Genomic DNA, 72,089 nt, shown 5'->3' with positions numbered 1-72,089 from the left:
TGGTGGCAAAATAAGTCCACTCAAAGTTAGGAACTCCGAGTCCGCCCTCTTGTTTGCTGTGGAATATGATGTCACGTGTGGTATGAGTGTTCAGTCCAGTCCATTTTCTAAACAAAAGTACGGTCTTATCGTTCATTTCACGTAGAGACGTGCGTGGAATGTGTACATTAGAAAACAGATGCTGAACCTTGACCAGGGCTATTTGTCTGACTGCTTCTAGTTTCATGATGAGTGGCAGGGGTGATGCATCTATCAAATCAAGCCTGGTGGAGTACTCAGAAATTATGTCTGCAACTTGATCTTTCCACTCTCCTGCCACGTTGAATTTATGACCCAGATATGTATATGTTTCGTGCAATGAATAAGCTCTGAGTGGCTGGTTATTGATTTTGAATACAGGTGTGGTATCTGATTTAGATCGGTACCAACGATTTCCCCCGCTCCGCCTTTCATAAAACACTGCACATTTAGAATATTTAACCTCTAATCCAGACCAGTCCAAAAAGGAGTCAGTTCTGGAGAGCATGGTGTTGATAACTTCCTCCTGCCTGGAGGCTATGACCACATCATCTGCATACCCCTGGACAGGGTTAGGGGAAATGATATTTGGGGGAGCACAGTTACAAAGCCACTTTAACCAGTGATTTATGGCGAGTACAACATTTACTGCACTCCATGGACAGCCTGTCTTGATACCAATTTGGAGAGGTATTGGATCTGTGAGCTGTTTACCACAGATTACATGAATGAACCGGAGTACACATCTTTAACAATGTCATAAAAAACCTTGGGTAGATGTATGTCTTTCAGAGCTCTTAACATGACATTATGTGCTAAAGTGCCGAATGCATCACGAAAATCAAGAAACACAGTATAAAATGTACTTGACCCATGCTTAAAATCATCAATACCTGTCTTGAGACAAAACACATGCTCATTCATGCCCTGCCGGTTAACATAGGCCTTCTGCTTAGAAGATAATATGTTTTCATCAACAAGCCATGGTAAAACCCGTGCAAGAATGCATTTCATGAACACCTTATAAATGGTAGGAAGAAGTTAAATGTCTCTCCAGGTTGATGGATTGTCCGCGATATTGTCCTTTTTGGGTATTCTATGAACAAGAGCACCTTTCCATGAGTCGGGCACTCTTTTATTTTCCAAACAGGTATTAAAGATAGATGTTAATACATCAGGCTGCGTAGCTTTGAGAAACTCATAAGAGACATCATCCATGCCACTGGATTTATTGTTGGGGAGATCGCACAGCACAGTCTCCACCTCAGCGTGCGTAAAATGCGCAGTGTCTGGGAGACAGGCCGGCTCCGTGTTGGGTACAGTGTCTGGGAGACAGGCCGGCTCCGTGTTGGGTACAGTGTCTGGGAGACAGGCCGGCTCCGTGTTGGGTACAGTGTCTGGGAGACAGGCCGGCTCCGTGTTGGGTACAGTGTCTGGGAGACAGGCCGGCTCCGTGTTGGGTACAGTATTGTGCCATGGTGGTGGTGGGAGTGCGTTGTCAATTGGCTTTTCTCCCCGACACTTTCGCTGATAGTATAAATGCACTTGCTCGCAATTACTGGGGCACGGGGGAGGGGCGGGGAATTCACTGTTGTTAAGAATAATCTGAATGGCCTTAGCTCGCTTACACTGCCAGAGATAGGAAAGTTTGTTTCGGCTCACCTTCCTCGTCCGTTGGTCGCCTCCCACCGGTGTTAATGACGGCTGCACTGTCTCTCGGAGGAACCGCAGTTGCGATTCGATCCAGGGGTTTAACAGCGCCGGTGTTAATGCGTCAGGGAGTAGTTCTTTCAGCGGAAACTTTTTCAGAACCCGTGCGACGATGCAAGGCGGTGCCGTGTATGGCGCATGTGCTTTGGGCTCATCGAAACTTGAAACATACTGTAAAGCTAGTCACTTCTGGAACAGATATTTGACGATCCTATCCCATAGCATCAGGTTTATGAATCAATATAGAAAACAACATTTGACTCATCACTTAGCTGAATAAAATGATTGCAACCAAAAGAATATTCATATGGGGCATTGGGCTGGGAGCAGCTGAGGGGTGAATTAAAACATTTAAAAAGCTAATCCCTTCATTATCATCGGCCATTCTAGTAATTCTAACCACTATCTCGCAACCTCCTCCACAGGGACCTTGTATATGGAGTAAACTTCACCTCCGGGTGAACCCCTCTAAACAGGACCTCCTGGAACACAGCCGTCAGCTGATGCTGGCTGTATTGACTACACACACAGTATTTACAGTGGCTTTCGCGTCTTCAAGTCTCTCCTCTCTGCAAGCCACAGCTCCACAGTCTTGCAGGAGTACAGTGCACAGAACGGTCTCCCCTCCAACCGGCTGTGCCCAAAGTCTTTTTGAAACGGCTGGAGGCACAGCCGGCAGGTCCGCAGCTTGTTCAGTACGGATAACACATGGGAGCCTGAGGAAAACCTTGACTGTCCGGAGCTGATTTCAGCGTTCCTTGAATCTCAGAAGAATGTAGTGGAGAAGCCTGATTCCAACAAAAGGAAGTCCTCCACTGAGGAGCCAGAGATTGAGGAAAACAAAGCTAAGAAGAAGAAGGATACGGTGGGTGTGCTGACTGATCTGCAGCTGTGGTTATCAAGTAAAAAATCCATTCTTGATGTCCGTTAGTGCTTTTGTTGCAGACTCCCGGTGCAGACTTTCCTGCGGTCATCCAGTCTCTCCTGGCTGTCTTCCAGTCTTCCCTGGGTGCCAACTGCCAACACAAAAATAATATGTAATATTAATAACAACAAAAAATACCTCATAATATTTGTTTATATATTCAATATCCATTTTTGTAGGCTTCAGCCTACACCTTTTTGGTCCTAGTGTTATGAATTGTGACTGTGTACATTATTATTTTTTATATCTGTATTGTGAATTGCATAGAGGACCAAAATAAATATTCTCAATCAATCAATTTTAAGATAGATTAAAATCCTAGAAGTGTTTACAAGCTATTTACAAGCTCACTAAATTCTTCCAAAAGAAACCCCCCAAAAACATTGGAATTAAACTATTATTCTAGTCTTTGAACTTCAATTTTCTACTTCTTTCCTGAATAATTTCCTCAGTAATTGGTCATCTAGTTAAATACATTTTCAGAGTAGCTTCTCCAACAGTGCTGTTCATTTATTATTTTCCACACAGCACACTAAGTATTGTCGTGTATTAAGTTCTCTGTTGGCTGCCAAAAATGAGGAATAGTTCTTGAGCAGTTTTAAGACTATTTATTCAAAAAGGCAGTTTACACAGCATGGTCTTCTCTGGTCTGGAGATCAGATCATCAGGGGGGTCCCAGGAAGTAAGAGAATGGACAGTTGGGGTTGCCCAGAGGATTTATCCCTTTTCATATGTAAATACCTTCACCCCTGAGCCAACCAAAACAGAGGTATGGTCAAAGATTCTACAACCTTCTTTAGCCAATGATGGCCTTTCCCCCCGTTCTTTACCCTATATGGATATGGTCAGTGTGTGTGTGTGTGTGTTGGTCATCTGGGTGTTTTGAGAAAAAAGGGTGTGTGTGTGTGTGTGTGTCTGTGCTTACAAGCTGTCCCAAACCCCAGAGGAGCCTTGCGGCCCCTCTGCAATTCATGGTATGTGTGTATTGTTGTGTACCTACTAACCACAGTACATGTATGTCTACATGTATGTTTCAAGTAAAATATACTACAGTATCTCAGCTACATTCAGGGGAATGTAGCAGCCATCTCTGTATGCCGTAACCACATGTGGATCATGTCGGCCTTCCTGTCCCATGATGAGTGGCTCTTATTCCCATCGGTGGGCAAGGGTGTAGTTGTGGCAGGGTTTCCGTTAACCGGTAATTCCCGGACTTTGTCCGGTAAAAGTTGTTGAAGTCCGACAAATTGAAAACTCGTCGGACATAAATGTCCGGTGAAAATAATTCCCTCTAAGCACAATTTGAATACAATTCGCTAAAGTTCACATTCTGATTCCTTCTATTTTAAAAAAGACGAATATATAGGCTATGTATTTATTTTATTATGATATGATTTGACACCGGCATGATGATGACTCCTAATGTGTAGGCTGCCTATGCGAAACAGCGGTTGTTTCCGGTGTGCGCTATAACTCGTGCACAATCGAGTTGAGGCAGAGAGGAGGATAGCGATGTTTCTCTCTGTGATAGTGTGATTGTGTGACTTTTCTGAAAGGGATGAGAACCCGATTGTTTCAGCTTCTCCCAGGGAGAAAGTGGTAGAGTTACCAATTTACCATCCTCCCCGAGTCCTACCATACCATCCGCTGACAGCCTATCTCTGCCTGTAACCGGCGAGCGATTGCGTGTCGCTCAAGTAGCTGATCAGTCATTAAACAAATGTTTTTTACATGCAGCTAGTGAGGAATCTGAAATAGGGGGCAACGTAGTTTATTTCCTTAACGATGGGATATTAATGCGTAAATGGTCTCCTCCTAATGCAAATGGTTGTGAGTGGAATACTGTAAAACAAGTGGTTGTGCCTGTGGGTTATAGACAACATGTGTTATCTGTAGCACATGAGAGCCAGTGGTCAGGACATTTAGGTATAACTAAAACTTATCAGCTGATATTGAAACATTTCTTTTGGCCCGGACTGAAGGCGGATGTTGCCAAGCACTGCCGCTGTTGCCATACTTGTCAGATGGCGGGTAAGCCTAATCAATCCATTCCACCCGCACCATTGCATCCCATTCCTGCTATAGGGGAGCCATTTGAACGTGTAATAATTGATTGTGTTGGACCTTTGCCTAGGACTAAAAGTGGAAGTCAGTATTTGCTTACTATTATGTGCACTGCTACTCGTTTTCCCGAAGCTGTTCCGTTGCGTAACATATCAGCCAGCTCAGTGGTGAAAGCTTTAACAACGTTTTTTTCCACATTCGGTCTTCCTCTTGTTATACAATCTGACCAGGGCACTAACTTTCAGTCTAAGCTTTTCAAACAAGCCCTAAGAACGTTAGGGGTACGATGTCACGCCAGAAGCCTACATGCTTGCACTGTTCAATAAAATGTTATACATCTAGACATTGTGGTATTTCTTTATATACGTATCCCAGCCTGCCTATTGTTTCTCAATAGACAGTTATGTTCTCCTCATTGACATACTCCCGAGTCCGATTAAGTATGATTTGACAGGCAGCTAAACGAAATGCCTTCCCAACCAGCGAGACCTGGTTATAGAAATGACGTTGTTTTATTGATAAAAAAAAGGGTAAAACTGGAAAGAGAAAATAGAAAACTCACATTAATCCCAAACAATTTAACAAACTTCAGTTAACGTAATGTGGAGTCTGTTCATTGATCGATGCTGTCTGTTCAGTTCCCAGTGAGGCGCCCGTTCAGCGCTGGACATAATGGCATAGCGCGCATGCGAATCATGTTATATTATTATATATTATATAGCTCGCATCTAATCGTATCGGATGAGAAATAGACATTAAATGGCATATATAGGCCGCTACACAACAGTAATCACCGCGACAAACAGCTATATTAGATTTTTTTTTTTTTTTTTTTTTATATTTTAATATGATGACCGGAATATATCACGTTTGTCCGGTAAATCGAAATCTTCCCGGACACGATGTCCGGCGGCAATTTTTTCTAACGGAAACCCTGAGTTGTGGGTGTGGGTGTGGGCGTAGCAGCCAGCGAAAGGGAGCTCAGGTACGTGGCGAGGCTGGATGGGTCCTCTGTCTGGCGGCCGCTGGTCAGACGTGCTCTCCGGTCCTCCATGATCTTCAGTTTGGTGTAGAACACTCTGCAGCTGAAGCCCTCCCTCCAGCCCTGGTCGATGTGGCCCATCAGGGTGCCCAGGTTGTCGTGGTACCTCAGACACCCTGAGCACTTATACTTCCTCTCCCCACACACCATCTCAGCGGTTGTGACTTTGAGGATGAACAGAGGGTCTACCTCGCCACATGGTGCCCCCTACTGGTTTCCGGCTGTTGCAACAGTAACAGAATGCTAAATATCAAGCTCATGTGAGATCCAAGACAGCATAGCTAACTGTTTTTGAATATATCAGCAAAAGTGATGCATACAGTGAACTATTTTCATATATTTTTGCATAAACAGAGGATAACATTCAGTTCACTTAGATTCAACAATAGGTGTAACTTTACCTTGCATTATCTTCACAACCAAGTCTATTGGACTTTTTGTGTTTGTGTGCAATTCTGTTTGGACTTCTTGTTGGACAAAAATGCAGTCTTTAATGCTGTTTAAATACAGTACCTTGTTTCCTTGTTCCCCAGGAAACAGGAATTCTATGAGATCAATGTTCCATCCAAAGAACATATTTAAATGATGCAATAATATAAATGCACATAGCGTGTACAATATGCACATGGCATGTATGCATTATGCACATGGTGAACATTGATTAATAAGTAGTGTGTTCAGTTACATGGCACTGTATGGATCAATTATGACAAGGTACCAGCACATCTTTTCCACTATCACAACCACATTCACCAAATAAATCTGAGTAGAGTATATTAATGATTCAATTTATTATTCAGTGAATTCTATATCAGATCGCACACAGATCTCATATGTTCATTGCAAACCTTGAAAACCTCCTGAAGTAAAAGTATGTCATACGATGTATGCAGCTGCCTCTGTGCTGCTGAGCTCAATTGGGTATTGGGGATTACATAAACAAAACTGACAAGCAGTGAAGAAATAGCCTGCATGTATATATGTCCCAGTCCTATGGTTTTTTCCTCCCTGACAACCAAAGCTTGATTTGTCCTGATGTCGGGGGGGAGGGAGTTCCAGAGGCGAGGGGCGGAGCGGCTGAAGGCTCTAAAACCCATGGTGGACAGACGGGCTGGGGGGACAGTCAGGTTGATGGAGGAGGCAGACCTGAGGGACCGGGTGGGAATGTTGATGTGGAGGAGGTCGGACAGGTATGGAGGGTGATAATGGCCGACCCAGTGTCCACACTGAAATGACCAGGTCCTTACTGTTTTGGTTGATTTGTCAGCCTGCAACTCGTTGTCTCTTACATTCACAGATGTCTGCTAATGAGACAAAACTGTACAAATGTCAAATTAAAACATTCTCATCACAGGTCTTTTCCTGCCATGTTTGGAGTGAAAGGAAAGCGACGGTGCCTCAGAGGGCCTTCCAACCACTGCACACCAGTCAGAGAGTTGCAAATAACATTTTACCTTTTACCAAAATGTGTTGAGCGCACTCCTAAAGGCAATGAAGAAGTTCTTCATCTGCAAGCTGGTTTGGGACGCAGGTCCTCCCAGATTCCTGAAAATTACAGTCACAATGAGGTGAAGCACTGTTCCACAGTTGGAAGTCATTTGCAGTCTTCTGATAACTTGTTTTAGTCCACCAATGCTCCTATTTTATTAATTTGATGTTATGTTTCATATCACTCCTGAAGATATTTATCCGAAATTGGAAAGTGTGTCTGGGGGCTGGTTGTTGTACAAATCTGCAGGTGGGTTACATAGATATCGTGTGATATTGCTTAAATAAATCCTTACCTCTGGATGCACTGCTTCCCAAATTGACTTCCTTCTGAGGAAGTTCTCTAGCCCCGGTAGAAGGTCCCTCAGGTCTTCCCTCGTTAATGAGGGTAGTAGCTCCTCGGTAATATTTGCAGCTGTAATGTGTGAGAGCAGATCACCAAAAATCTGATCAAAATTGTATAAGTCTTGCTTGGCAATTGCAGCAACAGACTGCAACTGTTAGCAAAGAGACCATATTAGGGAATTATGATCAGGGGTTCCCAACGTTTTTACACTTCAGTTCTACTTTTACATGTTTCAACATCACAAGATCTACCATTTACCACCCCACTGACCGTACCCCACGATCGACTGGTTGGGCACCACTGCTCTACATAGCCTATACATAGCCTATACTCATATATATGATATATCGATATGCACAAATGATAGATGTCAAAATAATCCAAGAGATTTACCTTGTAAGAGTGACACTGTTGTGTTGTCTAATTTCTCCATCTCTCCAATCCAGGGTGACCAGGTCCCAACAACCCAAATGTGGGACAAGGAGTATGTTCGTGTGGGACAATGTGGGACACCCTCTCAACAGGCCCCGACCGAACTTTAGGTGCCCCTGGTACACCCAATGCTTTCAATTCTGCTGTACGTTTTGCAGATGATGAAAAGTGACTGAATGTTTTGTTCACTACAGACTCAATGTCAATGTTCAACCTGTCTCCAGCATGCTTTGCACTGTTGTGCACTATGTGGGCCATACAGTTAGCCTTTATGATGCAACTGTTGTCTGCTTTTAGCTTCTGGAAAACAGAATTGTTTTTCCCATAATTTACACTTGCATTGTCGGCAGTGTATGCTGAAATCATGTCAGATTGCAGGCCCTTTTCTTGTAGCTTGCTTGTAATCTGGCGGTGTATGGCAGCAGCTGACTCATCACTATCCTCATAGAAGTCAAGGATCTTACTTTTCAAACCCAACTCTGGGGTCCAATATCTCAGAGACAGTGGGAAGAGTTTTGTCGTGCCATGATTTGAAGCATCTGAAGCCACCGAAAAAAATGGTGTTGTCTTTAATTCTGTCAAACAACTCTCCACAGAGGCAGGGGCAAGCACATCTGTTACTATGGACGCTGCTTTAGTACGACCACATGAAATTTTCTTTGCTATCTCAGAGTCTGGAAAAATGGTCGGAGCTAGCTTGTTAACACAGTCAATTGACCGGTATGATTGGGAGTGTTGCACTGTATGGTAAACATTTGTTATTTCTGCTGCTGTTACCTTATCAGAGTGGCCATACTTTTTCGGTTTGAGTAGGAATGTCTCCATAGAGTTGGATGTCTCTTTTTGAGCGACACGTTTCTTGTGAGAATCGCATTCTCGGTGTCTTTCGATGTCGTATTCACCGCCATGTGAAATTGAAAAAGAACTCTTGCAAAGATTGCAAAAAACTCTCTGAGAGTCGCCCTGCACTGGCTTCACCCACATATAAGTGTTTTCCCAGTCTTTGTTGTAGGTGCATCTTCTTTTCTTGCTGACTGTGGTTTGAGTTTCCTCCATTTTCTATAACCTGCTGCATTTGACTCCTGTTCGTTGTTGTTGTTTGGGGGGGAATTACTTTCATTGGTTAACCTGGCTGCACTTGACCCCAGCACCTGACGTGTGCTACAGTTTGATTGACAGCAAACACAGCCCCATGATGATAGCCTTCCCTGCTTTCTCCACAGCCATTGGATAAATCCGATTATTTTTTTATTTTTTTTTGCCAATAATAATTAAATATGCGGGACATCGTCCCAATTTGCGGGACGCACTAAAAGTTGTGAAAATGCTGTGCAGTCCCGCACAAAGCGGGACATCTGGTCACCCTACTCCAATCTGTAATTTACAGGAGAAGGCGGTCACTGTGGTTAATGTGATGTTTGTGTGTTGATTTTTAATGTCACTAAAAAAGTCCCAGAAACTAAATTGACAATAGACCCTTTTCTCATCGGCCATGTAATTACTGGTATTAATTACACCTGTGCTTACCCTGCTTTGACACATCAACATGGCTGAGAAAAAGGCCTATTGCATTGGCGTACTGCTGTGATTCACTGGGAGAGACTTACTTCGCGCCATGTGAAGCCATATGACTGGAAGTTAGCTAGCTAACGTTAGCTCAAAGCTAGCTAGCTTTTAACAGAAAAACATTCCTGAACACCAAAAGAAAACATGATATTAACGTCAGCTGATCTTGTATAACTTATAGACAATTTCTTTACCTAAGACTGTTAGCTAGCTAGCAGTAGCATCCAACACCTGAGGTAAAAAAGTTAGCTAAAGTTAGCTAACGTTAGCAAAACGGGTTTCAGTTAGCGAGCGATGAACTTAATACATTTGAAGCACAAATCATTTACATATGCCTACGCACTTTTAATTTTGGGCAATTATCTGGATTAGCTGACGTTTAGTGCTAACTAACATTACTGCTACGTTGAGTTAACTTCTTACTTACTTACGTCTTGGTCAGTTGCTGCTGGCTTTCTGGTGAACTGACTGGTCCGCTTCGGGCTGTCCCGCGCCTGCAATTAGCGTCCCGGAGAGCGGGAGCGCGGCCCATGCACCAAGGGATGCTGGGTAGCGTAGTTCGTTTGCTCAAACTTACAATAAACTTACGCCAATAAGTATTTTATTTTTTGTTGTCAGACACCTGGAGAGCAGAGGAGAACAGAGGAGAACAGATATGGGCAGAGATCTGTGCCACTAGAATCTGAATCTGAATTACTGACTTTGAATTACTGACTTTGAATTTGAATTGCTCAATTTGAATAAAAAAATGACTTTGAATCACATAATTTGAATTTGTATTCAATTCAGTTATTCAAGTTAAACAATACAAATTCAAATGATGTGATTCAAAGTAATTTTTTTTATTCAACGTCATTTTTTTTATTCAAATTGAGCAATTCAAATTCAAAGTCAGTCATTCAGATTCAGATTCTAGTGGCACATATCTCTGGCCATAATCCAGGTCCTTAAGGAAGAGCAATCGAGCACTGATTGATCTAACTCCTTTTCGGCCAATCAGCACCTTTCATTAACGTACCCAAGGCACTCCCGCCAGTAAAGTTGAGTGGATAGCTCGTTATCGTGGAGGGAAGTACACAGCAAAGTTAATGTGGATAGCTATCATGGAGGGAAGGACACCAAACACAGTAAATATCAACTGGTTACCATGTATTTTACCGGCCTTTTGACTGTTATAACGTTACACAAGTGGTAGTACTACCGTAGCTGTTGGCTAGATCTGATTAAAATGTTAGAACTGTAATGGCAGCTAGTTGGCTAATGCGTGAGCTTACTAGAGCTACAGCTAGCGGCATGTATTGTGGATTTCACCACATTTAATGCTCTATTATGCACTATCCATTTTAGCTTTTTAAATCATAATACTGTTTCTTACTATTTTTTTTAAATGACTGGACTTTTTAAATAGGCACTACATTTTATAAACACTGTTATGTCTGTCTGTTTTTATTGTATGTATGTGACCTATGTGTGTTTTTAATGTGGAAACTGTATTCATGAACTGCACATGAACACACTGTGTGACAGACAATAAAGCAATCTTGAATCTTGAATCTGCTTCTTTCATCTAAAAAATCTGAAAGATAACAAATACTTGTACAACTGCAGATATCCTTTGAGGAAAAATATAGACAGCTCTCAACTTACCACCCGATGGACAGAAACAGGTAGCTTGCTGGATGGATGTCATGTCAAACCTACAGCCACATCTGGTGCGCTGTGCAAGCTAGCTAACTAAAGTTTAACTTACCTAGTGTTAAGTCGTGACGTGTTTCCGGGTCCAAAGTTGGCTGAGGCGCTCTCTTCGAAATGCCGCACCAGGAGCTCCTCTTTGTATTTCTTCCTTGCAGATTCATTTTTAATTTTTGCTGGAAACTCTAATTTGATGGCTTCTGTGTGGAGGTTTATAGAGTCCAGTAAATAGCAGATTTACATTCTAAAAAGGAGTTACAATTGCAATAAGTGTGATTTGCACCGCGCATTTGTTTTTTAAATGATCATACCACTGCTATTTTGAAACATTTAGCTACTTTGGAAAGTAGCCACACCCCCCCTCTTTCAACTCTATGTGGTCTACTCCAATCGTGAGGGAAAACACATCTTTTTTTTTAAGAGAAAATCGCGTTTGGCTGAACGCGTGACTAGCTCTGACAAAAACAGAGACAGACCGCTCTCAACTTACCACCCGATGGACAGAAACAGGTAGCTTGCTGGATGGATGTCATGTCAAACCTACAGCCACATCTGGTGCGCTGTGCAAGCTAGCTAACTAAAGTTTAACTTACCTAGTGTTAAGTCGTGACGTGTTTCCGGGTCCAAAGTTGGCTGAGGCGCTCTCTTCGAAATGCCGCAGTAATAGTAATAATTAATTAGATTTATATAGTGCTTTTCCGAGGCTCAAAGACCCTGACAATATGGGGAAAACGGGAAAGTGCTGTGTCCCTTGTTGTATGAATAGATCCGTGTCTAAAAAACGATTGAACTGTCATTCTAACGCTGTAGTACACTGGTACGGGGAATGTACTCTGGTGCGGGGAATTTCTGTTTTTTAATGCAAAAAGTCACGTTTGACGTCAGACTTAACAACCGAATAGGCTCTACCAAGGCTGATTACTATAGGCTCTACCAATCCTACCCAATATTGCTTGGCTTGCTTCCACAATTTCTCCCAATATACAACTGGGCATATTGTGCTTACATGCTTGATTATTATTATGTAATATAATAATGATGAATGCGTTGACTGGCAGCAGGTGCAGGGCTTAAGTAGGAGCCAGTCGCGATCAGTTGGTCCCAATATGGGTCAGATGAGATCAGCGTCTATATCCCGTCTATATCCTTCGCCTCTTGCGGTTAATGTCTTGAGTTAGGGTGCTTCCGCGATCCTTTTGACATTCTGCTGAGGTCCTGCTGTCCAGTCCATGAAGGAGTATATATATATATATATATATATATATATTGTGGACCTTTAAGAAATGTCCTGACCAGCAGCAGAGACTGTAGGGGAAGCTCTCAGCTGAGGTCCTGCAGTCCAGTCCATGAAGGAGTCAGGACCGTGTCCACGGCTGGAGGCAGGCGAGAAGGCTAGAGTGTGAAATACAAATAAAATGAATTTAAATAAACTGTATTACCGGTAATCTGTAAATGTTGATGATCTTCATGTGGCAAGTTATACAGTAGAGTGAAACGATGTGGCAGATAGACTGGACTTAATGTGGAAGCGCTTACATCCAGTACACAGTGCAGAGTCACTAGACACAACATATCATATGCATTCATAAGTCTAAATAATACAAATTCCATTATATTTATATCGTTTTAGCACCTTGTACTCACCTTGTACTCACCAGCAGCAGAGACTGTGGGGACAGCTGGCTGGAACTTGAAGGCTAGAGTGTGAAACACAAATAAAATGAATTTATATAAACTGTATTAATCAGTAAATGCTGAAGAGCTTTATGTGGCAAGGCATACAGTATATATATATATATATATATATATATATATATATATATATATAGTGGACCTTTAAGAAATGTACTCACCAGCAGCACGGAGGATAGGTCTGTTCAGATGACCTTGTCCCTGGGCCTGGTTCTGTGGACTCAGATGGAGACCTTGTCCCTGGGCCTGGTTCTGTGGACTCAGGTGGAGACCTTGTCCCTGGGCCTGGTTCTGTGGACTCAGATGGAGACCTTGTCCCTGGGCCTGGTTCTGTGGACTCAGGTGGAGACCTTGTCCCTGGGCCTGGTTCTGTGGACTCAGGTGGAGACCGTGTCCCTGGGGCTGGTTCTGGTTCTGAGCTCCTATGAAGTGATGAGTCAAGAAGCTGCAGAGGTCTTCCTTTGATAAAGATCTCAACAGAACATTGTATGTGTTGAGATCCAGAGGAAAAGGAGGACAAGGTGTGAAATAGCTTGTAGAATATCCATCTCACTGCAATTCGTTTTCTGGTAACTGTCAGGTTCGTGGTCTGGTACTACACTGTTTGTGGCTTATAAAGCTACTGCATAGTCTCTGGACTGCTCACCCGGAGCGCCTCTTTGTATTTCTTCCTTGCAGATTCATTTTTAATTTTTGCTGGAAACTCTAATTTGATGGCTTCTGTGTGGAGGTTTGTAGAGTCCAGTAAATAGCAGATTTACATTCTAAAAAGGAGTTACAATTCAATAAGTGTGATTTGCATCCCGCATTTGTTTTTTAAATGATCATACCACTGCTATTTTGAAACATTTAGCTACTTTGGAAAGTAGCCACACCCCCCCTCTTTCAACTCTATGTGGTCTACTCCAATCGTGAGGGAAAACACGTCTTTTTTTTCAAGAGAAAATCGCGTTTGGCTGAACGCGTGACTAGCTCTGACAAAAACAGAGACAGACAGCTCTCAACTTACCACCTGATGGACAGAAACAGGTAGCTTGCTGGATGGATGTCATGTCAAACCTACAGCCACATCTGGTGCGCTGTGCAAGCTAGCTAACTAAAGTTTAACTTACCTAGTGTTAAGTCGTGACGTGTTTCCGGGTCCAAAGTTGGCTGAGGCGCTCTCTTCGAAATGCCGCAGTAATAGTAATAATTTATTAGATTTATATAGTGCTTTTCCGAGGCTCAAAGACCCTGACAATATGGGGAAAACGGGGAAAGTGCTGTGTCCCTTGTTGTATGAATAGATCCGTGTCTAAAAAACGATTGAACTGTCATTCTAACGCTGTAGTACACTGGTACGGGGAATGTACTCTGGTGAGGGGAATTTCAGTTTTTTAATGCAAAAAGTCACGTTTGACGTCAGACTTAACAACCGAATAGGCTCTCCCAAGGCTGATTACTATAGGCTCTACCAATCCTACCCAATATTGCTTGCCTTGCTTCCACAATTTCTCCCAATATACAACTGGGCATATTGTGCTTACATGCTTGATTATTATTATGTAATATAATAATGATGAATGCGTTGACTGGCAGCAGGTGCAGGGCTTAAGTAGGAGCCAGTCGCGATCAGTTGGTCCCAATATGGGTCAGATGAGATCAGCGTCTATATCCCGTCTATATCCTTCGCCTCTTGCGGTTAATGTCTTGAGTTAGGGTGCTTCCGCGATCCTTTTGACACTCTGCTGAGGTCCTGCTGTCCAGTCCATGAAGGAGTCGGCATCGTGTCCATGGCTGGAGGCAGGCGAGAAGGCTAGAGTGTGAAATACAAATACAATTAGTTTAAATAAACTAATATATATATATATATATATATATATATATATATATATTGTGGACCTTTAAGAAATGTCCTGACCAGCAGCAGAGACTGTAGGGGAAGCTCTCAGCTGAGGTCCTGCAGTCCAGTCCATGAAGGAGTCAGGACCGTGTCCATGGCTGGAGGCAGGCGAGAAGGCTAGAGTGTGAAATACAAATAAAATGAATTTAAATAAACTGTATTAATCAGTAAATGTTGATGATCTTCATGTGGCAAGTTATACAGTAGAGTGTAACGATGTGGCAGATACACTGGACTTAATGTGGAAGCGCTTACATCCAGTAAACAGTGCAGAGTCACTAGACACAACATATCATATGCATTCATAAGTCTAAATAATACAAATTCCATTATATTTATATAGTTTTAGCACCTTGTACTCACCTTGTACTCACCAGCAGCAGAGACTGTGGGGACAGCTGGCTGGAACTTGAAGGCTAGAGTGTGAAACACAAATAAAATGAATTTATATAAACTGTATTAATCAGTAAATGCTGAAGAGCTTTATGTGGCAAGGCATACAGTATATATATATATATATATATATATATAGTGGACCTTTAAGAAATGTACTCACCAGCAGCACAGAGGATAGGTCTGTTCAGATGACCTTGTCCCTGGGCCTGGTTCTGTGGACTCAGGTGGAGACCTTGTCCCTGGGCCTGGTTCTGTGGACTCAGGTGGAGACCTTGTCCCTGGTTCTGGTTCTGTGGACTCAGGTGGAGACCTTGTCCCTGGTTCTGGTTCTGTGGACTCAGGTGGAGACCTTGTCCCTGGGCCTGGTTCTGTGGACTCAGATGGAGACCTTGTCCCTGGGCCTGGTTCTGTGGACTCAGGTGGAGACCTTGTCCCTGGGCCTGGTTCTGTGGACTCAGATGGAGACCTAGTCCCTGGGGCTGGTTCTGTGGACTCAGATGGAGACCTTGTCCCTGGGCCTGTTTATGTGGACTCAGGTGGAGACCTTGTCCCTGGGCCTGGTTCTGTGGACTCAGATGGAGACCTTGTCCCTGGGCCTGGTTCTGTGGACTCAGGTGGAGACCTTGTCCCTGGGCCTGGTTCTGTGGACTCAGGTGGAGACCTTGTCCCTGGGCCTGGTTCTGTGGACTCAGGTGGAGACCTTGTCCCTGGGCCTGGTTCTGTGGACTCAGATGGAGACCTTGTCCCTGGGCCTGGTTCTGTGGACTCAGGTGGAGACCTTGTCCCTGGGCCTGGTTCTGTGGACTCAGGTGGAGACCGTGTCCCTGGGGCTGGTTCTGGTTCTGAGCTCCTATGAAGTGATGAGTCAAGAAGCTGCAGAGGTCTTCCTTTGATAAAGATCTCAACAGAACATTGTATGTGTTGAGATCCAGAGGAAAAGGAGGACAAGGTGTGAAATAGCTCAGATATTGTAGAATATCCATCTCACTGCAATTCGTTTTCTGGTAACTGTCAGGTTCGTGGTCTGGTACTACACTGTTTGTGGCTTATAAAGCTACTGCATATATATATATATATATAAATACATATACACGCCTATGACATCACAATCATTTACATTTACATTTTTGGCATTTAGCAGACGCCTTATTCCAAAGCGACTTACAATCAATACATTTGAATACTAAGCATGTGAATCAGCAGTCCACCATTCGTTGCAGGAAGAGTACTCTAGCTCGGGCCCGGGGCCACTGATAGAAGGAAAAACCTTCTCCCTATTATCGCCATCTACTTCTACTACTTTTATTTTTATTTTTTTATTTTTTTATATTACTGGAGAAACTGAGAAACAGTACAAGGGGGGCAATAGAAGTTCTTAGGGACACAGTAGAGGGGAAAGCGGGTGTCTTTAGGAGACGTAGTGGTGAGGGTCAGAAGATGTCTCAGGAGGAGCAGTTAAGATGTAACCTGAAGAGATGGGTCTTCAGTCTATGACGGAAGATGGGTAGTGACTCTGCCGTTCTGACAGCCGTGGGGAGCTCATTCCACCAGCGGGGAGCCAGTGTTGTGAAGAGACGTGATCGGGCAGCCCGACTGCTGTGTAGAGGAGTTGGGGCCAGTCGGCCAGCCGAGGTGGAGGAGCGGAGTGAGCGGGCAGGGGTTTGGGGGGTTACCATTTCCTTCAGGTAGGCAGGGGCTGTCCCTTTAGCTGCCTGCAAGCACCAGGGTCTTGAATCTGATGCGAGCTGCTATCGGGAGCCAGTGCAGGGTGCGAAGGAGAGGGGTGACATGCGAGTATTTGGGGAGGTTGAATACCAGCCGGGCAGCAGCATTCTGGATGAGCTGCAGAGGTCTAATGGCTGAAGCGGGGAGCCCAGCCAGGAGTACATTGCAGTAATCCAGGCGGGAGATGACCAGTGCCTGGATCAAGAGTTGCGCTGCCTCTCTGGTAAGGAATGGTCGTATCCTTCTGATGTTGTAGAGGATGAATCTGCAGGAGCGAGCCGTTGCTGCAATGTTCTCCACACAGGATAGTCGGTTATCCAGGATCACTCCAAGGTTCTTGGCTGTCAGGGAGGGGGTTACAGTAGAGTTCTCCACTGTGATGGAGAAGTCTTGGAGAGGGCAGGCTTTCCCGGGGATGAAGAGGAGCTCGGTCTTGTTAAGATTGAGCTTGAGATGGTGGTCAGCCATCCAAGTTGAAATGTCAGCGAGACATGCTGAGATACGGGTTGCCACGTGTACATCAGACGGGGGGAAGGACAGGAAGAGTTGAGTGTCATCTGCGTAGCTGTGGTAGGAGAGCCCATGTGAAGAGATTACCGAGCCAAGAGACTTGGTGTAGAGGGAGAAGAGTAGGGGCCCTAGGACGGAACCCTGGGGAACTCCAGTGGAGAGGGTTCGTGGAGAAGATAGCGATTCTCTCCAGGTCACCTGGTAGGAGCGGCCCGCCAGGTAGGAAGAAAACCAGGAGTGTGCGGTGCCAGAGATGCCCAGGTCTGAGAGGATGGAGAGAAGGATCTGGTGATTGACTGTGTCGAAGGCAGCAGACAGGTCAAGGAGAATGAGAACAGAGGAGAGGGAGGAAGCTTGGGCAGAGTGGAGGGCTTCCGTGACAGCAAGGAGCGCAGTCTCAGTGGAATGCCCAGCCTTGAAGCCGGATTGGTGGGGGTCTAAGTGATCCATCTTCCGGAGATAGTCAGTCAGTTGTTTAGATGCCACGCGTTCAAGGGTTTTGGAAGGGAAGGAGAGAAGGGATACCGGTCTGTAATTGTGGACAGATGATGGGTCAAGGGTAGGTTTCTTGAGGAGAGGCTTGACTCTGGCTATTTTGAAGGCCGCTGGGACAGATCCAGTGGATAGGGAGGAGTTGATTAGGGTGGTAAGGTAAGGAAGGATGTCGGCGGAAAAGGATTGGAGAAGAGGGGAGGGGATGGGGTCAAGAGGGCATGTGGTTGCCCACTTTGATGTGATAAGTGTGAGAATCTCATCGGGGGAGAGGGGGGAAAAAGATGACAATCCAGAGATCGAGGGGAGAGTTGGAAGGGGTATTAGCATTGTTAGTGGGAACAGTGTTAGCATTGTTAGTGGGAGGAGGGAGCGGTGGGGGGAGAAAGGTGCTGCTGATGTCGTCCACCTTTTTTTCAAAGTAGGTGACAAAGTCATCGGCGGACAGGGAGGAAGGAGGAGGGGGAGGAGGTGGATTAAGGAGTGAAGAGAAAGTGGAGAACAGTTTTCTAGGATTAGAGGCAGAAGAATGCATTTTTGAATGATAGTAGGATGTTTTACTAGCTGATGCCGAGGAGGCGTAGTTGGCAAGGAGAGAGTGATAGAGGTTAAGGTCATCAGAAAGGCCAGTTTTTCTCCATTTCCTCTCAGCTGCTCTGAGCTCTAGTCTACAAGCATGTAGCGTTTCAGAGAGCCAGGGAGCTCGAGGAGAGGATCGAGCTGGCTTCAAGGTTAGTGGACAGAGGGTGTCGAAGGATGAGGTGAGAGCGGACAGGAGGGTTGAGGATGCCGCATCAGTGGATAGAAGGGAGAAGGATTCGACAGAGGGTAGGGAGGATAGGACAGAAGAAGAGAGGGCGCTGGGGGACAGGGTACGTAGGTTACGACGAGAGGGTCTTAAGTGGTTAGAGGCTGAGAGGGAAGAGGAAGTTTTAAGGGGAAGGGAGAAGGATATAAAGTGGTGATCAGAAACTGGAAGAGGGGTAACGGTAAGGTTGGAAGTGTGGGAAGATCTGGTGAAGACAAGGTCGAGCTGATTGCCTGCCTTATGAGTCGGAGGAGAGGGGGACAGGGTAAGGCCGAAGGAGAGGAGAAGGTCAAGTACTCCAGATGAGAGAAGCTTCTCAGATTGGAAATTGAAGTCACCTAGTAGTACGAGCGGAGTGCCATCATCAGGGAAAGCTGAGAAGGCCATCCATCTCGCCTAGGAAGTCACCGAGTTGGCCTGGGGGGGCGATAGATGACAACAATGTGGAGTTTGACCGGGGAGGAGACAAAAGCAGCGTGAAATTCAAAGGAGGATGTAGACAAGTGTGCCAGGGGAAGGACAGTGTGTGACCACTTGGGCGAGATGAGGAGTCCTGTGCCTCCCCCTCGACCAGAGGGTCTAGGGGAATGAGAAAAGTTTACATTTTCTTATACTCGGTTGGTGGATACAGAAGATCTCCCAGATCAGTCGTCTCATCATCATGACTGTCTTGGTCCTCTGTTGCTGTGCTCTGGAAGTCCACATCAGTACTCCGGACTTTTCTAAATAGTTTGCGATCTGTTTGAAAGAGGTGCCATTTGGCGATGTATTTCTGTGGGCATGATCTCTTAGTCTTTAGGCACGGACAGTGCCATGTGTTCTTTTTGATGTCATACGACACCATGACTCTTCCCAAACGACTGTAATATGAATGTGTGGGTTCATAAACTGATGAGCCTGGAGGGGCTGGAGCAGAGGGTGCCTAATTATAACCCTCAAAGTGTCAGACCCCTGGGAATAGGTGGGGCCGAACGGCAGCATGATGAGTAGAGGCGTTTTTACGCACATGATGCTCCTAACTTCCACTAAACAAAATCCACTATAATAAAGACTTGGTTGTCATAAATCATACTTATCTAGGAAAAATGTAAATGAAACAATGTTTTTATTGATGTTTATTATTTTGAACTTATATTCTCAATTGATTTTCAAAGCATTATAATCAAAGCTGTAAAAAATACAGGTGATGAACAAGAATAATGCTACAAATGCTGAAACACAAAACATGTGGAAGGTACACTGTTTTAGTCACTGAAATAACACTGGTTACAATTGTGTGTGCATGGGCATGTCTGTCTACACAACACATGAAGTACAGCATTTGACAGTATGTGTACCACAAATGTACTTTTTGCAGTTGCTGCATGTGGTCCCTGTCTTTGTGTCCTTTGAGGGTCCACACACCTCGCAGCGCTTCCTCTTTTTGCCATCGGCTGCAGTCTAGAATAATGAAAAGACTTAGTTCAGGATTTTTTTTTCCACCACGTCTCCTAATACTCTAAATCACTCACACAAACACACACACACACACACACACATTTACATTTACATTTAAAAATTTGGCATTTAGCAGACGCCTTATTTCAAAGCGACTTACATTTACCAAAGCGATCAATACATTTGACTAAGCAAGTGAATCAACACAGACACACACACACACACAAACAACCGCAACAGGACACTTACCTCAGGCACTGGAGATTGTGGTTGTGTGGGTTGTGCAGGTGGAGTATCTGTAATCCTCCTCACTATGGCTAGAGAAGTTGGGGTCCTGGGCATATGTTGTCTCCTTTGGATATGCGGTGTCACCAGTGCCATACCTAGCTCCTCAAGGAAAAGACGTCGTCTTTGGAGCTTCCTTTGGTTCCAGTCTGGGTTGACTGCCATCCAGATTGAAAATGCATTGTAGGCTGAAACATCCAGGATGTTGAAGAAGATCATGAGAGGCCACCGTAGAGTTCTTCTTTGGCAGCTGTAGCAGGCCAGCAGCTTGTCCAGGTTGTCTACTCCACCTTTGGTGGCGTTGTAGTCAAGTATGACCTCTGGCTTACGGTCCTCCCGGCCACTGATTCTTCCATCCCTATGTAGAGTGCTCATGAGCATCACATTCTTGCCCTTTTTTGGTATGTAAGACACCAGGGTAGTGTTGGCTGTAAACACAAAGTTGGAGGAATGGACTGGCCTGTTCTTCACATTTAGAAACTGGGGTGGGAGCTCCGTCTTGTTTTTTCGGACTGTTCCAACCATTGTCACCTTTCGTTTGAGAAGTTCCTGTCCCAGGCTGTAGGATGTAAATAAATGATCACAGGTGATGTTATGGCCACTGAGGCCCTGTGACATATCCAACACCACCCGTGTCCCCTGGTTTCTCTCAGGGGCTCCTCCCTCTGGCTTCCCTGTATAAATGTGCATGTTCCATGCATACGATGAAACGGCATCACAGGCAACCCAGATTTTTATTCCGTACCTTGCTGGTTTGGAGGGCATAAGGGGCAACGACCTCTAAACCCCACAGGCCGTTCATCCACAGTTAGATTGGGCCCAGGGTTGTAAAGAAGTGGAAGCCGGTCCACCCACTTGTCCCACACCGTGCGGATTGCAGCCAACTTGTCCCTACGCCGTCTAACAGGTCTTGATTCCCGGTCATCAAACCTGATGACCCTCGAGTAGATATGGAAGCTCTTCAGAGACATTGTGGCTCTAAAAATTGCTCTCCCTGTCTCCACATCCCACAGACTTTCAGTCGACTCCCCTCTTGACCTATAGACACCTGCTAGGATGAGGATCCCAAAATAGGCCTGTAAGTGTGTGTTGTCCATTTCTTTCCACTCCTCCCCGAAAACACGTCTCCCCTCAAGGTTGGTCATATCAAGAATTATTTTCTGAATTGAATCAGTAATCAGCAGCTCAAAGGATGACTTGATATCATCAACATGAGTCACTGCCAATCGTGTGGGCCCTGGTACCATCCTTATAATGTTAGCAGCTGAGCGGGGGGGCTCTCTCATTGGGGATGAAGACCATTCAATTTGGCCATTCTTGGACAAATATGTGTGGGCTCCTGCAGTGGCTGGCTGTGGGGCTCCTGCAGTGGCTGGCTGTGGGGCTCCTGCAGTGGCTGGCTGTGGGGCTCCTGCAGTGGCTGGCTGCGGGGCTCTTCCAGTGGCTGGCTGCGGGGCTCTTCCAGTGGCTGGCTGTGGGGCTCTTCCAGTGGCTGGCAGTGGGGCTCTTCCAGTGGCTGGCTGTGGGGCTCTTCCAGTGGCTGGCTGTGGGGCTCTTCCAGTGGCTGGCTGCGGGGCTCTTCCAGTGGCTGGCTGCGGGGCTCTTCCAGTGGCTGGCTGTGGGGCTCCTGCAGTGGCTGGCTGTGGGGCTCCTGCAGTGGCTGGCTGTGGGGCTCTTCCAGTGGCTGGCTGTGGGGCTCTTCCAGTGGCTGGCTGTGGGGATCCTTCTGCTGCATGCTCAGAGTGAAACTCATCTCCAAATTCACTTTCAGAATCAGAATACTCTGAATTCATTTCTACATTATCCTCATCTGAAACATCCTCCCCCCCTTCAACTTCACTATGTTGCTCACTCTCTTCAAATATTATCTCCACGGCCCTCTGAACACTGAATCTTTTCTTCAAGTTGCTGGTGGAGGATTGTAGTTGAAATGACCTATACACTGGGATGGAGAGCTATTTCTCTCTTTTATCCCTCCCATGATGTGCAGGTGCAGTACAATATTTGTTGTGCCTCCTAATCTGACACGCCCCCGTGAGCCTTGTTCTGGCGCCCCCTCCCGGCCGGATTGAGTGGGCCGGATCTCTGGCTCTGTTTGCAGCAGGTGTGGGCTATTACCTTTCAGCCCAGCTGTCCCAATCACCACCTGGACAGCCGCCTACTTAACCCTGCTACAGACGGAGATCCAACGCTTGAACATAACTATCTGTTTGGCTCGACCCCTGGACCCCCTCTGACTACTCTCTTCTGGATTTCCCTCCCTGGCTCGACCCCTGGACTCCCCTCTGGACTACTCTCTCCTGGATCACTCTCCCTGGCCCGACCCCTGGACATTCCCCTTGACTATCCCCTCTGGATCTCGGACTTTGCTCACTAGGGTAGTATCGCAGCACATAATACAACACCCCTGACCTCATACACGCACACACACATAGTATAATTACACACCCCATAACTATCGCCTGCATCACACCTTATGTTTGTTTTTCCACTAGTTAGTGTAGGGCCTATTTCTTTGTGTATATCATCCTTAATAAATCATTGTATATTCTCCTGGCCTCTGTCTCTGTTTCTCTGGGGTTCCACCACATTTGGCTTTTCCAGTTTTAAGGTTTGCATAACAGTATGTTCAAGCCATTATGAGCCAAGGTGGAACTCCAGAGAACAAGGGTGGTTCCCCGGGTATTGGGGTTCTCCCATTAGTCGTAGATTTACGCAGAGAGGTAAATAGCCATGCTACGCAACTTACCAGTCTGCAGGCCGAGCTCCAGAAGGCCTTCCCCACGGTCCAAGGCCAGATAGCCGTACTGGAGAATACCACCCGTGCCACCGTCGGGGCTGTAAATAGTCTCGAGACGAAGATGGACGCCCTGTCCGGGTCTCTCGCCTCCATCCAGCGTTCTCTGGACCTCATCGCCGCTGGCAGCAGACCACCCCCTGACACGAGTTCCATATCTGGGCAGATGACTAATCCCCCGGTCGATCCTGTGAACCCCGTTTCGCTCTATCCTCCTGTCGCTCACTGGGAACCCAGGTTAGTCAGCCCCGCTCCATTCCATGGTGACTTTGATCGTTGTCGGGGTTTCCTGACTCAGTGCGAATTAGTATTTACGCACCAGCCTACCAAGTACTCCTCCGACGGGGCCAAGGTAGCGTTTATCATGTCTCTACTCGCTGACAAAGCGCTCAAATGGGCCATAGCCGCTGTCGGGAGCAGTTCAAGATACTCCACGGATTACCCCCTGTTTAAAGCGGAGTTCCGGTTCGTGTTCGACCACCCCCAGGACGGGCAGGATGTAACCGGCCGCTTGTTAGCCATCTCCCAGGGTTCCCGCTCTGTAGCCGAGTACATGGTCGAGTTCCGTACTCTAGCCACGGAGACAGGCTGGAATGACGGAGCCCTCCTCAGCCTTTTCCACCAGGGGTTACATGATTCCATCAAGGACCTGTTGGTGCGCGACGATCCCGGCACCCTTAATGAGCTGATTACCCTGGCCCTTAGGATGGATGCACGCCTCCAGGTACGACGCACCGACCGCGTCCAGCGAGCTGTCACGCGCCCCACTACCTATCGCGCCGGAACGACCCCGCCCCCTTCTCTGCCCATGCTGCCTCCTCTCGTGGCTACTTCCGGGTCTGGGGAGCCCATGGAGATCGGCCGCTCTCGGCTCTCGCGAGAGGAGCGAGAACGGAGGCTTCTCAACAAGCAGTGCCTGTACTGCGGCAAGGAGGGGCACATCATCCGGGCGTGTCCTGTCCGGCCAAAAGACCCAGCTCACCAGTAGGGGGCATACTGGTGAGCAACACCTCTCTCTCTCAGCCCCAGGTCACCCCCAGTCGCCTATTCCCTGCCACTCTCACCTGGGGGAAGGACACCCTGTCTGTCAGCGCCCTCATCGACTCCGGGGCTGATGGTTGTCTAATCGATGAAAACTTAGTCCGCCAGGCGGGCATCCCCCTAGTCCTTCTAGACCGCCCCATCATGCCTAGGGCCATTGATGGCCGTTCCCTAGGAACTATCACCCACACCACTGGGCTTATATCTCTTACGATCTCCGGGAATCATACCGAGGAGATCCGGTTCTTTGTCCTTCAGACCCCCACGTCTCCCCTGGTGCTGGGTAGACCCTGGCTCGAGAGACATGAACCTCACATCTCCTGGGCTTCGGGCCAGATCCTAGGCTGGAGAGGTACGTGTTACGCCTCCTGCCTTCGCTCCGCCCTGTCTCCCTCTAGCGACCCCAAGTCTAAGATCACTCCGCCTGACCTCACGGGGTTCCTCCCATCTACCACGACCTAGCCCAGGTGTTCAGCAAGGACGAGGCACTCTCCCTTCCACCCCATCGCCCGTATGACTGTCCTATAGACCTCCTGCCTGGTGCCACCCTTCCTAAAGGTAGACTTTACAGCCTCTCACTCCCTGAAAAGGAGGCGATGCGTAACTACATTACGGAGTCCATCAACTCTGGTATCATCCAGCCCTCCTCCTCTCCCCTCGCGGCTGGATTCTTCTTCGTATCCAAGAAGGACGGTGGGCTCAGACCTTGCATTGATTTTCGGGCTCTGAATGACATTTCTTTAAAGAACCGTTATCCCCTTCCCCTCATTAGCTCCACCTTCGAACCCCTCACCCATGCCAAGGTATTCACCAAGCTGGACCTACGTAACGCCTACCATCTAGTCCGCATCAGGGAGGGGGACGAGTGGAAGACCGGGTTTAACACCCACCTCGGCCATTTTGAATACCGCGTCATGCCTTTTGGTCTATCTAATGCCCCTGCTATTTTCCAGGCCCTGGTCAACGATGTCCTTCGGGACATGTTAAACATTTTTGTTGTTGTGTACCTTGACGACATTCTTATTTTTTCTCAGTCCGTGGAGGAGCACCACCAGCACGTCCGGCTAGTCCTGCAGAGACTCCTGGAGAACCGCTTATTCGTGAAGGGGGAGAAGTGCGTTTTCCACACCAGCTCGGTCACCTACCTGGGTAATGTGGTGGAGGACGGACAGATGCGGGCGGACCCTGCCAAGGTCAAGGCCGTCGTGGAGTGGCCTCAGCCCACGGACCGGACCCAACTTAGACGCTTCCTGGGGTTCGCGGGATTTGTGAGGCGGTTCATTAAAGGGTTCAGCCAGGTCGCAGCGCCGCTCACTGCGCTTACCTCCACCTCACGGCCCTTCTGCTGGACCGCCGCTGCTGAGACCGCTTTCGGCACACTAAAACACCTGTTCTCCTCCGCGCCAGTGCTGATCCACCCCGACCCCGAGAGACAGTTCATCGTAGAGGTAGATGCTTCGGACACGGGGATCGGGGGGGTCCTCTCTCAACGGTCGGGTGAGGACCAGAAGATACACCCTTGCGCCTACTTCTCCCGGCGCTACGAACCCGCGGCCCAAAATTACGACGTGGGCAACAAGGAGCTGCTGGCGGTTCACGAGGCCCTGAGGGAGTGGAGACACTGGCTGGAGGGAGCCAAACTACCGTTCCTGGTGTGGTCTGACCATAGGAACCTCACTTACCTTGGGTCCGCCAAGAGGCTCAACTCTCGACAAGCCCGCTGGGCTCTTTTTTTTTGTCGTTTCGACTTCACCCTTACCTACCGTCCCGGCTCCAAGAACGTCAAAGCTGATGCTCTCTCCCGCCAGTTCCCCAAGGCGGATTCGGGTGTCGCTGAGGGGGGAGATACCATCCTGTCCCCGTCCCGGGTGGTGGGGTTCGTAACCTGGCCCGTCGAGGCTTTGGTGAGACAGGCTCAGCGGGCCGAACCAGACCCTAGGACCGGACCCCCTAACCGTTTGTTTGTGCCTACAGCTGTCCGAGCCAGGGTGTTGGAGTGGGGCCACTCCAGCTGCTTCGCTTGCCACCCCGGCGAGCGGCGGATGGCGGCATTCAACGGGAAGAGGTTCTGGTGGCCCAATCTCAGGGGGGACACCAGGGAGTTTGTGGCCGCCTGTACGGTGTGCGCCCGTAGTAAGGCCTCCCATCGGCCTCCTGCGGGTCTCCTGCAGCCTCTCCCGGTGCCCAGCCGACCGTGGTCGCACATCGCCGTGGACTTTGTTACTGGGCTCCCTGTCTCCCAGGGGTGCGACACCATTCTCACCATCGTGGACCGGTTCTCCAAGGCGGTCCACTTCGTTCCCCTCCCGAAACTGCCCACAGCGGCCGAGACGGCGGACCTCCTAACTCTCCACGTCGTACGCCTCCACGGGATCCCCTCGGATGTGGTTTCTAACCGGGGCCCCCAGTTCGTCTCCAAGGTCTGGCGGGCCTTCTGCAGAGGCATTGGGGCCACCACCAGTCTCACCTCCGGGTACCACCCTCAGTCCAATGGGCAGGCCGAGCGTGCCAACCAGGCTCTGGAAGCCGCTCTCCGATGTGTCTCCGCCCACAATCCCTCCCCCTGGGCGAAATACCTGCCGTGGGTGGAGTACTCCCTCAACACTATGGAGAGCGCCGCCACTGGTATGTCCCCATTCGAATGTTCCCTGGGTTACCAACCCCCTCTGTTTCCCCAACAGGAGCTGGAGGTGGCGGTCCCAACCACCAGGGCCCATCTCCGCCGGTGTCGCAACGTGTGGAGGACCGCCAGGGCGGCGTTGCTCCGCGCCACCGAGCGCGCCCGGCGGAGCGCGAACCGGCGGAGGGTGCCGGCCCCTGACTACCAGCCAGGTCAGAGGGTTTGGCTGTTGGCCCGGGACCTGCCCCTCCAGACCTCCCAAACCTCCACCCGGAAACTCAACCCCCGGTACGTTGGTCCCTATCCCGTGGACCGTATCGTCAACCCCACGGCGGTACGTTTGACCCTTCCTCCCTCCCTCAAAATACACCCGGTGTTCCATGTCTCCCAGCTTAAACCTGTGGCCGCCAGCCCTTTGTCTTCCCCCAGCCCGGCTCCGCCGCCGCCCCGTGTCCTGGATGATGGGGACCCGGTATGGACGGTAAACAAACTACTGGAGGTCCGCCGCCGGGGTCGCGGGTTTCAATACCTAGTGGACTGGGTTGGCTACGGGCCCGAGGACCGGACTTGGGTGCCTGCGTCCTATCTCGCCGACCCATCCTTATTGTAGGATTTCTACCGAGCCAACCCCGGGGCCCTGGGTCCGTCGTCCGGTGCCTCCCCTGAGGAGGGGGGTACTGTTGTGCCTCCTAATCTGACACGCCCCCGTGAGCCTCGTTCTGGCGCCCCCTCCCGGCCGGATTGAGTGGGCCGGATCTCTGGCTCTGTTTGCAGCAGGTGTGGGCTATTACCTTTCAGCCCAGCTGTCCCAATCACCACCTGGACAGCCGCCTACTTAACCCTGCTACAGACGGAGATCCAACGCTTGAACATAACTATCTGTTTGGCTCGACCCCTGGACCCCCTCTGACTACTCTCTTCTGGATTTCCCTCCCTGGCTCGACCCCTGGACTCCCCTCTGGACTACTCTCTCCTGGATCACTCTCCCTGGCCCGACCCCTGGACATTCCCCTTGACTACCCCCTCTGGATCTCGGACTTTGCTCACTAGGGTAGTATCGCAGCACATAATACAACACCCCTGACCTCATACATGCACACACACATAGTATAATTACACACCCCATAACTATCGCCTGCATCACACCTTATGTTTGTTTTTCCACTAGTTAGTGTAGGGCCTATTTCTTTGTGTATATCATCCTTAATAAATCATTGTATATTCTCCTGGCCTCTGTCTCTGTTTCTCTGGGGTTCCACCACATTTGGCTTTTCCAGTTTTAAGGTGTGCATAACAATATTATTATACATTTTTTTACAACATTGCAATTCAAAGGGTAAAAAGTGCGAGAGCAGACAGATTCTCGGCGCGGGAAAGCCAGAGCAGACGGCTTCTTGTGCAGGTGTGAGGAGTCCAGTACAATATTATTCTTTATTATTATTATACAATGTTGCATTTCAAAGGGTAAAGAGTGCGAGAGCAGACGGCTTCTCGGCACGGGAAAGACAGAGCAGAGGTGTGTGAGTGAGTGAGTGTCAGTGTGAGTGTGTGTATGTTTCTGTGTCTCTGTGTATCCGGGTCAAAATGACCCGAACACCTTATGAAGGACATAAATGTGTTGGGGTATTGTAGGATGTGTAAAAAAAATAAATGATTTTTGTTTTTAGTTTTTCATATAAAATGAGCCAAGGCCATGGAGTTTCAGATTGATAAAATGTATTCTTGTACCATTTCTCTTTAAGTAAAAATTGAAAACGGGTCCAGTTGACCCGAACACCACACAAGGGTTAAGATGGCAGATAGGACATTTTTGTTTGGATTGCTGATGATGTACCCTTTTCATCTGTCCACCCGGGGGGGTTGGCATTGTGGTCGCTGCAGTGGCGGTGGTGGTCGCTGCAGTGGTGGTTGCTGCAGTGGTGGTCGCTGCAGTGGCGGTGGTGGTTGCTGCAGTGGCGGTGGTTGTCGCTGCAGTGGTGGTCGCTGCAGTGGTGGTGGTTGTCGCTGCAGTGGCGGTGGTTGTCGCTGCAGTGGTGGTCGCTGCAGGGGTGGTGGTTGTCGCTGCAGTGGCGGTGGTTGTCGCTGCAGTGGCGGTCGCTGCAGTGGAAGTGGCAGTCACTGCAACGGTGGTTGCTGCAGCTGGGTTTTTGTGCTTGCACGATTCAAGGTGGTTGATGACGTCCACCCGACGTAAAATTGTTGACTGGCAGTGGATGCAGTGATAATGTAACGCTCGGTTACATTGTAACCCACATCTGTGAATGGTATACCCTATAACAGAGCATAGAATAGAATAGAATAGAACAGTAAGTATAGTATACTATGTTCTTTTTTTTTCATTTCTCTTTTTTTTTTTTTTTACTTTATTCTTTGTACACCTATGTATGTATACAAATGTATGTTTGTATGTATGTATGTATGTATGTATTATTTTCTTATTTTTTTTACTGCACTCGGTTGGAGTGTCACTCCTCTTTGGGGGGGCTCGTCTCACTCCTCTTTGGGGGGGGCTCGTCTCACTCCTCTTTGGGGAGGCCAGTGGAGCAGGTCAGGATCCTCCCAAGGCGTCGGAAGAACCCTCGAACTCCCCCCTTCTTCTTCTTCTTCTTCTTGATTTGAATTATCTCTCTGTGATCTAAAAAAAAAATTGGAATACAAGTACTGTCTTTTTTCATGTGAGGTCTGTGTCCATCGTTTAAAATAACTTGACAGAGATTAAAAGTGTCAAAAGTGTGCCTGTGCCTGTATAAGACTCATTTCTCATCATGATATATTAGACCGCCTTCGAGTTAATTGTCAAGTACTCCCCACCGCTGCACTCAGCTGCCTTTTTGCTGCACGCAACGGCCTCTGCGTTGCATTCATCTGCCTTTCTGTCGCAGAATTCAGTTGCTTCTTCTTCTTCGTAGCATTCGACTGCATCAATGTAGGATCCGGCTGCCTCAATTCTGCTCACCGTCATGAGCCCAGCAGGCTGTGAACAAAGACAATGAACAGTATAAGAGTAGGGAAAACAATTGTATTTCATCTTCACAATGTCATTTGATATTTATTACTTACCAGAACCACCTCGCTACATTCAGCTGTAGCTCCACGGTATTCAGCCATCTCTCTGCAGCATCCAGGAACTCCAATGCTGCCCACCATCGTCATTAACCCAGCAGGCTGTGAACAAACACAACAGAACAGTAGAAGAGTAGGAAATAATGATATATTAGGATATTCATTTGTTACCGTAGGGATCTGTGGAGCCATAGCTGGGAGGACTCATTCCATGGTTAAAATGTGGTTCCTCATCTGTGAGTTGAATCTCTATCTTTGGGTCTAACTGCTGACTTTCTTTCACCCATGATCTGGTCTAAGGCCAGCTGGATAGATCTACTCACCTCCACCTGGGCAGTTTCCATGTAGAGCTGGTCTATAGCCAGCTGGATAGACCTTCTCACCTCTACCTGGGCAGTCTTCTGAAGGAGCTGTTCCAGCTCCACCTTGGCGTGGTCAAAGGCCTGGTCATCCAGGCAAGCCGTATGTGGCTCAGTCGCTAGCGCGGACATGGCATTGTCCTTGCTCTCCTCAATGGGCTGTAAACAGACAGAGTAAGGCATCATTTTTAAAAGTCATTCTGTAGCTGGTTGATGGAGCACACCAAACATATACAACATGAATGATGATTATGACATTTATATCCACAATGATATAAATATACATCCTGTATCATAATACATCTTCTCAACTACAAAAGAAAACAAGTTTAAGATTTAGTCAATATATAGGACCAGCACCAAATACAATCAAACAGAGCATTTCAGATGGCTCTTATTTCTTACTACTGTGGCCAGGCGTGGTTCTAGCTCCTCTTCAGGGAGGTCCATTGTGTTGAGGACAGCCTGGGTCTCCAGAGTGAATTGGGCCCGCTCATCCAAATAATTCTGCATCCAAAGCATCCTGTCCTCCTGGACGGTCTGGTAGATGGACAGTCTGAGAATCCTCTCAGTATATGCCTGAGCAGTCAGCAGAAGCTGTTGTTCATAAACCTCGTCCTCCACCTTGGTGTCTATAGACCAGAGGTTCCCAAACTTTTTTTAACCAAGGCACCCCTGAAGCTTTCCCCCTTCTCCAAGGCACCCCAACTCTACGAAGATTTTAAAAATGCCTCGGAGCTTAAACTAAAAACAATACACGATGAATTGGTTTGAAAATGTGTGTTTATATATAATACATAAGTATTGCCCCAATGAATTTTAACAAGATAATAAAAGTCATAAATGAACTGTAATGGATGGGCAAGAATGCATAGGTCAGTCAAACTATCGCTAAATTAAATAAAATTGTGGCCCTCAAGGATTGTACAATATGGGAGGAGACTCAGAGGGAATTCTTCACACAAATAAAATATCAAAGGCCTGTATAATCAATCAATGGAACAATGCTTTTTGGGGGGGCTTAAAATAATGCCTTAAAATGTAATTCTCATTTCAATGCTCATTCTGAGATTATTATTTCACATCTGAACCAAACGGGTAACTCACAACTATAATAATTTAACAATAATAATCATGACAGAATTGTAAAAATTGAGAGAAACAAAGCAAAGAAATATGTTGTGGGACACATGCGCCTGCTTTTGGGAGCAGAGTCTCTTTATGCGGGGAGAGATAGTGGACAGCGCGACACGCAGGTCCTGTTCCACTGACAGACGCGTGCGTGTCTTGTTCTTGACGAGAAGAAAAAGCCAGCTCGCACAAGTAGGAGGTTGGGAAGGGTAAAAGCACATTGATGGCGCTCTCTGAGAGAGATGGATATTCATGTCCCACAAGCAGCCAAAACCTATCCAAACCTAGCTCACCATGTTTGAGCTTCAGTGTGCGGTCCATAATGAGCTCTGCCAGTTCATCTGGAGCTTTGCTGCTCAAACTAGCGGCTGATGCTGATGAGAGGGGGTTGAACGGATCCCGGAGCCAGTCGAAGTCTTCGTTCATTGGAGGGAAATAGGACTCAAATCTCTCCTCCAGCATACGGAGGTGCGCAGCGATCAGATTCAAGAAAGACGCTGCCTTGTGTGCTGCGTCATTGGCCGTCAACGTAAACATTTCAATGTTTTTCTTGGCCACCCCGTCTTGCCACCGTCTCAATTTGGATCGGAATCCGTTCAGTTTGTCTGTCGCTGTCAGGATATTCTCAGCCTTCCCTTGCATTTTTATGTTGAGGTCATTAAGGTGACTAAAAATATCTGCCAGATAAGCAAGCTTAATCCACCACGATTCATCTTCCAATTGTTCTTTGTATGGCAAGTCGTGCTCACTGACAAAAGTGATCAGTTTCATCTCGGAGCTCATAGACACGGGATAACACCTTGCCCCGCGACAGCCAGCGGACCTCTGTGTGTAATAAGAGCCCCTCATGCTCGGACCCCATCTCATTGCACAATGTGCTGAACAGCCGTGACTTCAGCGGGCGTGATTTGACATAATTAACCATTTTCACCGCTTGGTCCAAGACTTCAGTGAGGAGTAGTTAGTTAGTAACTAGTAGGCCTAGTTAGTAAATTAATATCTTTCAAATCTGAGAAATATATATTTTATTTGCTTATGAACTCCATTGCACATGTAATAAACAAACGTTTATTAATGTATTATTATTATAATTTTATATTATATATATATATATATTTTTTTTTTTACGAGCAGATTTGGCGGCACCCCCGGACAGGTGCTGCGGCACCCACTTTGGGAACCTCTGACGTAGAGGCATCTGTATACGAGGCTGCAGCTCTGCGGGTCTGGAGATAGGCCACGCTGCGTCCAGCTGTCCATCAGGTGGGCCTGTAGGGAGGCCAGGTTGTCGTGGGTCATCCCACACTTGGCACAGTGGATCACCACCACTGCATCAACACCACTAAGGAGAAAGGCGGAGGAGTCGAACACAAAGAGAGCCTGGAGGTGCTCGGTGTTGGGCATCCTTAGCTGCTGTTCAAGAGCACTCAGAGGGGGGGTGTTAGGCCGAGACCTGGGCTGGTGTGGTGCACCGAACACCGGTGTAGACCCTGTAGGTGGAAGAAGTCAGTAAAGATATTAATGCCGCCCCCCTCTCTTTCTCTCTCTCTTTCCCTCTCTCTCTTTAGCTCTCTCTTTCTCTGTCTCTCTCTCTCTCTTTCTCTCTCTCTCTCACACACACACACACACACACACACACACTCACACCCTCACACTCACTCACACACACATACAGCAGGCTCCTACCTGAGTAGCAGCCCATATCGGAGGCTACAGAGTGGTGGGAGGTCTGGGCATTGTTCTGTGGACCAGCAGGTCCTTGAACACGGTCGTGGTCAGGAGGGTGGAGTTGGTCCTGAAGTAGCCGCGCTGGAGAGCCGTTAGTGGGACCAGGGCTACTTCCAGATAACGACTCTGTTAAAAGAGCGGGTAATGATGGATTTCACCTGATTTTTCTCTTCAGGCTACTTGACTGTGCCTCCTAAAGACCACTTCACCCACCCCTCTGGTACAGACTAGTTCTTCTACTGTTAATAATTAACAATTAAAAATGTAAAAATAAAGTAATCTTTCCTTCTCCTAGTATTGTGACTGCTAATGGCACCTGTTTCTAGCATCGATTTTTGCTTATGATGACTGATGTATAGATGATTCATTTCGAAATTTAAACAATGTATTTCACTGCATGTTGTACTTTGTATTTCTGTGCATGTGACAAATAATGTACCCTTGAACCCTGGTAGTGGTCGTAGAGGCATCTGTATACGAGGCTGCAGCTCTGGGGGTCTGGAGATAGGCCACGCTGCGTCCAGCTGTCCATCAGGTGGGCCTGTAGGGAGGCCAGGTTGTCGTGGGTCATCCCACACTTGGCACAGTGGATCACCACCACTGCATCAACACCACTAAAGAGAAAGGCGGAGGAGTCGAACACAAAGAGAGCCTGGAGGTGCTCGGTGTTGGGTATCCTTAGCTGCTGTTCAAGAGCACTCAGAGGGGGGGTGTTAGGCCGAGACCTGGGCTCACCGTCCTCTACTCTGGCTCTCTTCCGGGATGAAGTTCTGGCAGCCGAGGATGAGGGGGCCTGGACTCCTCCTCCTGTGAGAGGGGTAGTAGCTACAGGCATCGTCATTGTTAAGGGAGAGCTCTGGAGATGTGTTGGAGGATGGAGGATCATCTTCTGCACGTAGAGGCATCTGTATACGAGGCTGCAGCTCTGCGGGTCTGGAGATAGGCCACGCTGCATCCAGCTGTCCATCAGGTGGGCCTGTAGGGAGGCCAGGTTGTCGTGGGTCATCCCACACTTGGCACAGTGGATCACCACCACTGCATCAACACCACTAAAGAGAAAGGCGGAGGAGTCGAACACAAAGAGAGCCTGGAGGTGCTCGGTGTTGGGCATCCTTAGCTGCTGTTCAAGAGCACTCAGAGGGGGGGTGTTAGGCCGAGACCTGGGCTGGTGTCGTGCACCGAACACCGGTGTAGACCCTGTAGGTGGAAGAAGTCAGTAAAGATATTAATGCCGCCCCCCTCTCTTTCTCTCTCTCTTTCCCTCTCTCTCTTTAGCTCTCTCTTTCTCTGTCTCTCTCTCTTTCTCTATAGGTCTCTCGCTCTCTTTCTCTCTCTCTCTCTCTCTCTCTCTCTCTCTCTCTCTCTCTCTCTCTCACACACACTCACACCCTCACACTCACTCACACACACATACAGCAGGCTCCTACCTGAGTAGCAGCCCATATCGGAGGCTACAGAGTGGTGGGAGGTCTGGGCATTGTTCTGTGGACCAGCAGGTCCTTGAACACGGTCGTGGTCAGGAGGGTGGAGTTGGTCCTGAAGTAGCCGCGCTGGAGAGCCGTTAGTGGGACCAGGGCTACTTCCAGATAACGACTCTGTTAAAAAGAGCGGGTAATGATGGATTTCACCTGATTTTTCTCTTCAGGCTACTTGACTGTGCCTCCTAAAGACCACTTCACCCACCAGTACCCCTCTGGTACAGACTAGTTCTTCTACTGTTAATAATTAACAATTAAAAATGTAAAAATAAAGTAATCTTTCTTTCTCCTAGTATTGTGACTGCTAATGGCACCTGTTTCTAGCAACGATTTTTGCTTATGATGACTGATGTATAGATGATTCATTTCCACATTTAAACAATGTATTTCACTGCATGTTTTACTTTGTATTTCTGTGCATGTGACAAATAAAGTACCCTTGAACCCTGGTAGTGGTCGTAGAGGCATCTGTATACGAGGCTGCAGCTCTGCGGGTCTGGAGATAGGCCACGCTGCGTCCAGCTGTCCATCAGGTGGGCCTGTAGGGAGGCCAGGTTGTCGTGGGTCATCCCACACTTGGCACAGTGGATCACCACCACTGCATCAACACCACTAAAGAGAAAGGCGGAGGAGTCGAACACAAAGAGAGCCTGGAGGTGCTCGGTGTTGGGCATCCTTAGCTGCTGTTCAAGAGCACTCAGAGGGGGGGTGTTAGGCCGAGACCTGGGCTCACCGTCCTCTACTCTGGCTCTCTTCCGGGATGAAGTTCTGGCAGCCGAGGATGAGGGGGCCTGGACTCCTCCTCCTGTGAGAGGGGTAGTAGCTACAGGCATCGTCATTGTTAAGGGAGAGCTCTGGAGATGTGTTGGAGGATGGAGGATCATCTTCTGCACGTAGAGGCATCTGTATACGAGGCTGCAGCTCTGCGGGTCTGGAGATAGGCCACGCTGCGTCCAGCTGTCCATCAGGTGGGCCTGTAGGGAGGCCAGGTTGTCGTGGGTCATCCCACACTTGGCACAGTGGATCACCACCACTGCATCAACACCACTAAAGAGAAAGGCGGAGGAGTCGAACACAAAGAGAGTCTGGAGGTGCTCGGTGTTGGGCATCCTTAGCTGCTGTTCAAGAGCACTCAGAGGGGGGGTGTTAGGCCGAGACCTGGGCTCACCGTCCTCTACTCTGGCTCTCTTCCGGGATGAAGTTCTGGCAGCCGAGGATGAGGGGGCCTGGACTCCTCCTCCTGTGAGAGGGGTAGTAGCTACAGGCATCGTCATTGTTAAGGGAGAGCTCTGGAGATGTGTTGGAGGATGGAAGATCATCTTCTGCACGTAGAGGCATCTGTATACGAGGCTGCAGCTCTGCGGGTCTGGAGAAAGGCCACGCTGCGTCCAGCTGTCCATCAGGTGGGCCTGTAGGGAGGCCAGGTTGTCGTGGGTCATCCCACACTTGGCACAGTGGATCACCACCACTGCATCAACACCACTAAAGAGAAAGGCGGAGGAGTCGAACACAAAGAGAGCCTGGAGGTGCTCGGTGTTGGGCATCCTTAGCTGCTGTTCAAGAGCACTCAGAGGGGGGGTGTTAGGCCGAGACCTGGGCTGGTGTGGTGCACCGAACACCGGTGTAGACCCTGTAGGTGGAAGAAGTCAGTAAAGATATTAATGCCGCCCCCCTCTCTTTCTCTCTCTCTTTCCCTCTCTCTCTTTAGCTCTCTCTTTCTCTGTCTCTCTCTCTCTCTCTCTCTTTCTCTCTCTCTCTCACACACACACACACACACACACTCACACCCTCACACTCACTCACACACACATACAGCAGGCTCCTACCTGAGTAGCAGCCCATATCGGAGGCTACAGAGTGGTGGGAGGTCTGGGCATTGTTCTGTGGACCAGCAGGTCCTTGAACACGGTCGTGGTCAGGAGGGTGGAGTTGGTCCTGAAGTAGCCGCGCTGGAGAGCCGTTAGTGGGACCAGGGCTACTTCCAGATAACGACTCTGTTAAAAGAGCGGGTAATGATGGATTTCACCTGATTTTTCTCTTCAGGCTACTTGACTGTGCCTCCTAAAGACCACTTCACCCACCAGTACCCCTCTGGTACAGACTAGTTCTTCTACTGTTAATAATTAACAATTAAAAATGTAAAAATAAAGTAATCTTTCCTTCTCCTAGTATTGTGACTGCTAATGGCACCTGTTTCTAGCATCGATTTTTGCTTATGATGACTGATGTATAGATGATTCATTTCGAAATTTAAACAATGTATTTCACTGCATGTTGTACTTTGTATTTCTGTGCATGTGACAAATAATGTACCCTTGAACCCTGGTAGTGGTCGTAGAGGCATCTGTATACGAGGCTGCAGCTCTGGGGGTCTGGAGATAGGCCACGCTGCGTCCAGCTGTCCATCAGGTGGGCCTGTAGGGAGGTCAGGTTGTCATGGGTCATCCCACACTTGGCACAGTGGATCACCACCACTGCATCAACACCACTAAAGAGAAAGGCGGAGGAGTCGAACACAAAGAGAGCCTGGAGGTGCTCGGTGTTGGGCATCCTTAGCTGCTGTTCAAGAGCACTCAGAGGGGGGGTGTTAGGCCGAGACCTGGGCTCACCGTCCTCTACTCTGGCTCTCTTCCGGGATGAAGTTCAGGCAGCCGAGGATGAGGGGGCCTGGACTCCTCCTCCTGTGAGAGGGGTAGTAGCTACAGGCATCGTCATTGTTAAGGGAGAGCTCTGGAGATGTGTTGGAGGATGGAGGATCATCTTCTGCACGTAGAGGCATCTGTATACGAGGCTGCAGCTCTGCGGGTCTGGAGATAGGCCACGCTGCGTCCAGCTGTCCATCAGGTGGGCCTGTAGGGAGGCCAGGTTGTCGTGGGTCATCCCACACTTGGCACAGTGGATCACCACCACTGCATCAACACCACTAAAGAGAAAGGCGGAGGAGTCGAACACAAAGAGAGCCTGGAGGTGCTCGGTGTTGGGCATCCTTAGCTGCTGTTCAAGAGCACTCAGAGGGGGGGTGTTAGGCCGAGACCTGGGCTCACCGTCCTCTACTCTGGCTCTCTTCCGGGATGAAGTTCTGGCAGCCGAGGATGAGGGGGCCTGGACTCCTCCTCCTGTGAGAGGGGTAGTAGCTACAGGCATCGTCATTGTTAAGGGAGAGCTCTGGAGATGTGTTGGAGGATGGAGGATCATCTTCTGCACGTAGAGGCATCTGTATACGAGGCTGCAGCTCTGCGGGTCTGGAGATAGGCCACGCTGCATCCAGCTGTCCATCAGGTGGGCCTGTAGGGAGGCCAGGTTGTCGTGGGTCATCCCACACTTGGCACAGTGGATCACCACCACTGCATCAACACCACTAAAGAGAAAGGCGGAGGAGTCGAACACAAAGAGAGCCTGGAGGTGCTCGGTGTTGGGCATCCTTAGCTGCTGTTCAAGAGCACTCAGAGGGGGGGTGTTAGGCCGAGACCTGGGCTGGTGTGGTGCACCGAACACCGGTGTAGACCCTGTAGGTGGAAGAAGTCAGTAAAGATATTAATGCCGCCCCCCTCTCTTTCTCTCTCTCTTTCCCTCTCTCTCTTTAGCTCTCTCTTTCTCTGTCTCTCTCTCTTTCTCTATAGGTCTCTCGCTCTCTTTCTCTCTCTCTCTCTCTCTCTCTCTCTCTCTCTCTCTCTCTCTCTCTCTCTCTCTCTCTCTCTCACACACACACTCACACCCTCACACTCACTCACACACACATACAGCAGGCTCCTACCTGAGTAGCAGCCCATATCGGAGGCTACAGAGTGGTGGGAGGTCTGGGCATTGTTCTGTGGACCAGCAGGTCCTTGAACACGGTCGTGGTCAGGAGGGTGGAGTTGGTCCTGAAGTAGCCGCGCTGGAGAGCCGTTAGTGGGACCAGGGCTACTTCCAGATAACGACTCTGTTAAAAAGAGCGGGTAATGATGGATTTCACCTGATTTTTCTCTTCAGGCTACTTGACTGTGCCTCCTAAAGACCACTTCACCCACCAGTACCCCTCTGGTACAGACTAGTTCTTCTACTGTTAATAATTAACAATTAAAAATGTAAAAATAAAGTAATCTTTCCTTCTCCTAGTATTGTGACTGCTAATGGCACCTGTTTCTAGCAACGATTTTTGCTTATGATGACTGATGTATAGATGATTCATTTCCACATTTAAACAATGTATTTCACTGCATGTTTTACTTTGTATTTCTGTGCATGTGACAAATAAAGTACCCTTGAACCCTGGTAGTGGTCGTAGAGGCATCTGTATACGAGGCTGCAGCTCTGCGGGTCTGGAGATAGGCCACGCTGCGTCCAGCTGTCCATCAGGTGGGCCTGTAGGGAGGCCAGGTTGTCGTGGGTCATCCCACACTTGGCACAGTGGATCACCACCACTGCATCAACACCACTAAAGAGAAAGGCGGAGGAGTCGAACACAAAGAGAGCCTGGAGGTGCTCGGTGTTGGGCATCCTTAGCTGCTGTTCAAGAGCACTCAGAGGGGGGGTGTTAGGCCGAGACCTGGGCTCACCGTCCTCTACTCTGGCTCTCTTCCGGGATTAAGTTCTGGCAGCCGAGGATGAGGGGGCCTGGACTCCTCCTCCTGTGAGAGGGGTAGTAGCTACAGGCATCGTCATTGTTAAGGGAGAGCTCTGGAGATGTGTTGGAGGATGGAGGATCATCTTCTGCACGTAGAGGCATCTGTATACGAGGCTGCAGCTCTGCGGGTCTGGAGATAGGCCACGCTGCGTCCAGCTGTCCATCAGGTGGGCCTGTAGGGAGGCCAGGTTGTCGTGGGTCATCCCACACTTGGCACAGTGGATCACCACCACTGCATCAACACCACTAAAGAGAAAGGCGGAGGAGTCGAACACAAAGAGAGCCTGGAGGTGCTCGGTGTTGGGCATCCTTAGCTGCTGTTCAAGAGCACTCAGAGGGGGGGTGTTAGGCCGAGACCTGGGCTCACCGTCCTCTACTCTGGCTCTCTTCCGGGATGAAGTTCTGGCAGCCGAGGATGAGGGGGCCTGGACTCCTCCTCCTGTGAGAGGGGTAGTAGCTACAGGCATCGTCATTGTTAAGGGAGAGCTCTGGAGATGTGTTGGAGGATGGAAGATCATCTTCTGCACGTAGAGGCATCTGTATACGAGGCTGCAGCGCTGCGGGTCTGGAGATAGGCCACGCTGCGTCCAGCTGTCCATCAGGTGGGCCTGTAGGGAGGCCAGGTTGTCGTGGGTCATCCCACACTTGGCACAGTGGATCACCACCACTGCATCAACACCACTAAAGAGAAAGGCGGAGGAGTCGAACACAAAGAGAGCCTGGAGGTGCTCGGTGTTGGGCATCCTTAGCTGCTGTTCAAGAGCACTCAGAGGGGGGGTGTTAGGCCGAGACCTGGGCTGGTGTGGTGCACCGAACACCGGTGTAGACCCTGTAGGTGGAAGAAGTCAGTAAAGATATTAATGCCGCCCCCCTCTCTTTCTCTCTCTCTTTCCCTCTCTCTCTTTAGCTCTCTCTTTCTCTGTCTCTCTCTCTCTCTCTCTCTTTCTCTCTCTCTCTCACACACACACACACACACACTCACACCCTCACACTCACTCACACACACATACAGCAGGCTCCTACCTGAGTAGCAGCCCATATCGGAGGCTACAGAGTGGTGGGAGGTCTGGGCATTGTTCTGTGGACCAGCAGGTCCTTGAACACGGTCGTGGTCAGGAGGGTGGAGTTGGTCCTGAAGTAGCCGCGCTGGAGAGCCGCTAGTGGGACCAGGGCTACTTCCAGATAACGACTCTGTTAAAAGAGCGGGTAATGATGGATTTCACCTGATTTTTCTCTTCAGGCTACTTGACTGTGCCTCCTAAAGACCACTTCACCCACCAGTACCCCTCTGGTACAGACTAGTTCTTCTACTGTTAATAATTAACAATTAAAAATGTAAAAATAAAGTAATCTTTCCTTCTCCTAGTATTGTGACTGCTAATGGCACCTGTTTCTAGCATCGATTTTTGCTTATGATGACTGATGTATAGATGATTCATTTCGAAATTTAAACAATGTATTTCACTGCATGTTGTACTTTGTATTTCTGTGCATGTGACAAATAATGTACCCTTGAACCCTGGTAGTGGTCGTAGAGGCATCTGTATACGAGGCTGCAGCTCTGGGGGTCTGGAGATAGGCCACGCTGCGTCCAGCTGTCCATCAGGTGGGCCTGTAGGGAGGCCAGGTTGTCGTGGGTCATCCCACACTTGGCACAGTGGATCACCACCACTGCATCAACACCACTAAAGAGAAAGGCGGAGGAGTCGAACACAAAGAGAGCCTGGAGGGTCTCGGTGTTGGGCATCCTTAGCTGCTGTTCAAGAGCACTCAGAGGGGGGGTGTTAGGCCGAGACCTGGGCTCACCGTCCTCTACTCTGGCTCTCTTCCGGGATGAAGTTCTGGCAGCCGAGGATGAGGGGGCCTGGACTCCTCCTCCTGTGAGAGGGGTAGTAGCTACAGGCATCGTCATTGTTAAGGGAGAGCTCTGGAGATGTGTTGGAGGATGGAGGATCATCTTCTGCACGTAGAGGCATCTGTATACGAGGCTGCAGCTCTGCGGGTCTGGAGATAGGCCACGCTGCATCCAGCTGTCCATCAGGTGGGCCTGTAGGGAGGCCAGGTTGTCGTGGGTCATCCCACACTTGGCACAGTGGATCACCACCACTGCATCAACACCACTAAAGAGAAAGGCGGAGGAGTCGAACACAAAGAGAGCCTGGAGGTGCTCGGTGTTGGGCATCCTTAGCTGCTGTTCAAGAGCACTCAGAGGGGGGGTGTTAGGCCGAGACCTGGGCTGGTGTGGTGCACCGAACACCGGTGTAGACCCTGTAGGTGGAAGAAGTCAGTAAAGATATTAATGCCGCCCCCCTCTCTTTCTCTCTCTCTTTCCCTCTCTCTCTTTAGCTCTCTCTTTCTCTGTCTCTCTCTCTTTCTCTATAGGTCTCTCGCTCTCTTTCTCTGTCTCTCTCTCTCTCTCTCTCTCTCTCTCTCTCTCTCTCTCACACACACTCACACCCTCACACTCACTCACACACACATACAGCAGGCTCCTACCTGAGTAGCAGCCCATATCGGAGGCTACAGAGTGGTGGGAGGTCTGGGCATTGTTCTGTGGACCAGCAGGTCCTTGAACACGGTCGTGGTCAGGAGGGTGGAGTTGGTCCTGAAGTAGCCGCGCTGGAGAGCCGTTAGTGGGACCAGGGCTACTTCCAGATAACGACTCTGTTAAAAGAGCGGGTAATGATGGATTTCACCTGATTTTTCTCTTCAGGCTACTTGACTGTGCCTCCTAAAGACCACTTCACCCACCAGTACCCCTCTGGTACAGACTAGTTCTTCTACTGTTAATAATTAACAATTAAAAATGTAAAAATAAAGTAATCTTTCCTTCTCCTAGTATTGTGACTGCTAATGGCACCTGTTTCTAGCATCGATTTTTGCTTATGATGACTGATGTATAGATGATTCATTTCCACATTTAAACAATGTATTTCACTGCATGTTTTACTTTGTATTTCTGTGCATGTGACAAATAAAGTACCCTTGAACCCTGGTAGTGGTCGTAGAGGCATCTGTATACGAGGCTGCAGCTCTGCGGGTCTGGAGATAGGCCACGCTGCGTCCAGCTGTCCATCAGGTGGGCCTGTAGGGAGGCCAGGTTGTCGTGGGTCATCCCACACTTGGCACAGTGGATCACCACCACTGCATCAACACCACTAAAGAGAAAGGCGGAGGAGTCGAACACAAAGAGAGCCTGGAGGTGCTCGGTGTTGGGCATCCTTAGCTGCTGTTCAAGAGCACTCAGAGGGGGGGTGTTAGGCCGAGACCTGGGCTCACCGTCCTCTACTCTGGCTCTCTTCCGGGATGAAGTTCTGGCAGCCGAGGATGAGGGGGCCTGGACTCCTCCTCCTGTGAGAGGGGTAGTAGCTACAGGCATCGTCATTGTTAAGGGAGAGCTCTGGAGATGTGTTGGAGGATGGAGGATCATCTTCTGCACGTAGAGGCATCTGTATACGAGGCTGCAGCTCTGCGGGTCTGGAGATAGGCCACGCTGCGTCCAGCTGTCCATCAGGTGGGCCTGTAGGGAGGCCAGGTTGTCGTGGGTCATCCCACACTTGGCACAGTGGATCACCACCACTGCATCAACACCACTAAAGAGAAAGGCGGAGGAGTCGAACACAAAGAGAGCCTGGAGGTGCTCGGTGTTGGGCATCCTTAGCTGCTGTTCAAGAGCACTCAGAGGGGGGGTGTTAGGCCGAGACCTGGGCTCACCGTCCTCTACTCTGGCTCTCTTCCGGGATGAAGTTCTGGCAGCCGAGGATGAGGGGGCCTGGACTCCTCCTCCTGTGAGAGGGGTAGTAGCTACAGGCATCGTCATTGTTAAGGGAGAGCTCTGGAGATGTGTTGGAGGATGGAGGATCATCTTCTGCACGTAGGCATCTGTATACGAGGCTGCAGCTCTGCGGGTCTGGAGATAGGCCACGCTGCATCCAGCTGTCCATCAGGTGGGCCTGTAGGGAGGCCAGGTTGTCGTGGGTCATCCCACACTTGGCACAGTGGATCACCACCACTGCATCAACACCACTAAAGAGAAAGGCGGAGGAGTCGAACACAAAGAGAGCCTGGAGGTGCTCGGTGTTGGGCATCCTTAGCTGCTGTTCAAGAGCACTCAGAGGGGGGGTGTTAGGCCGAGACCTGGGCTGGTGTGGTGCACCGAACACCGTTGTAGACCCTGTAGGTGGAAGAAGTCAGTAAAGATATTAATGCCGCCCCCCTCTCTTTCTCTCTCTCTTTCCCTCTCTCTCTTTAGCTCTCTCTTTCTCTGTCTCTCTCTCTCTCTCTCTCTCTCTCTTTCTCTATAGGTCTCTCGCTCTCTTTCTCTCTCTCTCTCTCTCTCTCTCTCTCTCTCTCTCACACACACACACACACACACACTCACACCCTCACACTCACTCACACACACACAGCAGGCTCCTACCTGAGTAGCAGCCCATATCGGAGGCTACAGAGTGGTGGGAGGTCTGGGCATTGTTCTGTGGACCAGCAGGTCCTTGAACACGGTCGTACTCGTTTCATACAGCATACACCCAGCACTGTATGAAATACACACAACAGCATACACCCAGCACTGTATGAAATACACACAACAGCATACACCCTGCACTGTATGAAATACACACAACAGCATACACCCAGCACTGTATGAAATACTCACAACAGCATACACCCAGCACTGTATGAAATACACACAACAGCATACACCCAGCACTGTATGAAATACACACAACAGCATACACCCCACGGTCGGTTTACAATTACTTTTCGTCTCCTTCCTTCTTGCTAGTCTTTGCAGCCTAGAATATGACACACCCATTGACAACGTCACGGTTCTAGTTTTTGGTTCACGCTGAGAACCACTATTTTCTGGTTCCAGCTGAGAACCACTATTTTCTGGTTCCAGCTGCGAACCAACTTTTCAGGCTCCGAACTAATTTATTTTCACTCTGAACACGCCAGCCGGTTTGTGAGCCGCCAGACTAGGTTCGCGAACCGGAATCGTAATGTACATCCAGGTACTAACCCGGCCCAACCCTGCTTAGCTTCTGAAGTCGGACGAGAGAATAATGTCACCGATCATCCGTATGGAACAACCGTGGGCACCTCCACACGCTACCCACGAGCGAGACTAACCTGCCCGATCGGACCCTTTTTCGGGAGCGGGGAACATAGGACCCTTTTTCGGGAGGGAGCTAAGGTACCGGGGAACATAGGTACACTCCCCCTGTTGCATAATAGGGATGACATTTATCCGACTTGCTCCAAAAATGTGAGAGTTACAAGTCATGAGATCGAGGCTCATACCAGTTTTAGAGTGAGGCGCTGTGCAACCACGCAGTCACTTCTTACCTATTGTTAGTTACTGTATGTATCAAAATCTGGAGATGCGGTCATGGGATTGTAGCCATTTGTGTCACGTTCTAATGCTTTGGTCTGCATATCGGAATCTGATGTAACGATCTGACTTTTCTTTCAGAAAACGTGAATACATTTCTGCGTTGTTGAAAACATCGCTAGTCAACTAACACAGCTTGTTTTGTGAGCCTGCTAACAATGTAAAGTAGTGTTGTAGTTAAGCAGGTAGCAGTGGGGATTACTCACTGAATCCATTGCGTTGCAGTATTTTGGCGTTTGTGTTGTGATTCTCAACAATATTGAAACGTAGTTCCGTGTTTAAAAAAAAAGTCTGAACATTTTGATTGGTTGCCGATATGCGGACCAAACGACTAGAACGTTTCACATTTTATTAAAAAAAATTCTCCAAATTATTACTTTGCCCCTTGAAATATCTTCCTCTGGTTTAAATGGCGAAGAAGCTGTTCAAGGCACCAGGGGGGTATTCCACGTATGTTGATTAGTAGATTAGCGTTTTTTTTTTTTTTTTAAAGCCTGCATGGTTGGAGCAACTCGATTGGGATTCAAGCCTCAACTGATCATAGTTATTTTAAGACGGGGGTTCGAATCCTGCTTCTGACATACACTTTTTTTCTGCATTTCGTTGTCTGATGCTTGTATGCAATAACAATAAAGTTGAATCTAATCTAAAAATGTATGACTAAAATGATGGTGTAGGCTAATTTAACTACAATGGCGTTTGAAAGCTTTCTGACTAGTAAATGAACTAGCATTTTAACTGGACCCTGGATTTGGCATACATTATTATTTCTTATGATTACTGATGGATAGATGATTCACTTACTTAGACAGATGTATTTATTGTAAATCTTTTTTTGCATGAAGGCTTCTGTTAAATGTAAAAACTATAAACATTAAATTAAAGCCCACCTCTTTCTCCTGAGGCAAGGATGCTGCCTACACACCTGCACCAGAGACACCGCTCTGTGTTTTATAATGCACAATGACACATGTTAGAGCAAATTATTCAATAATGGCAGCCTGTTTCGTTTCAAGATGTATAAGAAAATATATTTAATATTCTTCTGCAGAAGGAGGAAGTTTACAGGTTCGTCAGACGCATCTGAACGATTCAAAATTCCTCCCAAAAGTGACGATCATTCATTACATCAGTATTTATACAATTCAGGTTTCCACAGGTAAGGGGTCCGCCCTCGGGTGAGGTTTAGACCAATCATGAGCAAGGGGTGTGAGTTTGTACATGGATGAAGATGATTGGGATGAAGGTTAGGGGGGAATCGGCCCCCACTTTCTCCTAGGGAGACAAAGGTGAAAAAAGGAACACAATAGCCACAAACTGGTTCAGTCTGGTCCCAGAGCACCGGGTCTGGGGAACACAAAAGCCCAAAACTGTTCCAGATGGTCTAGTCCACTCCGGGAGAAAAGAGGGCAATCAGGTCTTTGTAATCATGTAAATGTGTCTGTTGTCTTAGCCAATGTCAAGCTTCAAGTAGAGAAACTGGTTCTATTGTGTGACAACAGGAAATCATCTTCTACAGCCCGCTGCAGACATTCAACCCAAGATGATGGAGTTTGAATCTTATTACATATAATAATTTTCTCTCACACACACATACATCTTTTTACACCCTTTTATCTACCTACCTACATCTATATCTATCTATCAAACTGTCTATCAAAATATATAATTATCTATCGTCTATCTATCTCGTAAAAGGTGGGACCTAATATTTCCCAAAAGTCACTTGAGGAACTGTCATTAGGGATTTTGTTTCCGCATGTGAGACATTTTTGCGCATCTAACTTAAACCAGACCATAAACCTGGTCATCTAACTTAAACCAGACCATAAACCTGGTCATCTAACTTAAACCAGACCATAAACCTGGTCATCTAACTTAAACCAGACCATAAACCTGGTCATCTAACTTAAACCAGACCATAAACCTGGTCATCTAACTTAAACCAGACCATAAACCTGGTCACTACCAGTTTGGTTTGTTCCTTTGTACCGGTTTGTTCTGAAGGATTGGTTGCATAGCAACGCAACAACAGCAAATTATTTCAGCCACATTCAGGGAATGGAACTCAATTTGAAATGATCGTAAATTATGAAAACACGCCTGAATTACTTGTAGTCGAGTTTCATAATATGAAATACCCCCCTTAATATAAGAGTGATTGATGTTCTACGTAATGTGTATGATTGGTAAACCAGCAGTTTTATTGACAAATAAATGTACCTCATAGTAGAATTGTTGAAAAGAACACCACATGCTTACAGATGTGACGTTATATGTCCTACATGTACAACAACGATAATGAAATACAACAATAATGTGCATATAGAAAACTATGCGTTTCCACTGAACTAAATAATATTGTTGAGAGGAATTTGATGAGTACTATGAGCAATGGCATTGCTTATTTGATGATTTGAAAGTCAACCCCCACCCCTTCCCCCTGGATCAGAAATCCAATATTATCTTCATTCCAGGAAAGGAAAGCATTATAAAGTGCCACCCACACAACCAGATGAAACAGTCCTACTATTCAACATTACAATGAAATATCTGGCATGAAACTCCATCACGTCAATCCAAATATCTATAGAAGGAGAACAACTTTCATTGCCAACACATAATACTTTTTTACGGTCTATTTGACCATAACGCAAAACACTTAGAAAACAGCGAGCTAGTCGTCTTCCATCTATCTTATAGACAGCATGTAGTTGTTTGAAGTCTGAGGTCATGTTCTCACATGAAAGTCCGAATCGAGACCCGGAGCAAGTGGATGAGTTAACAACATTGTTGCATAAATTATTTCTCTGATTTGCGTTCTCACAGCCCTTCATGTAAACGAAGTAACATACGCAATCAAAGCATCAGACGTGGTAGTTGATTGGTCAGATTGATTGATTGCCCGTTGTCCCACTCTTATACAGATCAATTGACTCTTAACACACCTCACACCACAGGATAATCTTATAGGATAAGAGCCATCCGATAATCGGGCGTTTTCTGTCTTTGGTCGGAAGGGGGAAAATCGGCCCGATTATCTTTGTGTGTACCCGGCTTTAGTTGGCACTGTATCTGGGATGTGATGCTGCTGTTGCTGCAGTGTGAACTAGTGATGGGTATAGGCCCTAGGCCTAATGGATTTATTAGCCCCCCCACTCAGTATCACCACCAGCCGCCACTGCTGGCCTCAATGTCAATGTTTGGTCCTTGTGATGGCTTGGTGTATGATGTGGACCCAGGTGCAATGCAGGACAAGGAGTAGATAGTAGGCAACGATTGGCTAAACAAAGTTATCTTTACTGAGGCTATGTCCACACCATTATGTTGACTGTGCACTAGAAGTTTATATCCTGTGATTGTTGTTGGGATAACAGTGCATAATAATACATGGTAAAAAAATAAAATAAAAAATAAATAAATACAAGATATATATTTAATTAGAGAGAGAGGTCAGAATGAGTGATCAGGAAATCGATGAGCCTGTGGCAGAGGAGCTACCAGGCCACACAGATGACCGGTCAGCTACGTCTTCCCCCACAGGAAGTATTGTTCCTCCAGAGCTCAGGGACCATTGGGTAACAAGACGAAACCCTGTAGGGGAAGTAACATCACTGCTGAGCTCACTATACATATCCGATGAGGATGAAGCAGACGGGGTAGAGGAAGATGAGGGGGAGGAGGACGATGCCAAGGAAGATGCATCCACCTCCATACTCATAGCCCTCAATGAAACTGTTGGTCTGTTTACCGACAAAGTGAATGACCTGGAGGAGAGATTCAACTCATCAGTGGACAGTGCTATAAACAGGGAAGCAGGTCTATGGGAGTATGTGACCAGGGAAATGGAAGACATGGAATCATGGGTCGCGACCTCTTTTAAACATCTTGATGAGCAAATAGTTGCTTGTCTCAGGAGGCGGGATGAGACGTGGAAAGCAGAGACTCAACGGATGATTCGTGCCTACACCCCTGCTATTCAGAGGACATTCCCCTACACTAGTCATTCCCCTGGCCAAGTCGCTGTTAGCTCAATCCAAGCCCATCCATCCAGCTATGGCCTGCAGAGTAGCTCAGTCCAGGCCCAAGCTCATCTCGCTAGCAATGCCCCTGTGAGTCAAGGCCCAAGTAGCTCTATTAGACACACACCATTTTCCTCCAGCCTGACCTCTCAGGGCCAAACCTCTGCAGGGCGTGGCACTAGCCTCCCCTCACCACCAGGTGTCACCCCTGGCCGAACCTCTATTGGGATGGGCACTAGCCTCCCCTCCCCAATAGGGGTCAGCTTCGGCCAACCCTCTCTGGTGATTGACACTAGCCTCTCCCCACCACTAGGGGTTCCTCTCAGCCAAGCAGCTGGTGGGCCTGTACACTTTACTAAGCCTCCTATCAGGATGGACTTCCCAGTCTTTGGGGGTTCAAGGGAAGTATCAGATGTGATGAACTTTATTGAGAAGTGTGAAACATTTCTATCGATCAGACCGCTCTCAGATCCAGAACTCATTGGAACGCTGTCCATTGTTCTCAAAGGACCAGCCCACAGCTGGTGGACCGTGGAAAAAAAGAAGGTCCGCAACTGGACAGAGTTTAAAGAAGCCTTCCATGGTGCATTTCTTACCTCTGATTACAAGACGGAGGTGGAGGAGAAACTGAGGGATATGGTCCAGACCCCCACCCAATGTCTGCGAGATTTTGCATATGACTATCGTGCACTCTGCTTGAGGTGGAAGTCTGATATTTCAGAGAAGGAGCTGGTGAGAAAAATCCTCAACAACTGTAACCCCAGGATGATGGTAAGGAAAGGCCAAGCGGAGGCACCTCAGCGCTGGGGAGTGTGGTAGTCTGGGGAGCAGCGCCCAGGGCACCCATGCCCTCACACAGCCCCATTCCGTTGTCCATGGCAACCCTATTCCTAACCTCTTACCGAGAACCCCCACCAAAATGAAGAGGAGAGAATCTGCTAGATTACTAGCTAGATCTAGTAATCTAGACGTGACGGGTAGAGTCAGGGTCGTCAGTCCTCAGAAGGCCGCCCAGCCTTCCACCCCTGTAAAGACAGAAACACCCCATGCAGTGTTCACTCCAAAACAAAAGGAACCAGAGCCGGAGGAGGAGGAGGCGTTTACCACACCCATGAAGGAGGAGCCTCCAGAGGAAATGATGGACTGTCTGGAGGGGCTGACGGAGGCCATGTACGGGGACGACGAGGAGTTTGAGCGCTCCTCCTCCTTGGGAGCAGGACAGGAGGATCCAGGCTGTGTGTTCCAGCAGGAGGAGGACGAGGTGGACGCTCTTCCCGACGCCCACTACGGCCTACTGGGCACCAGCCAGGCCCTGGTCCAGCCCCAGGGCCACATGGAGGACCTCCCGGGGGAGATACTGATGCTGGTGTTCGGTCTCCTCCCTGCCGAGGACATCTATCGTCACGTGGGCCTGGTCTGTCACCGCTGGAGGGAGATCGTCACCCAGCCTCTGTTTGTTCCATGGAAGAAGCTGTATTACCGTTACCAGAAAAGAGAGAGAGAGGCCGTTCGGGAGATCAGCTGCATTCTGAAGGCCAACAGCATCACCAAGGAGGACGACCTGAGTGTCATCAACCTTGTCAGGTTCATGGCCCAGTATAAGCCCAGGGAGAGGGTGGAGGCTGCCGCGGTGCTGCAGAGTGTGAGGAGCCACAGTCTCTTCCCCCAGGCGGAGGCCTGCCTCAAACACAGGCTCCCTCAACTAGAGGGCATGGAGGAGGGTCCTAACCCGTGGGCGGCCATGACTCTGGTCCTCGTGCTGAGTGACGGAGTGGGGGACGTCCAGGCCCTGGTGGCCCGGCTGAGGCGCTGCCTGGCCTCACACACCGCCATCACAGAGTACCTCAGCGCCGTGGCAACCCTGCTGCTCGCCATGAGGAACAACAACATCAGCATCAGCAACAGGTGGCACTACAACATCTTCTATGTCCTCCACCTGATGGAGAACGCCCCCCCCTCAGCCGTCACCAGCCAGAGCGGCCCCATGTTACACAGGAGACCCCAGTGTCAGGTGACCCACGAACAGCAGCAGATCCTGAACCATGACATCCAGAGCGGCCACGGGGTTAAGATCATGGCCTTTGCAGGCACTGGGAAGACCACCACACTGGTGAGGTATGCCCAGCAGAGGCCACACCTCCGTTTCCTGTACGTGGCCTTCAACAAGTCGGTTGCCATGGCGGCGCAGCCGTTGTTTCCCTCCAACGTAGACTGCCGGACGGTTCACTCCATGGCCTTTGCAGCCGTTGGCAAGAAGTATCAGGAGAAGAAGAAGCTGTCGTTCAACGTGAAGCCCTTCTCGGTGGCCTGGGTCCTGCCCAAGGGGCGCGGCGGCTTCGTCAACGCCAAGGTGGTCACCCAGACCCTCACCGCCTACATGGCCTCGGCCGACACGCACATCACCCCGGAGCACGTCCCCGCGAGCTACAAGAACACGAAAGGGAACATGCAGATAACCAGCGAGGAACAGAAGAGGTTGTTTGTGAATGACGCCCAGGAGATCTGGGACAGAATGGTGGACTTGGGACACAGGAGCAGAGATTCAGGATACCACATGTGCGCTGACGGCTATCTGAAGCTGTGGCAGCTAGAGAGGCCGTGTCTGGACAAGTATGATGCTATCTTTATTGACGAGGCCCAAGACTGCACGCCAGCCATCATGGACATCATGTTGTCTCAGTGTTGTGGGAAGATCCTGGTTGGAGACCAGCAGATCTACACCTTCAGGGGAGCGGTCAACGCTCTTCATCTAGTGGCACACACACACCTCTACTACCTCACCCAGAGCTTTCGTTTCGGTGCTGAGATCGCCTACATCGGAGCCACCATTCTCCACCTGTGTAAGAAAGTGAAGAAGATCCTTGTGGGAGGGAAGCAGGAGGGCAGTGTGCGAGGTACTACTGGGGACACACTGGACATCCTGAAGTCTGGGCTGAGTCCAGAGCAGGGGAAGATAGCCATCCTGGCGCGCAGCAACGCCACTGTGTTTGATGAAGCTGTGAGACTCATCACTGCCAATCCCCACTGTAGACTGCGCATCGTAGGGGGGGTTGAGAACTTTGGCCTGCAGAAGATTCTGGACATTTGGCATCTGAGGCAGCCAGAAAACAGCCGGGGGGAAGGAATAATTCAGGACAGCTTCATCCGGAACTTTGCCAGGAGTACAAAGCTGGGGGGTTACCAGGGGCTGAAGCAGTACGCCACCAACACAGAGGACCGCGAGCTGGAGGTCAAACTGGCCATCGTGGAGAAGTACAACAGCCGCATCCCCGAACTGGTGCAGCGCATCTGCGGCTGCACCGAGAGCCACCCTCAGAACGCAGATTTCATCCTGGGGACGGTCCACAAAGCCAAGGGGTTGGAGTTTGACACGGTGGTGGTCACCGACGACTTCGCCAAAGTGTTTTGGCGAAGCGACTTCAGCGACTTCGCTAGTGTTCAGAGCTGATGATGTCCCAGAGGACGAATGGAATCTGCTGTATGTGGCGGTGACGCGGGCCAAGAGCTCTCTGATCATCACCAAGTCCATCACCAACCTGCTCACACTGGCCGGGGAGTACTTCCTGAGGTCAGAGTTGACCGATGCCCTGCTGACGGAAGGCCAGCCGCCCCTCTGCTCCGTGCGGGAGTGTAAGAACTCCATCATGTCCGACTCGGCCATCGCCATGCGCAAGCTGCCCATCCGATACATGGAGAGTGCAGACTCTGGGGGTCCAGTGTGTGAGAGCTGTGTGTGGCAGCGCATTGGCCCCACCGCATGTCTTCTGGCCCCACCAGAGAAGCTCCAGACTTTGCCCCAAACACAGGAGCGCCTGGAACTGCCCATCCACTATGCCATCATCTATGCTATCTTTTAGGAGTGCCTTGATATCTATGCCAACTAGGCTATCTTTTAGGAGTGCCTTGATATCTATGCCAACTAGGCTATCTTTTAGGAGTGCCTTGACTTACCCTTCTAAACCCTGTCATTCAGACCTCAACATCGTACATAGCCATTGCCACCTCACCCTGCATCTCAGATCTACCGCTGACGCTGGCTGAGATAGCAGAGGCACAGGAGAAGGACCCTGATGTCAGCTCCCTGGAGGCTCCTAACAAGTCGGACCGCATCGGGTTCGTGAAGATTCAAGGAGTACTCTATCGACGAAACCCTGTGAAAGGAGAGGGGGACAAGTTCCAGCTTGTTGTCCCGAAGAGTCTGATTCCATGCTTCCTGAATTACTTCCATGATCATCCATTGGGGGGACATTTGGGCAGGCTGAAGACTCTTCTTCGGGTCTTGGAAGTGGCCTGGTGGACATCCGTCCGGAAGGATGTCTGGGCTCACGTCAAGAACTGCCTCACCTGTCAGCAGTACAAACCAGACAACCAGAAGCCAGCTGGCTTTCTGCAATCGACTCAGGTGGAAGAACCTGGGGACACCCTGGGACTGGACCTGATGGGGCCCTTTCCCCGCAGCAAGAAGGGAAATATCTTCCTGCTTGTGGTGGTGGATTATTTCACCAGATGGGTGGAGATGTTCCCTCTGAAGGACAGCAAGGCGCATCGCATCGCCACCATTCTCACAGAAGATATCTTCACCAGGTTTGGAGTTCCCCGACAACTGGTCTCAGATCGTGGACCACAGTTCACAGGTCAGGTGATGGCCGATCTCTGCAAGACCTGGGGAGTGACCCAGAAGTTCACCACCAGCTACCACCCACAAGCGAACCTCACAGAGAGGGCAAACCGAACAATTAAGACCATGATCGCCTCTTATGTTGAGGGGTGTCACAAGAACTGGGATCGGTGGATACGTGAATTCCGCTTCGCCATCAACTCAGCGATGCACGAGTCCACCGGAAGAACCCCAGCAGAGCTGACTTTGGGGAGGACTCTGAAGGGACCACTGGAGCGGCTCATAGCCACAGCACCGTCACCACAGCAGTCGCCCTATCAGCTCCTGGAACGACAACAAGAAATAGCTAAACAAGTCAAACAGAGGATGGGAGTGTGCCAAGCCAGACAAGCCAAATATTACAATGCCCGCAGGAGAGGTGCACAATTCCTGCAGGGAGATTTGGTCTGGGTCAGAACACACCCTCTCTCAAAAGCGTCAGACTACTTCTCAGCCAAGCTCGCGCCCAAATGGTCAGGTCCAGCCACTGTCCTGAGAAAGTTAGGTCCCCTGAATTACCGAGTCCAATGGAACGACCAGACACAAAAGGTTGACACTCTGAATGTTGTCAATTTGAAGCCCTACTTTGGGGTTTAGACCCCGGTACCTCCGGCGGGGGGGGGGGGGGTTCTGTGGCACTGCCACATGTGCCATAAATGTATATGGTGCACTATATTTAATTACCCAGAAAATAACTTATGAAAGGGGTTATTGAAATGAAATGTCCTCAAAGTTGTATATGGTGTGGGTAAATGAAAAAGAAACTTGTAATGTGTGGTGAAAGGTCATTGGTTTCTGTCTATGTTGAATGCTATGTCCATTGGCAATGTACGGGTTAATGGGGAAAAGACGCGACTTTCGAAGGCACCTGTCCACTATAAGGGAGGGGTCAAGGAGGAAGTAAGGGGGGGTTGTTTTGGGGGAAATGTTTGGAGAGAAGGAGATACGAGGGCGCCAGTTTTGATATTGCAGCCGCTTAAATTACCACACGGATGGACTGAAGTTTGAACCGTTGATCTGGGGAAATCAAGATAGTGTGTTACACGGAGATCACAGAGACTCGTTCATCACCGTCGTATGTGGATTACCTGTCATCGCAAGTGTTGACCAACCCTATTCTACTCTACGCTCATCGCTGTTCCACCTCTCTCCCAAGGAACGGTTGAGAGCGATCTATTTTGTTTTCTTTTGGGTTTTGTGCAATTGCCTTTTTGGGGGGGTTTAATTAGGACTGATCAGTCTCGTTGCGCCGTGCGTTTTTTCCATCCTGCGTTGGATTATATGACTTTGATTCAGCCTGGAACCCTGTGGACGGGCCTAATAGGCTAGGGTTGTTGAGACTCATTTTCTTTGATCCAGCTATAGTTCGCATTGCGGACAAACGGGACTGGTTAGGGATTGCTATTTGTGTTGTATATCGTTGTTATGAACTTTCATGTGATTTGGAAATACAGTTTACTGATGATTCAAGCCATTGTTTTCATGTCATATATCAATTTATTACTTTAGCAGAGGGAAGTTAACTCTATCCATAAAAGAATCTGAGTTTGCTATGGCACAGATTTGTTCACTACAGGTCTGATTGTTATAGATGGTGGCCAGTACGGGTACGGAATATATCCATTCACTATATTTGTTATTTTCCTTGAAGTAATTTTGATGTTGACTGTGCACTAGAAGTTTATGTCCTGTGATTGTTGTTGGGATAACAGTGCATAATAATACATGGTAAAAAAATAAATACAAAATAATAATACAAAATACAAGATATATATTTAATTAGAGAGAGAGGTCAGAATGAGTGATCAGGAAATCGATGAGCCTGTGGCAGAGGAGCTACCAGGCCACACAGATGACCGGTCAGCTACGTCTTCCCCCACAGGAAGTATTGTTCCTCCAGAGCTCAGGGACCATTGGGTAACAAGACGAAACCCTGTAGGGGAAGTAACATCACTGCTGAGCTCACTATACATATCCGATGAGGATGAAGCAGACGGGGTAGAGGAAGATGAGGGGGAGGAGGACGATGCCAAGGAAGATGCATCCACCTCCATACTCATAGCCCTCAATGAAACTGTTGGTCTGTTTACCGACAAAGTGAATGACCTGGAGGAGAGATTCAACTCATCAGTGGACAGTGCTATAAACAGGGAAGCAGGTCTAAGGGAGTATGTGACCAGGGAAATGGAAGACAAGGAATCATGGGTCGCGACCTCTTTTAAACATCTTGATGAGCAAATAGTTGCTTGTCTCAGGAGGCGGGATGAGACGTGGAAAGCAGAGACTCAACGGATGATTCGTGCCTACACCCCTGCTATTCAGAGGACATTCCCCTACACTAGTCATTCCCCTGGCCAAGTCGCTGTTAGCTCAATCCAAGCCCATCCATCCAGCTATGGCCTGCAGAGTAGCTCAGTCCAGGCCCAAGCTCATCTCCCTAGCAATGCCCCTGTGAGTCAAGGCCCAAGTAGCTCTATTAGACACACACCATTTTCCTCCAGCCTGACCTCTCAGGGCCAAACCTCTGCAGGGCGTGGCACTAGCCTCCCCTCACCACCAGGTGTCACCCCTGGCCGAACCTCTATTGGGATGGGCACTAGCCTCCCCTCCCCACTAGGGGTTCCTCTCAGCCAAGCAGCTGGTGGGCCTGTACACTTTACTAAGCCTCCTATCAGGATGGACTTCCCAGTCTTTGGGGGTTCAAGGGAAGTATCAGATGTGATGAACTTTATTGAGAAGTGTGAAACATTTCTATCGATCAGACCGCTCTCAGATCCAGAACTCATTGGAACGCTGTCCATTGTTCTCAAAGGACCAGCCCACAGCTGGTGGACCGTGGAAAAAAAGAAGGTCCGCAACTGGACAGAGTTTAAAGAAGCCTTCCATGGTGCATTTCTTACCTCTGATTACAAGACGGAGGTGGAGGAGAAACTGAGGGATATGGTCCAGACCCCCACCCAATGTCTGCGAGATTTTGCATATGACTATCGTGCACTCTGCTTGAGGTGGAAGTCTGATATTTCAGAGAAGGAGCTGGTGAGAAAAATCCTCAACAACTGTAACCCCAGGATGATGGTAAGGAAAGGCCAAGCGGAGGCACCTCAGCGCTGGGGAGTGTGGTAGTCTGGGGAGCAGCGCCCAGGGCACCCATGCCCTCACACCGCCCCATTCCGTTGTCCATGGCAACCCTATTCCTAACCTCTTACCGAGAACCCCCACCAAAAAGAAGAGGAGAGAATCTGCTAGATTACTAGCTAGATCTAGTAATCTAGACGTGACTGGTAGAGTCAGGGTCGTCAGTCCTCAGAAGGCCGCCCAGCCTTCCACCCCTGTAAAGACAGAAACACCCCATGCAGTGTTCACTCCAAAACAAAAGGAACCAGAGCCGGAGGAGGAGGAGGCGTTTACCACACCCATGAAGGAGGAGCCTCCAGAGGAAATGATGGACTGTCTGGAGGGGCTGACGGAGGCCATGTACGGGGACGACGAGGAGTTTGAGCGCTCCTCCTCCTTGGGAGCAGGACAGGAGGATCCAGGCTGTGTGTTCCAGCAGGAGGAGGACGAGTTGGACGCTCTTCCCGACGCCCACTACGGCCTACTGGGCACCAGCCAGGCCCTGGTCCAGCCCCAGGGCCACATGGAGGACCTCCCGGGGGAGATACTGATGCTGGTGTTCGGTCTCCTCCCTGCCGAGGACATCTATCGTCACGTGGGCCTGGTCTGTCACTGCTGGAGGGAGATCGTCACCCAGCCTCTGTTTGTTCCATGGAAGAAGCTGTATTACCGTTACCAGAAAAGAGAGAGAGAGGCCGTTCGGGAGATCAGCTGCATTCTGAAGGCCAACAGCATCACCAAGGAGGACGACCTGAGTGTCATCAACCTTGTCAGGTTCATGGCCCAGTATAAGCCCAGGGAGAGGGTGGAGGCTGCCGCGGTGCTGCAGAGTGTGAGGAGCCACAGTCTCTTGCCCCAGGCGGAGGCCTGCCTCAAACACAGGCTCCCTCAACTAGAGGGCATGGAGGAGGGTCCTAACCCGTGGGCGGCCATGACTCTGGTCCTCGTGCTGAGTGACGGAGTGGGGGACGTCCAGGCCCTGGTGGCCCGGCTGAGGCGCTGCCTGGCCTCACACACCGCCATCACAGAGTACCTCAGCGCCGTGGCAACCCTGCTGCTCGCCATGAGGAACAACAACATCAGCATCAGCAACAGGTGGCACTACAACATTATTCTATGTCCTCCACCTGATGGAGAACGCCCCCCCCTCAGCCGTCACCAGCCAGAGCGGCCCCATGTTACACAGGAGACCCCAGTGTCAGGTGACCCACGAACAGCAGCAGATCCTGAACCATGACATCCAGAGCGGCCACGTGGTTAAGATCATGGCCTTTGCAGGCACTGGGAAGACCACCACACTGGTGAGGTATGCCCAGCAGAGGCCACACCTCCGTTTCCTGTTCGTGGCCTTCAACAAGTCGGTTGCCATGGCGGCGCAGCGGTTGTTTCCCTCCAACGTAGACTGCCGGACGGTTCACTCCATGGCCTTTGCAGCCGTTGGCAAGAAGTATCATGAGAAGAAGAAGCTGTCGTTCAACGTGAAGCCCTTCTCGGTGGCCTGGGTCCTGCCCAAGGGGCGCGGCGGCTTCGTCAACGCCAAATCAAATCAAATCAAATTTTATTTGTATAGTGCATTTCTTACAAGATGCAACTCAATGCGCTTCACACAATGAAAATGTTCAGTCAATCAGTCAATCAATCAATCAATACTGACAGAGCCGCGAGCAGGCAAAAGTAAAAAACCTGTATACTATGTAGCCAGGAAAAATTCCCAGTCGAAATGAAATGAAAATGTATTTATTTAGTTATTCTCAAAGAAATGTATTTGTGTGATTTGCATTGTTTACTGTATTTGTGTGTGTGTGTGTGTTTACTGTATTTGCTGATTTTGCATTAAACAATCTCACTTCAATCTTCCAGGAAAAGAAGTAAGAAGAGCATACTCCAGCCACAAAAGAACTTCACAGAATGTAACTGTGGCTCCCCCTGCAGGTCGGAACGCGCCATGTTCCCCACAGTAACACACCACTGTTCTCAGTCTGCTCCTGCATTCACACAGAGACACGTCCTGCACCACCCAGTGGGCAGCTGGAAATAGTTCATAATACATTTCATGATTTCATGATTTCAATGCATTTTAACTTTTAAGATCTCCAGAGACCCATCTCACCCTGGGTACGAACACTTTGCTCGGCTGCCCTCGAACAGGCGGTTCAGGGCCATGTTCGCAAGGACAAACAGACTGAAGCTCAGCTTCTACCCCAGGGCCATTCAGGCCCTGAACACAGCAAAGACCTAGGTTCTAGGCCCTGGACAATCTAGACAATTTGATGGCAGCTACTAGATTGAAATCAAGTGTAATACTGAAACACAACTGTGCACATTTCAAACCTGCAAACTGCGACACTTTAAATGAATGTGCAATAACACTATGTGCAATATGACAACCCCAGGGTACATAAGGTTCAGAGAATAGGAAATGTTAGAATAGGTATAACATAGCATAGAGTACAGCACAGTGTTTTATTTGTATAGTATAGTATAGTGGTTAGTGTACATAGCCTTTATTTATGTAAACCAGCTCTTTTCCCTTCTTGTTTTTAGTTTTTTTTTCCTAGCACCAGGGGAGCCCCCCCTCCCAAATTTCGTTGTTTGGTACCTGTACTATATCAATGACAATAAAGACCATTCATTCATTCAAGAGAAAGACTAAACAACACAATGGTAAATGAGATAAAGCATAATTATACTGTTTTTTTTAAGAGGGGTGAATGACGCGTGAGTAAAACTTTAGAGCATAGTTTTATTGCATTCAAAGCACATATAATGAATGAATGAATGAATGGACTTTATTGTCATTGCTACAGTACAGGTACCAAACAACGAAATTTAGGAGGGGTGGCTCCCCTGGTGTTAGGAAAGGGGGGGAAAAAAACACTTTTAGAAGAAAAAAAAAACACAAGAAGGTAAGGAGCTGGTTTACATAAATAAAGGCTATGTACACAATCCACTGTACTATACTGTACAGATAGTCAACTAGGGTTGTCATATTGCACAATAGTATTTTTTCACGTTATTTAAAGTGTCACAGTTTGCAGGCTTGAAATGTACATGTTTGTGCCTCAGCACTACACCTGATTTTTTCAGTCCAGCAGCTGCCATACAATCCGTCCAGACTGTCCAGGGCCCAGAACTTAGGTCTTTGCTGTGTTCAGGGCCTGGACGTCCCTGTGGTAGAAGCAGTTCTTCAGTCTGTTTGTCTTAACGGCCAGGGTCCTGAACCTCCTTTTCGAGGGCAGCCTGGTAAAGTGTACGTGCCCAGGGTGGGTCGGGTCCCTGGAGATCTTTGAGGCCTTCCTGAGACAGCGTGTGTTGTACAGCTCTTCCAGAGAGGGGAGGGGGGCGCCGGTGATCTTCTGTGCTGTTCTCACTACTCTCTGTAGCGCATTTCTCTCCGCTGTTGTGCAGCTGGAGAACCAGTTGCAGATGCCGTAGGTGAGGATGCTCTCCACTGCGCCGCGGTAGAAGGCCACCAGTATCTCCTGCTTGTTGTGTTCCTTCCTGAGGCATCTCAGGGTGTATAGCCGCTGTTGTGCCCTCTTGATGGTGCCTTTTGTGTTGTCCTTCCAGGTCAGGTCATCCCGCATGTGATGTCCCAGGAATCGGAGGGTTGAGACTCTCTCCACGCTCTCTCCGTCGATGAGCAGGGGCTGGATCTCTGACTTTTTCCTCCTGAAGTCTACGATGAATTCCTGGGTCTTTGACTTGTTCAGCAGCAGGTTGTTAACCTTGCACAGCTTGCTCAGTTGCTCTACCTCATCCCTGTACGCCGCCTCGTCCCCCCCCGAGATACATCCCACCACGGTGGTGTCGTCTGCAAACGTTACGATGTAGTTGCTGGGGTGGACGGGGGTGAAGTCGTAGGTGTAGAGGTTGTAGAGGATGGGGCTTAGCACGCAGCCCTGGGGGGACCCAGTGCTGAGGCTGAGGGCTGTGGAGGTGTGGGGGCCCACCCGCACCCTCTAGGGGCGGTCGGTCAGGAAGTCCTTGATCCACGCACATATAGAGTGTGATAGACCCAGGTCTAGTAGTTTGGTCACTAGCCTGTCTGGAAGGATGGTGTTGAAGGCGGAGCTGAAGTCCACGAAGAGCAGTCTCGCGTAGCTGTTTCCCCTCTCCAGGTGGGATAGAGTGGCGTGGAGAGTCGTCACGATGGCGTCCTCTGTGGACCTGTGGGCTCTGTAGGCGAACTGGTATGGATCCAGGTTGGGCGGGAGGCGTGTGAGTATGTGGGCCCGGACTAGTTTCTCGAAGCACTTCATGGTGATTGGTGTGAGTGCCACCGGGCGGTAGTCGTTTAGGCAGCTCACCGTGCTTTTCTTCGGGACTGGGATGATAGTTGAGGTTTTCAGGCAGGGTGGGACGGTGGCCTGGGACAGGGACTGGTTAAAGATGTTGGTGAAAACCCCGGCCAGCTGGTCGGCGCAGTCTCTCAGCACCCGTCCCAGGACGCCATCCGGCCCCGAGGCTTTCCTGGGGTCCACCGCCTTCAGTACGCGTCTCACTTCATGCTCTGTGAGGGTGAGGCTGCTGAGAGCTGGAGAGAGTGGTGTTTGTGTTGCGGTTACCTCCGTTCGCCCCTTGTCGAACCGGGCGTAGAAGGTGTTCAGCTTTCCCGCCAGCAGGGGGTCGTCCTCTGCGGCTGTGAGCCTGTTGGCTCTGAAGTTTGTCATCTGCTGAACCCCCTGCTACATCCGCCTGGAGTTGTTGCTCAGGAGGCATTCCTCAATCTTCTCTCTGTGCTCTGCCTTGGCCGCTTTGATTCCGCGCTTTAGGTTGGCCCTGGTGGAGCTGTACAGCGGTGTGCTCTTCCCTGCGAAGAAGGCGTTGTCCCTCTCGTTGATCAGTTTTTGGACCTTCCCAGTCATCCATGGCTTCGTGTTGGGGTAGACCCGGACCCGTTTGTCCACGGTGACTGAGTTGGTGCAGTTCACTATGTGGTTCAGAACCGACGACGTGTACTGTTCCAGGTCCTCATGCTCATATTCCTGCCATAGGGTGTCATTTAGGGATTGTATAAGGATTGTATAAGGATTGTTATAAGCATTGTTATAAGCATGTTATGATGTAATATCTTCTTATACTGATCCTGGTTTATGGTGTTGTCATTATTGAAGCTGAATATGAGGCTCAGACATTTGAGTGTCTGTTCGTTCCCTTCTCTGAATGGAGGTCACTGCCAAAGAGGGAGTTGAGCTTGGTGATGGAGGCAGAGCTCTCACCATAGCCAGTGTGACCTGCTACGACCAGGGGCTATTCAGGTGTAATGTTTCCAAACCCATCAACTCATCTATTTTATTTGCTTTGATCTCATCTTTTCTATTTGACTGTGACAAATCAGTTCACTAACATGAGCATTTTATTTGTTGTTGTTATGTGTGGTATTTTTAAGAGGAAAACCTTGTAAAGTGGCTAATATAATGGAAATGTAAAATGAAGCATATTGATTACATTTTCACCCTTTGAAACCCTATCTGCTGTACTGTATATATATAGTAACTCTGCATTAAGGAAGGAATTATTGTAATATAGGCACTGAATCAGGAGTACTTTAAAACCAATAAAAAATGGGATTAATAAACCTTGACTTCTATTTGTCCATCAACACATGTATGCCTTGTGTCAGACTAGCAACTACAGATCCAGGAAATGACCTGTCTGTAACTATCCAAACAATTACTATACTATTAATTACTATACTATTAATTACTATACTATTGACTGTCAATCATCAGAATCAGGTCACAAACTATAACATACTTTAAAAAAAAAGGAATAAATACTCTGCATCAAGAAGGATCACATCTTCCCAGACAAATGTAACAATATTTAAACAACATTTCAATTCAAAGTGTCCTTACCTAATTATGTTTGATTGATTACTAGATGATTGTTTGATACATGATGATTATCTTTGAACCAAGTCCCTGTCCCTTTACCACCAACAGGGGGCGTTTGCCCTTTGACCAGACGTATCAACCCCTTTCATCATCATCATGTATTGACCCTTTACCACCAACAGGGGGCGTTTGCCCCTTGACCAGACGTAGCATATCAACCCCTTTCATCATCATGTATTGAGTGTTATCAGAGGTGGAGTCTAGTGTTTTCTAGTGGTATACTGTGATTTCTCCCTCCCAGCCTCATATCGTTCATTTCGGAACGCCATACAAATACATCTGCGCTCCCTGTCTAACGTTATATATCTATCTATCTACTGTATATATATATATATATATATATATATATATATATATATATATATATATATATATATATATAAATGACATGTTATAAGGCTGATCTGTGCATGATAGTGCTGCATTCTGACATGTTTCATGTCGCATCTCCCCCCAAAAGTCGAGTGCTTCGTAACACAGACGGGGTGAATTTTATGAATGAAAGTGAAAGTTATGTCACCAAACGCTGTTACTTATCCTCACACATGTTTAAGTGGGTCTATGGAAATCCTTGGCCTTTCCTAGTGGGTATACGGCGTATCACGTAGACTACACCACTGGGTCCCCCCCAAAGTCCGCACCTCCTTTGGCCTGAGTCATTCTGTTCAGTTCGCTGCCCCCTGTAGGTAGCTGTAGGTACCTACACCCCCACTGACTGGAATGTAAAACTCACCACCCTAATCGCGTTACCCACTTTTAAACACTCACTTTTACATGTTGTCTCGGATCACTGCACCTGCTTTTAAGTTCACTTCCCCCTGGTCCCTGCTGTCTTTTACATATTGTATTGTAATGTATAGATGTTTTTGATACATGTGTATTATGGCATTCATGTTTTATATTGTATATATTGTGTTGTGTTTTGTGTACAGACTTGCCTCTGTTCTGCCAATTGGCCAGATCGTCATTGTAAATGAGAATTGGTTCTCAATTGACTTATCTGGTTAAATAAAGGTTAAAAATAAAATAAAAAATAAAAAATAAAAATCACAGATATAGACACATCAATTAGGCTACACATCACAATCACAGTAATTTTAAACATATATATTATTATTATTTATTAATAATACCGTATTACATCCGTAATACATCATAGGCAGAGTAGGTGCAAGGAAAGTAGGTGCAATTTCAACACCATAATCAACATCGATATTGCGCAGTTGACGTTTATGAGTTGTTGATACAGTACTAAGCATACTACAATAATACTATTACTATCATATCATATCTAACTGAACACAGACGAGGAAGAGGCGAGTTAATTGTCAGGAAAACAGTCGCTGTATGACATTGATTGGTGGGAGCCGGGGCGAGTTGTATTCGTTATACAATATATAAATCATATCATGTCAACCAAAGGCTAACTAACTCAGACCAAAACAAAATATAGGCTTATAGCAGCATAACTTGTTGATAAGTTGACAAATCAGCACACATAAATGAACGAATTTGAGGCTGACCAACGTCTGATCACCATATTGCAACATTTTAAAGTTTGAAAGTCTAACCATAGGTTTAACAGGGACATAATAGCCTATGTATGCACAGAACATATACTATCATAATCAGGACAGGAAAGAAAACATAGGCAATATTTATTTATGAGGAAGACAGGCGTAGCAGATATGTGTGCTTGGCTTGCAGAGAGGGGGTTGAATTGCATAATTTGTATTTATATGTTAAAGCACTTTGAGCTGCAACGTTTGCAGGAAAGGTGCTATACAAAAAAGGGTTATTATTATGATTATGATTATAATAATGATAATAATAATAATAATCATCATTATTATTATTATTATCATGCAAACATATCTGTTTGAGCGCGCCCTCCGAAGTTTGACCGCAGACGTAAAAAATACACCATGACGTCATAATAACCCAATAGAATGGGTTGGTGTGACAACGGCACCATGGCGTCATGATAAACCTATAATAGAATGGTTTGGTGTGATAACGGTACATACAGACTTGTATAACGGTACATGATAGAGAGATTGTCCGCGGGGATGCGAATGGGAATATATATATATAATATACCATTTCTGCTACAGTTTTCATAAGGATGAGTAGAAAAAGGAGGAATTCTTCGTTTCCACGAAGCCCCCTTTCGGTATGTTAGTTTTGTCTTCTCTTTCCATTTAATAATAATAATAATAATATCTTATATCTAATAATGTTATTAATGTTAATATTATTAATATCTAATGTATCTTGTAATGTTAGTTGATGAATCTATATATTTGTATATATTTGCATATTTACTTAAATATGTATAACGGTACATGATAGACAGACTGTCCGCGGGGATGCGAATGAGAATATATATATATATATATATATATATATATATGTATATACCATTTCTTCTACAGTTAAGGATGAGTAGAAAAAGGAGGAATTCTTCGTTTCCACAACGCCCCCTTTCGGTATGTGAGATATCTAAGAGCCAAAAGTGTGTGTTTGTGTGTGTGTGTGTGTGTGTGTGTGTGTGTGTGTCTGAGTGTGTGTGTGTGTGTATGTGTGTGTGTGTGTGTGTCTGAGTGTGTGTGTGTGTGTGTGTGTGTCTGAGTGTGTGTGTGTGTGTGTGTGTGTGTGTGTGTGTCTGAGTGTGTGTGTATGTGTGTGTCTGAGTGTGTGTGTGTGTGTGTGTGTGTGTGTGTCTGAGTGTGTGTGTGTGTGTGTGTGTGTGTGTGTGTGTGTGTGTGTGTGTGTGTGTGAGTGTGTCCGCCTCGTAATGGTAGTTGTAAGTGCAACCCGAGGCTTCAGACATATTAGGAAATCAACAAGTGTTCCACGAACTTGAACCCAGTTAAGGTCTTACAATACTCCACCTGATGACCCTGATTAGACACTTATGCATCCAGCCTGATATTGTGCATCCCCTGACCCTCGTCCTGGTGTTAGTTGCTGTGGGCGTGTCTAACCTGCTGTGGGCGTGTCTAACCTGATGTGGGCGTGTCTAACCTGCGGTGGGCGTGTCTAACCTGATGTGGGCTTGTCTAACCTGATGTGGGCGTGTCTAACCTGATGTGGGCGTGTCTAACATGATGTGGGCGTGTCTAACCTGCTGTGGGCGTGTCTAACCTGCTGTGGGCGTGTCTAACCTGCTGTCTGGCATTTTGGTTGGTTTTGGTTTGGATGTGTGGACAGTGTGTGTGTGAATCTTAACCACCTCTCTTGTCTCTAAACATCTCTGCTTATCCTGTTGTTGTTTGCATATGCCCTCTCTCACCTCTACGCTCTCTCTTTTCTTCCCCTCTTTCTGCCGACACAGTCTCCTAATAAAATCGTATATACACATACACGATAGTACGTTATCCCAATGTTGTGTCCTGCGTGACACATCAGACAGATTTCGGGATGATATGTCAACAACGGAAGATACGTTATATACCACAAGTATGACTTTCTTTGTTTAACAGAGACTTGGCAACAACCCAATGACTTCTCCCAGATGAACGAGTCTACTCCACCTGGGTCTGTTTACAACTGCCAGCCCCGTCTCACCGGCAGAGGGGGGGGTCTCGTCTCACCGGCAGAGGGGGGGGTCTCGTCTCACCGGCAGAGGGGGGGGTCTCGTCTCACCGGCAGAGGGGGGGGGTCTCGTCTCACCGGCAGAGGGGGGGGTCTCGTCTCACCGGCAGAGGGGGGGGGTCTCGTCTCACCGGCAGAGGGGGGGGTCTCCTCTTACCGGCAGAGGGGGGGGTCTCGTCTCACCGGCAGAGGGGGGGGTCTCGCGATAATCCACCGCGAGTCCTGGAAGGTCTCTCCTGTCACTCTGCCAGTGTCTCATTCTTTTGAGTCTGTGGCTCTACAACTAAATGGACCTACCCATGGGCGTCAGCAGCTTTTTGAATGTGGGGGGGACCCCCAAATTTTTTTAAATAGTAGATTCAATTTCCTGCATTCTGGTGCGTTTTACACCCAAAATAATCTCCCTCTTTCTTTGTTTTTCCTTGGAGCTGGCATGGTCTGCAATTACTGACTACTATTATGTTTTGGTTTAACTCACAGAGGCCTGACACTGACACGTGGCACTTTTTAGGTACTTTATTAAATATGAAGATTCAAAAATAATCAAAGAGTGAATTAGAAAAGAATGAGGTAACTTTGAGTCAACAAATTGAATAAAAAGTTATGAGGAAACATAAAATATGTACCTAGGCTACTCAGAGCCTATTACAATCAAACTTAGCCCTCTTCAGTGCATTGCAGAGCATACAACTATAACAAACAAACAAAATCAAAGAGTGAATTAGAGCTGTCTCCACTGCCCCTGCCTGCTGCCCCTGCCTCTGACTCACTCTCACTCTCAACCACCTATATCAGGAGAAATGGGGATGCATTGAGCACTTGTTCATATTGTTTTTCTCTAATAGAACATTTGACATAGAAATACAATCATCAATACAAAAAATACAATCACAAGCATTTTAGAAATAGAAAAATAAATGGAACAGGTGTTTTCTTCTTATTTTTTAACCCTAGCTCAAGCAATCAGATGCTAAATTGATTCTTTGGGTGGGTGCAATGGCCAAATTAAATAGTGCAAATGCTCAGGGCAATGAACACGGGCAGGAGATGCAATAATGACAGGACAGGTAAGCACTGTGAGGTGTTTGTCGCCATTCTGTGCTTTTGATGACATTTCGCCTGTGTCTGTTCTGCATTTAAACATGTCTAACCGCACTAGTAATGCCTAACAAAACTGCTAGTGCCATATAGCTGATCTAGCTCGTATTTGGTTGCTAGTAGGCTATGCTAATTCTATTGCTAATACAGAGAATGTCTCATAAGGTGCTAACATTCTTATCAGAAAAGCTGGCTGTGTTTGACCTTGGGAGAACGCAATGTTGCTGTTTGGCCACTCACGGGAAAACTTGGATGACTTTGACTTACTTTTCTCTTCTTAGAAAAAAAAAATCCTTATATCCATCTTGGTGGATGATCTAAATATAGTCTTGCCTCAGTCTGAATGTTTTGAATCTGCGTGCGTGTCTGATGCTGCGTGCCGTTAAAAACAGAAGTAAAACGCGGAGTGGATTTCTGGATATGGGCAATCCCCTACTCATAAAGTGGAACGGATTTGATTGTGAAGCAATGAAAATAACGCTGACCAGTCATGCAACATATTTTTGATGGCAAATGTGGGGGGGTCCAAACGACCTTGTTTCAAAGGTGGGGGGGACACGTCCCCCCCCAAATATATGGTGGTGACGCCCATGGACCTACCCCAACTGCTTTAGTTAATATCTACCGCCCACCCAAACCAAACAAGGATTTCTTTGATGAATTCAACACATTTCTCACCCACATCTGTTCACTCTCATCCAACATAATTCTGTTAGGTGATTTAAATATTCACATGGATAATAGTAATCATGCTCTCACTAAGGACTTCATCTCTTGCCTGGACAGTTTTGGTCTCCAACAATATATTGATTTCCCTACCCATTCTAAAGGTCATATTTTGGACTTGGTCTGTTGCTCAGGTGTCACTCCCCTCAACTTTTCTGCTGTTGACCTCCCCATCTCTGACCACATGCTTGTTTCATTTAACTTAAGTTTGTCTCTATCCAAAACCAAACAGTCACGTACTATGTCCTTCCGCAACATCAGACATAATAATTTAGCAGATCTCATAACAGGCATCGACACTTTCCCCATCATCACCCCCCCATGCACCCCTGATCAGCTCGTCTCTCATTACAATGATGGACTCCAAACTCTGCTGGACTCACTCGCCCCCCTCAAAACCCGGACTGTCTCATTCCCCCATTCTGCCCCCTGGTTTTCCCCTCACCTACGTCTGCTGAAAGCCAAAGGACGTCAGCTGGAGCGGCTTTCAAGAAAAACCGGTCTCACTGTTCACAAACAGATGCACCATGCCCACATCCTCCTTTACAAAGACGCCCTCTCCTCAGCCAAATCCCAATATCTTACAGACAAAATCACTGCTGGTGCTGGTAACACCAGGGCCCTGTTCTCAGTGGTCAACAACTCACTCCGCCCCCCCGACTCCCTTCCCCCACACTTCTACTCCACTGACCACTGTAACTCTCTGATGTCATTTTTCAACTCAAAAATAGCCAACATCCACCAGCAACTGACCCCTCTTATGTCCAGTTGTCCATCTCCCCTATCTCCCCATCCCCCCCTCTCTGTACCTCTCTCCTGCTTCCATCTCCCCTCTGCTGCCGATTTATCTAAACTCATCCGGAAATCCAAGCCATCCACCTGCCAACTTGACCCCCTGCCCTCCTCCCTGGTCATAGCCTCCCTCCCCTCTCTCCTGCCCCTGATAACTACAATCATCCATTCCTCCCTCACCTCTGGTTCTGTCCCATCATCTCTCAAATCCGCAGCTGTAACACCAATTCTGAAGAAACCTGGTTCAGACCCCAACATCTTCAATAACCTCCGTCCCATCTCCAACCTGCCATTTCTTTCAAAAATCTTGGAAAAAGTGGTGGCTTTACAGATTCATACTCATCTCTCTAACAATAACCTCTACGAACAGTTCCAGTCTGGCTTCCGCCCCCTTCATAGCACAGAAACAGCCCTCCTCAAAATCACAAATGACCTCCTGATGGCAGCTGACTCCGGACTCTTATCCATCCTCATCCTACTCGATCTGAGCGCCGCTTTCGATACTATATCGCACTCCACCCTCCTTAACCGTTTAGCCTCCATTGGTATATCTGACACCCCTCTACACTGGTTCCATTCCTATCTCTCTGGCCGCACTCAGGTTATACAGTTAAAATCATTCACATCCCATCCGGCCCCCCTCTCCTCTTGTGTTCCCCAGGGCTCTGTCCTTGGCCCTATCCTCTTCATCATCTACCTCCTCCCACTTGGTCTGATTTTCCGTAAATACAACATCCATTTCCACTGTTATGCGGACGACACCCAGCTCTACGTTTCCTCCAAACCCACTTCCACCCTCCCTCCCTAGTCCCTCTGTGCCTGTCTACATGAACTTAAATCCTGGTTCACTTCAAATCTCCTCAAACTAAACAGTAATAAAACAGAGGTAATTCTCATTGGCTCCAAATCCACACTCACCAAGCACCCCAGTTTCACCCTCAACATAGACAACTCCTTGGTTTCCCCCTCCCCCCAGGTTAAGAGTCTGGGTGTCGTCCTCGACAGCACCCTTTCATTCCACTCCCACGTCAACAACACCATCCGGTCTGCTTACTTCCATCTTCGTAATATCAACCGCCTCCGCCCTTCACTCACTCCCAACAGCGCCGCAATCCTGGTCCACTCCCTCGTCACTTCCCGCCTAGATTACTGTAATTCCCTTCTCTTTGGTCTCCCCCACAAACTGCTCCACAAGATCCAACTGGTCCAGAACGCTGCTGCCCGTATTGTCACCAGAACCCCTGTCATCAGTCACATCACCCCCATTCTACACCAACTCCACTGGCTCCCCATCAAACACCGCATCGACTACAAAATCCTTCTCCATACTTTCAAGGCCATCCATAACCTCGCCCCTCCATACCTGTCCGACCTCCTCCACATCAACATTCCCACCCGGTCCCTCAGGTCTGCCTCCTCCATCAACCTGACCGTCCCCCCAGCCCGTCTGTCCACCATGGGGTTTAGAGCCTTCAGCCGCTCCGCCCCTCGCCTCTGGAACTCCCTCCCCCCCGACATCAGGAACATTGACTCTATCATCTCATTCAAAACCCACCTCAAAACCCACCTGTTTACGCAGGCATACCCGTGTTGATTTACTTTTCCCGTGCTGCTCTGCTGCTGGCTATGTTTTATACTGTATATTTCTATGTATTTTGTGTTTTGAATTTTGTGGCTGTTTTTAGATTTGTTGTTGTACGGCGACCTTGAGTGCCATGAAAGGCGCCATATAAATAAAATGTATTATTATTATTATTATTATTATATATATATATACCATTTCTTTTACAGTTAAGGATGAGTAGAAAAAGGAGGAATTCTTCGTTTCCACAACGCCCCCTTTCGGTATGTTAGCTTTGTCTTCTCTTTCCATTTAATAATAATAATAATAATATATATATTATATCTAATAATGTTATTCATGTTAATATTATTAATATCTAATGTATCTTTTAATGTTAGTTGATGAATCTATATATTTGTATATATTTGCATATTTACTTAAATCGTATAGTATTTTTTATAAGAAAAAAACGAAAAATGCTATGTGACTCATCTGGTGTTGGGTTTGTGTGCTACGTTGTAGGACTCTTGCCTTCATCCCCCCCAAGAGGCCCCAGTGGAACGTCACTCACCGCCTGGCCCTCTTCCCCTGATGAATGACATGCCATCTCCTCCCGGTGTAGTCTTCCCTCCTATACCGGTCCGACTGCGCCACCATGCTCTTTGTGGCAATACAACACCCATAGGTGGAAGTCACATGGGCTCCTCTCACATGGGCTCCCTAACCCTCATGTCTGGCTTCCCAGCCGGCCGGCCTTCCCCCCCTCCACGCCCGTTGCCTAAGCGCCCCGGCCCTTGCCTTCCAGATCCGGGTAATCTTGAATGTCTCGAACCAGAGCTAATAAAGGCAGTGCTTCTCATGAAAAGTTTACAGGAAGAAGAGAGGGTACTGGAAGGATACTGTAGGATGCTGGAAGAGGATACTAAAGAGGAGGACCACATAAAGGTTGTTAAGAGAGAAAACCTTTTCAATCAAAAAGAAGCAACATTAATGAAAGAAGAGGAGAAAAGGAAAGAAAGAGAGAAAAAGAAGAATGAGATACTTCTACAGTTAAGGAGGGGTAGAAAAAGGAGGAATTCTTCGTTTCCACGACGCCCCCTTTCGGTATGTTAGCTTTGTCTTCTCTTTCCATTTATTTATTAATATCTAATGTATCTTTTAATGTTAGTTGATGAATCTATATATTTGTATATATTTGCATATTTACTTAAATCGTATAGTATTTTTTATATTATTTAGTTATTTTGTTTATCTTTGTGGACTGTATGGCTTATTCTTGTTTTATTATGTCGTTTATATTATTGCTATTGTGTTTTATTGATTACTATTGTTTTTTTTGTTTTTTTCATGCTGTGTGGATATTTTAAAGCACTTCGGGCCGGTTTCAGAGACAAGGCTTAAGCCTAGTCCTGGACTAAATCACACTTTCAATGTAAAATCTCCATTGAAGATGTTTTTTAGTCTAGGATTAGGCTTAAGCCTTGTCTGTGAAACCGGCTCTTCGAGTTGCAAAGTTTGCAGGAAAAGTGCTTTTCAAATAAATATTATTATTATTATTATTATTATTATTATCATTATTATTATTATTATTATTATTATTATTATTATTATTATTATTATTATGCCAATGCTATGACACTAAGGTACCCAGCAAACACAGCCAAGTTGTTGCCTGTGTGTTAACCTCCTGTGAGGTTGCAACGTTGTTAGAAGGTAGCCAATGAAATGCTACTTTAATACTACTGAGGGTCGCGACAACGTAACTGCGGAGACTTTAGCCTTTAGCCCATCTGGTAGGCTTCCAACATGTTGCCACACTACAGCCGACTATTCCGAGAATGTTGTCCACAACCTCACCACAGCCTAACTTCAAGGTTCAACTGTGTTTGCT

At 48.0% G+C, this 72,089-nt stretch overlaps 2 pseudogenes across 2 annotated transcripts; both read left to right on the top strand.

Moving 5' to 3' along the window:
- Positions 1–49,122: 49,122 nt before the first annotated feature.
- LOC308169105 (F-box DNA helicase 1-like) lies at positions 49,123–56,530 on the top strand (annotated as a pseudogene). The gene is made up of 4 exons: positions 49,123–49,521; positions 49,823–52,595; positions 52,724–53,786; positions 56,181–56,530. The product of its transcript is annotated as an F-box DNA helicase 1-like (transcript).
- A 292-nt stretch (positions 56,531–56,822) lies between these two features.
- Positions 56,823–70,790, top strand: LOC308169104 (F-box DNA helicase 1-like; annotated as a pseudogene). Its single transcript has 2 exons — positions 56,823–58,085; positions 70,721–70,790. The product of its transcript is annotated as an F-box DNA helicase 1-like (transcript).
- Positions 70,791–72,089: the final 1,299 nt, after the last annotated feature.

The sequence above is a fragment of the Nansenia antarctica genome (genome assembly GCF_963989245.1).
Source record: "Nansenia antarctica genome assembly, chromosome: 13".
Taxonomy (NCBI): Eukaryota; Metazoa; Chordata; class Actinopteri; order Argentiniformes; family Microstomatidae; genus Nansenia; species Nansenia antarctica.
The sequence above is the reverse complement of the archived record's forward strand: the minus strand, read 5'-3'. Positions and strand labels throughout refer to the sequence as shown.